This window comes from Hemitrygon akajei, chromosome 1, assembly GCF_048418815.1.
Source record: "Hemitrygon akajei chromosome 1, sHemAka1.3, whole genome shotgun sequence".
Taxonomy (NCBI): Eukaryota; Metazoa; Chordata; class Chondrichthyes; order Myliobatiformes; family Dasyatidae; genus Hemitrygon; species Hemitrygon akajei.
Window position 1 is genome coordinate 178,665,176 of NC_133124.1, and position 71,837 is coordinate 178,737,012.

General features: G+C 55.1%; 2 protein-coding genes across 6 annotated transcripts; both read left to right on the forward strand.

Annotated features, from left to right (window-relative positions):
• Positions 1-946: 946 nt before the first annotated feature.
• On the forward strand, positions 947-23,074 carry hpn (hepsin). The gene is made up of 8 exons (XM_073055425.1): positions 947-1,090; positions 1,677-1,717; positions 5,144-5,309; positions 5,777-5,964; positions 9,551-9,646; positions 12,907-13,049; positions 13,383-13,547; positions 22,848-23,074. The coding sequence occupies exons 1-8, from the start codon at positions 969-971 to the stop codon at positions 22,884-22,886; spliced, it is 960 nt and encodes a 319-aa protein (XP_072911526.1). The 5' UTR covers positions 947-968; the 3' UTR covers positions 22,887-23,074.
• Positions 23,075-37,068: 13,994 nt separating this feature from the next.
• fxyd3 (FXYD domain containing ion transport regulator 3) lies at positions 37,069-57,997 on the forward strand. Of its 5 annotated transcripts, none has more exons than XM_073055433.1 (10): positions 37,069-37,225; positions 37,821-37,866; positions 47,629-47,658; positions 48,866-48,898; positions 49,368-49,442; positions 50,112-50,148; positions 54,993-55,042; positions 55,908-56,665; positions 56,735-56,755; positions 56,792-57,997. In XM_073055433.1, exons 2-8 carry the CDS (start codon positions 37,827-37,829, stop codon positions 55,925-55,927), a joined length of 285 nt encoding a protein of 94 aa, XP_072911534.1. In that variant the 5' UTR covers positions 37,069-37,225; positions 37,821-37,826; the 3' UTR covers positions 55,928-56,665; positions 56,735-56,755; positions 56,792-57,997. The 5 variants fall into 5 exon arrangements, with proteins under 5 accessions (XP_072911534.1, XP_072911542.1, XP_072911531.1 ...); XM_073055441.1 differs by having other exon boundaries at positions 55,908-56,587; positions 56,647-56,691; positions 56,735-57,997; XM_073055430.1 differs by having other exon boundaries at positions 55,908-56,689; positions 56,735-57,997.
• Positions 57,998-71,837: the final 13,840 nt, after the last annotated feature.

The window sequence follows — 71,837 nt, forward strand, 5'->3', positions numbered from 1 at the left end:
GACCCCACTCTCAGACCCCACTCTCAGACCCCTCTCTCAGACCCCTCTCTCAGACCCCTCTCTCAGACCCCTCTCTCAGACCCCTCTCTCAGACCCCTCTCTCAGACCCCTCGCTCAGACCCCTCGCTCAGACCCCTCGCTCAGACCCCTCGCTCAGACCCCTCGCTCAGACCCCTCGCTCAGACCCCTCGCTCAGCCCCCTCGCTCAGCCCCCTCGCTCAGCCCCCTCGCTCAGCCCCCTCGCTCAGCCCCCTCTCTCAGCCCCCTCTCTCAGCCCCCTCTCTCAGCCCCCTCTCTCAGCCCCCTCTCTCAGCCCCCTCTCAGCCCCCTCTCAGCCCCCTCTCTCAGCCCCCTCTCTCAGACCCCTCTCTCAGCCCCCTCTCTCAGACCCCTCTCTCAGACCCCTCTCTCAGACCCCTCTCTCAGACCCCTCTCTCAGACCCCTCTCTCAGACCCCTCTCTCAGACCCCTCTCTCAGACCCCTCTCAGACCCCTCTCTCAGACCCCTCTCTCAGACCCCTCTCTCAGACCCCCCTCTCAGACCCCTCTCTCAGACCCCACTCTCAGCCCCCTCTCTCAGACCCCTAGGGTGAAGCCCTTCTGGTCCAGGTGACTTGTCTATCTTCAGACCTTCCTGTTTCCCAAGCACCACCTCCCTAATAATGAAAACTGTTCACTCCCGCCCCCTGATACTCTTGAATTTCTGCCATTCTGTTCATAGTGAAGACTGAATCAAAAAATCTTACTGAATTCGTCCTCCACTTCCTTGTCCCCCTCTAACTCTTCAGCTGACAGCCCATCCCGTCTGTAACAACCAATCACTGGACAGTGATGGTGAACGGGGACCCTGGCTAATTGCCCTCCCCTCTTCCCCACTACTCTCTCTCTCTAACCCAGGGGGTCAGTTCTGATTACAGTAACTGACCCAGTGTGTGGAGCTGAGTTTGAAGCTCAATTCTATCTGCAGGATGTTATCAGTTTCTGAGAGTCGTATTGAAGAGCCCGGATTGAATCAGACAGCCCAGTTCTACTGTGTGAACATGCCTCAGCACTCGGTGTCTGGCAAACTGCAGGGTGTCCTGTTCCCATGGTAACTAAATTAAGCTGCATTTCTTAAAATACTTAATTCTGGGTTAAGTGTATGAATGGTAATGTTGGGGACGGGTCTGTCACTGTAACACCGGGGTACGGTACGGGTGGGGACGGGTCTGTCGCTGTATAACACTGGGGTACGGTACCGGTGGGGACGGGTCAGTCACTGTATAACACCGGGGTACGGTACGGGTGGGGACGGGTCTGTCGCTGTATAACACCGGGGTACGGTACCGGTGGGGACGGGTCCGTCACTGTGTAACACTGGGGTACGGTACCGGTGGGGACGGGTCCGTCACTGTATAACACTGGGGTACGGTACCGGTGGGGACGGGTCAGTCACTGTGTAACACCGGGGTACGGTACGGGTGGGGACGGGTCTGTCGCTGTATAACACCGGGGTACGGTACCGGTGGGGATGGGTCCGTTGCTGTGTAACACCGGGGTACGGTACCGGTGGGGACGGGTCTGCCACTGCAATGCGGTGCTGGTGGGGAGGGGTGTGTCAGTATGTAACCCAGGTTTAGACCGGTGGGGACGGGTGAGTGTTTCCTGGTCAGTAACCTCTCTGCTCTCATTGACAGTTCCTGTCCATCCGGGATCGCTCTGTCCGTGCAGTGTCAAGGTGAGCCCTCGTTATCCAGTCATTCCATCTGATCAATCACGGATCCGGTCGTCAGTGTCTGCCCAACCTGCACCACACTGTCCCTCACCATGGCATGGCGCAAACACATATCACCGCTTACTCCCGTACACAGACACGTGTACACCGCTCACTCCCGTGCACAGGCACACGTACACCGCTCACTCCCGTGCACAGGCACGTGTACACCGCTCTCTCCCGTACACAGACACGTGTACACCGCTCTCTCCCGTGCACAGACACGTGTACACCGCTCTCTCCCGTGCACAGGCACACGTACACCGCTCACTCCCGTGCACAGGCACACGTACACCGCTCACTCCCGTGCACAGGCACACGTACACCGCTCACTCCCGTGCACAGGCACACGTGTACACCGCTCACTCCCGTGCACAGGCACACGTACACCGCTCACTCCCGTGCACAGCCGCACACGTACACCGCTCACTCCCGTACACAGGCACACGTACACCGCTCACTCCCGTGCACAGCCGCACGTGTACACCGCTCACTCCCGTACACAGACACGTGTACACCGCTCACTCCCGTACACAGACACGTGTACACCGCTCACTCCCGTGCACAGGCACGTGTACACCGCTCACTCCCGTGCACAGACACGCGTACACCGCTCACTCCCGTACACATACACGCGTACACCGCTCAGTCCCGTGCACAGGCACACGTACACCGCCCACTCCCGTGCACAGACACGCGTACACCGCTCACTCCCGTACACAGACACGTGTACACCGCTCACTCCCGTACACAGACACGCGTACATCGCTCACTCCCGTGCACAGCCGCACGTGTACACCGCCCACCTCCCGTGCACAGACACGCGTACACCGCTCACTCCCGTACACAGACACGTGTACATCGCTCACTCCCGTGCACAGCCGCACGTGTACACCGCTCACTCCCGTGCACAGGCACGTGTACACCGCTCACTCCCGTGCACAGCCGCACGTGTACACCGCTCACTCCCGTGCACAGACACGTGTACACCGCTCACTCCCGTACACAGGCACGTGTACACCGCTCACTCCCGTGCACAGCCGCACGTGTACACCGCTCACTCCCGTGCACAGACACGTGTACACCGCTCACTCCCGTACACAGACACGTGTACACCGCTCACTCCCGTGCACAGCCGCACGTGTACACCGCTCACTCCCGTGCACAGGCACACGTGTGCACCGCTCACTCCCGTACACAGGCGGCGTGCACCGCTCACTCCCGTGCACAGGCACACGCGTACACCGCTCACTCCCGTGCACAGGCACACGCGTGCACCGCTCTCTCCCGTGCACAGGCACACGTGTGCACCGCTCACTCCCGTGCACAGGCACACGTGTGCACCGCTCTCTCCCGTGCACAGGCACACGTGTGCACCGCTCTCTCCCGTGCACAGGCACACGCGTGCACCGCTCACTCCCGTGCACAGGCACACGCGTGCACCGCTCTCTCCCGTGCACAGGCACGTGTACACCGCTCACTCCCGTACACAGACACGTGTACACCGCTCACTCCCGTGCACAGACACGTGTACACCGCTCACTCCCGTGCACAGGCACACGCGTGCACCGCTCACTCCCGTGCACAGGCACACGCGTGCACCGCTCACTCCCGTGCACAGGCACACGCGTGCACCGCTCACTCCCGTGCACAGGCACACGCGTGCACCGCTCACTCCTGTGCACAGGCACACGTACACCGCTCACTCCCGTGCACAGGCACGTGTACACCACTCACTCCTGTGCACAGGCACACGTACACCGCTCACTCCCGTGCACAGGCACGTGTACACCGCTCACTCCCGTACACAGGCACACGTACACCGCTCACTCCTGTGCACAGGCACACGTACACCGCTCACTCCCGTGCACAGGCACGTGTACACCGCTCACTCCCGTACACAGGCGGCGTGCACCGCTCACTCCTGTGCACAGGCACACGTGCACCGCTCACTCCTGTGCACAGGCACGTGTGCACCGCTCACTCCCGTACACAGCCACGTGTACACCGCTCACTCCCGTGCACAGACACGTGTACACCGCTCTCTCCCGTACACAGACACGTGTACACCGCTCACTCCCGTGCACAGACACGTGTACACCGCTCTCTCCCGTACACAGACACGTGTACACCGCTCACTCCCGTGCACAGGCACACGCGTGCACCGCTCTCTCCCGTGCACAGCCGCACGTGTACACCGCTCACTCCCGTGCACAGGCACACGCGTGCACCGCTCTCTCCCGTGCACAGGCACACGCGTGCACCGCTCTCTCCCGTGCACAGGCACACGCGTGCACCGCTCTCTCCCGTGCACAGGCACACGCGTGCACCGCTCTCTCCCGTGCACAGCCGCACGTGTACACCGCTCACTCCCGTGCACAGGCACACGCGTGCACCGCTCTCTCCCGTGCACAGGCACACGCGTGCACCGCTCTCTCCCGTGCACAGGCGCGCGTGCACCGCTCTCTCCCGTGCACAGGCGCGCGTGCACCGCTCTCTCCCGTGCACAGGCGCGCGTGCACCGCTCTCTCCCGTGCACAGGCGCGCGTGCACCGCTCACTCCCGTGCACAGCCGCACATGTACACCGCTCACTCCCGTGCACAGCCGCACACGTACACCGCTCACTCCCGTGCACAGGCACGTGTACACCGCTCACTCCCGTGCACAGCCGCACATGTACACCGCTCACTCCCGTGCACAGGCGCGCGTGCACCGCTCTCTCCCGTGCACAGGCGCGCGTGCACCGCTCTCTCCCGTGCACAGGCGCGCGTGCACCGCTCTCTCCCGTGCACAGGCGCGCGTGCACCGCTCACTCCTGTGCACAGGCACACGTACACCGCTCACTCCCGTGCACAGGCACACGTGTACACTGCTCACTCCCGTGCACAGCCGCACGTGTACACCGCTCACTCCCGTGCACAGCCGCACGTGTACACCGCTCACTCCCGTGCACAGGCACACGCGTGCACCGCTCTCTCCCGTGCACAGCCGCACGTGTACACCGCTCACTCCCGTGCACAGGCACACGCGTGCACCGCTCTCTCCCGTGCACAGGCACACGCGTGCACCGCTCTCTCCCGTGCACAGGCGCGCGTGCACCGCTCTCTCCCGTGCACAGGCGCGCGTGCACCGCTCTCTCCCGTGCACAGGCGTGCGTGCACCGCTCTGTCCCGTACACAGACACGCGTACACCGCTCACTCCCGTGCACAGGCACACGTACACCGCTCACTCCCGTGCACAGGCACACGCGTACACCGCTCTCTCCCGTACACAGATACACATACACACAGCCCACTGCTGCATGCTGCTCACTGCCAGACACAGACACTGTGTGAGGGATTTCGTGCACATGCACACTCTGATCATTGTCTGTCTCTGTCTCCTACAGACTGTGGCCGTCAGAAGCTGCAGGCGGACCGGATTGTGGGTGGTCGCATGGCCGAGCTCGGCCGCTGGCCGTGGCAGGTTGCCCTCTTGTTTGACGGCACCCCCCTGTGCGGGGGTTCGTTGATTGCCAGTGATTGGGTAGTTACCGCCGCCCACTGTTTCCCCCAGTGAGTCGACTGCTTCTTCTCCCTCCGTTTCCCTTCGCCGCCTCTCCTCCCTGTGGTGGGGGGGTGGGGTACAGCTGCCATTCAGCTTTTCCACATGCTCCTATCCCATCCTCCCTGGTTACCCCACCCACCACCCTGAAATAAATCCCAATTCCTGGGGCAATCTGCACAAACCTCCCATTGCTCCTCCCAGATCACTCTCCCTCCACCCCCCAGCCTACCCTGGATCCTGCCCTTCAACACTTCCCTCATTCTCTCACGCCTCTCCTCCCCTCATCTTGCCTCCTGCTCCTGTCCAACCACTGGTTGGTGGAGTTGCCAATCTCAGACCTTCCAGCACCTCCCACGTGGGTGCTGGCCGTCTTGCTCGGGGCTGCGGACTTGGGATGGTGGGGGTGTGAGGTGATAACGTGGGATGGGACTGATAGCTGATGTTTACCCCCCCTCCCCAATCCACACTCCGTCAGGAAGTACCGTTTTGCTGACCGCTGGGTTGTGCTGAGTGGGTCGGTCAGACGGCTGTCACCAGACATCCAGACACCAGTGCAGACAGTCGTCTACCACGCAGGCTACCAGCCTTTTATTAACTACAACGCGGAGGACAACAGCAACGATATCGCCGTCTTGCGTCTGAGAAGATCTCTCAACTTCTCAGGTATGGAGCATGAACTACAGAGGGTCTTCCTCTGCTGTTAACCCCTCCCTGTCTCTGTGACCTGTACACCCTTCGCCATCTCTGTGATCCCTTCCGGTCCCAAAACCTTCCCCGTCTCTGTGACCCTTCTGGTCCCTACACCCTTCACCATCTCTGTGATCCCGTCTCTGTGACCCCTTCCAGTCCCAAAATCTTACCCGTCCCTGCCTCCCGCTCCAGTCGCTACACCCTTCACCATCTCTGTGACCCCTTCCGGTCCCAAAATCTTCCCTGTCTCTGTGACCCCTTCCGGTCCCAAAATCTTACCCGTCCCTTGTCTCCTGCTCCGGTCCCTACACGCCTCCCCGTCCCCCGTCTCCCGTTCCGGTCCCTACACGCCTCCCCGTCCCCCGTCTCCCGTTCCGGTCCCTACATGCCTCCCCGTCCCCCGTCTCCCGTTCCGGTCCCTACACGCCTCCCCGTCCCCCGTCTCCTGCTCCGGTCCCTACACGCCCCCCATCCCCCGTCTCCCGCTCCGGTCCCTACACGCCCCCCATCCCCCGTCTCCCGCTCCGGTCCCTACACGCCTCCCGGTCCCTGCGACCCCCTGGGTCCATACACTGCTCCTCGTCTCCGTGAACTCCTCCGGTCCCTACACGCCTCCCCGTCCCCTGTCTCCCGCTTTGGTCCATACATGCCTCCCCGTCCCTGCGACCCCCCCGGGTCCATACACTGCTCCTCGTCTCCGTGAACCCCTCCGGTCCATGCACACCTCCCTGCCTCTGTGAACCCCTTCAATTCCTGTTTGGAAAGATTCCTAGATTAGCTTTAACACACAATGGCTACTTTGTACCTAGTAAAGTGGCCAGTGTGTGTAGGTCCATTGTCTTCTGCTGCTGTAGCCCAAAGTGTTATGAATTCAGAGATGCTCCGCTGTTGTAACGCGTGATTCTTTGAGTTCCTGTCAGCGTGAACCGGCCTCCTCCGACTCTCGCACGAACAGGGTGTTTTCTATTTCTCACACCACTCTCTCTAAACTCTGGTGACTGTAGTGCAGGAAAATCCTGGGAGGGCGGCAGCTTCTGAGTTACTCAAACCACCCTGTCTGGCACCAGCAGTCATTCCACGGTCAAAGTCACTCGAGTCACATTTCTCCCCCCATTCCGACGTTTGGTCTGAACAATCTTTTGCTGCCACATGATTGGCTAATCAAATATTTGCGTTAACGAGCTGGTGTACAGGTTTAGCTGATAAACTGAATGTATTTGTCAGACACGGTGATAGCATCGGGGACCGAGGGTGCTCACCTTCCACCCCGCCACACCCACAACTGGCCACCCTAACCCGTACGTCTTTAGAAAACGAGGACCAGGAGGAAACCCTCGTGGGTCACGGGGAGTGCGTACTCTGATTGCTGCTGATACTGTGACCCCTGACTCTGAACCCTTTCTGGGAGGGCGTCGGGCCAGAGGCAGCAATTCCTTCCCTCGGACGTCACCTTCACCCATCCAATCCCTGCTGGCCTTTCTGCCATCTCTCCTAATCAGTCCCCACGTCATCTCCCCGGTACTTTTCCCTGCTCTCCCTGCACAGTAAGATCCTATGGAATGCTCCTTTGTGGAAGGTTTCTGCCCCCACCCCCTCTCCTCCCTGGAGGGGGGGGGGGTGGTGGAAATGTTCTCTTCCTCCTCTTCCCCTCACCCATCACCGAGTCACTCGCATCACCCTCCTGCCCCCACTCCTCTTCCCGGTTCCCAATGTCTTGGTTCAATCTCTGCTCATCCGTTGCATTCCAAGGAGAACAGGCCGAGTTCCTCCGGGACCAGACCTTTCTCTCAGCCAGCTTCATCCCGGGCATCAGGAAGCAGATCCCAAGAAGATGGCATCCTTCACTAAACCATAAAGCGCAGGAGGGGGATTCGGCCCATCTTGTATCACGGCTGATCCATTTTCCCTCTCAACCCCATTCTCCCTATAACCTCAATGGCCTTACTAATCAAGCACCAGTTAACCTTTGCTTTAAATATATCCAGTTACTGACCTCCACAGCTCTGTGGAAAAGAGTAATCAGCTGACGTTTCGGGTGGAGACCCTTCATCTTGGTCTGAAATGTCGACCCTATTCTTTTCCATAGATGCTGAGTTCCTCCGACATTTTGTCTGTGTGCCATCCAAACAGATAATTCCATACAGCAGCACTTCGAGGTAGGGCCGAGGCAAGCAGAATGCAGTCTACGGTGTTGCAGGATTTTTAAAATGTATTCACTTACAGGATGTGGGCATTGTCAGCTCAGCCAGCGTTTACTGCCCATCCCTAGTTGCCCTTGAGAAGGTGGCGGTGAGCTGCCTTCCTGAACCGCTGCAGTGCCCGAGGTGTAGGCCCGCCCACCCACCCACATGCTGATAGGGAGGGAACTCCATGATTTTGACCCAGCGACAATGGAGGAACGGCGATCTGTTTCCAAGTCAGGATGGCGAGTGGCTCGGAGGGGGATGTCCGAGTGCCGGTGTTCCCAGGTACAGGAAAAGCGTAGAGCGGGCAGGCAGTAAGGTGGAAGGGCCACAGCGAGCTAGATTGTGAGGTCGCAGGTCCACCTTGCCGTTCGAGATCAGTGGGATAGAAGCTGTAACTGCGCCCGTTGGAGTAGTCTTGGGCTAATGTCTGTGGCTCGGGTCCCCATGACTTCTGTATAGTGCTGTGTTTGAAAGTGTGGAGCGGAGGGTGAGTTTGTAAATCGGGCAGGAGCAAAGGGATGTGGGACAGTTGGCAGAGGAGTGCCAGGCTGGGAGCTGGTGCGGGTACAGAGACACCAGGCAAGGTGGCCTATGTCCAAACAATCGGTTTATTGATCATTTCAGAACGTCTCTCTGGTGCTTCCCGCTCCCTTTTCCCAGCCACAATCCCCCTCTCCCTGTCCCCGTCCCACTCTCAGCCCATATCAGAATCTGCTTTATCATCACCCACGTCGTGAAATGTGTTTTACATTTTTGTTAGGGTGCAATACATAAAATCTCCACAGTACCCTACAGACGTCTAAGGCACACTATCACACAGTGCTGGGCACGTGAAACACCCTGCCAGGGTGCTGGGAGAGGCAGGTACATTTGGGGCATTTAGGAAGAATGGATGGGTACACTGAAAGGAAAATGGAGAACTGTGTAGGAGGAAAGGGTTGGGTTGATTCCCGAGTAGGTTAACAGGTTGGCACAATATTGTGGACTGAAGGGTCTGTACTGCGCTCTACTGGTGTACGTTCTGCCTGTTGGGGGGGGGGAAGAGCGAATATCTGGGGTGGGTGGGGTCTTTGAGACAGTGAGAGGTGCAGACAGTGTATGTATGGAGGGGAGGCTGGTTTCTCACGGCCGCGCCTCTCCGTGTTTACGGGCGGAGCCGTTGCCATACCAACCGTGATGCATCCGGATCGGATGCTCTCCCTGGTGCATTGGGGAGGGTCAGGTCTGACGTGCCCCCCGCTGAACTTGGCGCGTGTAATGCCCCATGCTCTGTTAACGGTGGGGTCTTTCTTGTAGAGCCTTCCGTGTTGGCTCATCGACCTGCTCCAGCAACCTCACCTTGCTGACGGCGGGCTGCTTGTACCTTTCTCTAGATCACATCCAGCCAGTCTGCCTTCCAGCTCTTGGGCAAGATCTCGTTGAAGGCACTCTGTGTACTGTCACTGGATGGGGCAACACCGAACATTACGGTGAGTGGGTGAATGTGGTTGGCGCGGTGGAGGGAGGCGGGTTAACTGGCCGCTGCCTCTGTCCCTCGGGGTGGAACCTGATGGGAGTCTGGAGTCTAAACCAGGATCGGTGTGAGTGTGGGGTTGAGGGCCAGCACAGCTCGGTGGGCCGAAGGTTCAGCCTATGTCCTGTGGGACTGAAGAGGAGATTTGGCAACGTAACCAAGCACCCTCAGGGCAGATTACCTGGAGGAAAACATGCGTAGGTGGGTTAGGGACGCACAGGCTGGTGATGTTGTGGATGTTGACGCTCGCGGGATGCGGTAGAATATGAGGTAGTTTAGATTTGGGCAGAGGGATGGCGGGTGGAGTTTGATCCAGGTAAGTGTGAGGTGTTGCAATTTCCTAGGTCAAACGCAGAGAGAGAGTACACGGTTAACAGATGATGTGTAGAGGGATCTTGGGGTTCACGTCCACAGCTCCCTGAACAACACCACGTAAGGTAATGGCATTGTAAAGAAGGCATACGGCATGCTTGCCTTTATTAGTCCATAAGATATAGGAACAGAAGTAGGCCATTCGGCCCATCGAGTCTGCTCCGCCATTCAATCATGGGCTGATCCAATTCTTCCAGTCATCCCCACTCCCCTGCTTTCACCCCATACCCTTTGATGCCCTGGCTAATCAAGAACCTATCTATCCCTGCCTTAAATACACAGCCAACTCGTGGCAACAAATTCCACAGATTTACCACCCTCTGACTAAAGTAATTTCTCCACGCCTCTGTTTCTAAAAGGATTTCCTTTCTATCCTGAAGTCATGGCCTCTTGTCCCACAGTCCCCTACCGTGGGAAATAGCCAGGAGGCAGGAAGTTTCGTTGCGGCTTTATCAAACTCTGGCTGGGCCGCATCGGGAGTAATGCTTTCGGTTCCGGTCGGCCCGTTACAGGAGAACGTGGAGGCTCGCCAGGGTGCTTCCCGGATCAGAGGGCATGGAGGTTGTCTTCTCTGGAGCGGCAGAGGCTGAGGGGGGCCCGACGGACATGGATGAGATTGTGAGGGACATGGAGTAGGCAGATGGTATCTTTTTGCCAAGTCAGGAATGTTTAATACTGAGGGGCAGAACCACAATCAGTTTTATTACCTCTGACCTGTGAAATTTGTTGTACAGTGAAAAACACAAAATCCCTACAAGTTACGAAAATAAATACATAGATGAATACCTTTTGCGCTCGGTAGAGTTCATGTGCCATTCTAAAACCTGATGGCCGAGGGGAAGAAGCTGTTATTGATAGGCTGAGTGGGTTTTCAGGCATTTAAGGTGGGGGGGAGTTCAGAGGAGATCTGTGGGGGTTTTTTTTCACAGGAATGTGTTGCTGGGGTGTTGGTAAAGGCAGGTATGAAAGAGGTGTTTGAGGCTTTTAGAGACAAGAATGTGCAGGGAGTGGAGGGATATGGAGCACATGGAGGTAGAGGGATTTGGAGTCAGCAGCTTCGTTGGTTTGACATGACGCTGTGCGCAGAAGAGCGAATCCCTGTGCTGAATGCCCTATGTCCCTCAATCTAACCTGTCCACACCTCAAATGAGATCTTACTGAATTGTAAGATTCTGCAAACAGTCAGCAGGTCAGGCAGCACCCGGGGAGGTGGGAGCAGTCCGGGACCGGGAAGGAACAGGGAAAAGCGAGGAAGTGCGGAATGGTGGAGAAGGGGGAGGGAGAGAGAGGAGGAAAATCTGTGGCGGGGTGACACCATGTCACTGCTTTGCCTGAGAGAGTGTTTGGGACGTCCCAGCAAGCTGGTGTGGATGGAGAAATTCACAGCGTGTCTTTTGGAAAAAAGCTCCATTTATTATCAGCCCAGGATGGGGGTGGGGTATTCATCCTTGAACAAATACGCTCCGATCCAAGGTTGAGTGGTTTTATATCATCTTCTGCCCTACTGTTCCCCAACCTCCCTATCACACCTCACATGTCCAGTGAGTCATCTGATGTTTGACATTTCTGCCCGGGGGGGGGTAGATAACGGATCCTAACTATGCCTCATAATCTTATAAACTTTTGTCAGGTTCTCCCCCCACCCCACCCCAGCCGCCTCTGCTCCAGAGAAGACAACCCAAGTTTGTCCACCCTATCCTTACAGCTCACACCCTCTAATCCAGGCAGCATCAGGTGACCCTCTCCTGTTCTGGGCGACCAGTGCGGCCCCACCAGAGTTCTGTCGAGCTCCAACGTGACCGCCTGACTCTCGAAGGCCGGCGTGCCGACGCACCTTCTTTACCAAAATTCCAAGCTAACGCCGCCTTCAGGGCCCACGCGTGTCAGCAGACTGTCCGTGGTCTCACCCTCTTGGGAGTGCGAGCGAAGGTCAGAGTCGAGGCTCTCCTCGCACGCGAGCACGGGTGCAAAAGGAAACCCTGAGCTGCAGCAGGGTCCCAGGCACAGAGCGTCGCAGGCGCAACATTCAAATCCGAATCAGGTTTATTATCACCGGCCTATCTGATGAAACGTGGGGTTTTTATGGCTGCAGTGCATCAAGAGTTCCTGCACGTTGCAAAACAAAATAGTGCAAATAGTGTTCATGGACTCGCACACCACTGAGAGACCTGACGGCAGAGGGGAGGAATCTGTCCCTTAAACGTTGAGTGTGGGTCTTCAGGCCCCTGTACCACCTCCCTGATGGTAGCCACGAGAAGAGGGCAGGTCCCCAGGGGTGAGGCTCCCTAATGATGGATGCCCCTCGCCTTAAGGCACCACCGCCTGGGGGAGTTCTGGTTGCTGGGGAGAGTTGTTCTCTGTGTCGGCCGGCTGAGTTCACAATCCTCTGAGATCCCGTGCACTGGAGCCCCCAGACCGGGCATCCCGACATCGAGAACATTCACAATAAAAATGTAAATTATACGCTCCTTTTACAAGAAGGGACACAATGACTGGAAAAGCTAGAAGGTCTATTGTAGGACAAATTGGCCCTAGTGTTGCTGTAGTGAGGGAGTGATTAGGGTTGTACCGGGTGGTTCTGGGACCGAATGGTTGAAGGGAACCTGGTGGGGTGGGGTGGGACTTCATGCTTCTGTACCTCCTCCCCGACGGGATCTGAGGGAAGATGGTGGGATCTTTGATGATGGACGTTGCTTTCTTGAGCGTCACCTGTAGATACTACCGATGGTGGGGAGGGATTTGCCCGTGGTGTAGAGGGCACAGCCAGAGATGTGTGGGCCGGATTCTGTGCGGTGTGTTCCCGTGACGGATGGGACCCAGTGACAGTCTGATGTTTGGGAACAGGCCGTCAGTCGGACGTGCTCCGGGAAGCGGAGGTCCCCATCATCAGCAACGCCCAGTGTAACAGTCCGGAGTTCTACAACAGGCAGATCACTCCCAAGATGTTCTGCGCTGGCTACAGTGAGGGTGGTGTCGATGCTTGTCAGGTGAGTGGGGTCTCTGCCTCTCTGGGGATGCGTGTACGCAGACAAATAAACACGGGCACGCAGATGCTCACGGAGTGGCACGTTCCACCCCTTCACCCCCCCCACACGCGTGCACTCACACAAACGCACACAGGCTTACACACACACGCACACGCACTCACACTCACACACACACACACTCACACACACACTCACACACACACACACACTCACTCACACTCACGCACACGCTCACACTCACACTCACACTCGCACACTCACACACTCACACTCTCACACTCTCACACACTCACACACTCACACACACCCTGACCCTGTGGTCTATCTCACCAGGGTGACAGCGGAGGACCCCTGGTGTGCGAGGATATCCTCTCAAACAGATCCCGATGGCGCCTAAGTGGCATTGTCAGCTGGGGAACGGGCTGTGCGATGGCAACTAAACCTGGTGTCTACTGCAGGGTGACGGATTACCTGCCGTGGGTGTATCGGGCAATGAAGGTATGAGCAGCGGGGCAGCGGATACTCCCAGACAGAGTGAATCTCCCTCCACTCCGTCCCCTCACACACTCCCGGGGTCAGACACAGAGTGAATCTCCCTCCCCTCCGTCCCCTCACACACTCCCGGGGTCAGACACAGAGTGAATCTCCCTCCCCTCCGTCCCCTCACACACTCCCGGGGTCAGACACAGACTGAATCTCCCTCCCCTCCGTCCCCTCACACACTCCCGGGGTCAGACACAGAGTGAAGCTCCCTCCCCTCCGTCCCCTCACACACTCCCGGGGTCAGACACAGAGTGAATCTCCCTCCACACCGTCCCATCACACACTCCCGGGGTCAGACACAGAGTGAAACTCCCTCCACACCGTCCCCTCACACACTCCCGGGGTCAGACACAGAGTGAATCTCCCTCCCCACCGTCCCATCACACACTCCCGGGGTCAGACACAGAGTGAAGCTCCCTCCACACCGTCCCATCACACACTCCCGGGGTCAGACACAGAGTGAATCTCCCTCCACACCGTCCCATCACACACTCCCGGGGTCAGACACAGAGTGAAGCTCCCTCCCCTCCGTCCCCTCACACACTCCCGGGGTCAGACACAGAGTGAATCTCCCTCCCCTCCGTCCCCTCACACACTCCCGGGGTCAGACACAGAGTGAATCACCCTCCCCTCCGTCCCCTCACACACTCCCGGGGTCAGACACAGAGTGAATCTCCCTCCCCTCCGTCCCCTCACACACTCCCGGGGTCAGACACAGAGTGAATCTCCCTCCCCTCCGTCCCCTCACACACTCCCGGGGTCAGACACAGAGTGAAGCTCCCTCCCCTCCGTCCCCTCACACACTCCCGGGGTCAGACACAGAGTGAAGCTCCCTCCCCTCCGTCCCCTCACACACTCCCGGGGTCAGACACAGAGTGAATCTCCCTCCCCTCCGTCCCCTCACACACTCCCGGGGTCAGACACAGAGTGAATCACCCTCCCCTCCGTCCCCTCACACACTCCCGGGGTCAGACACAGAGTGAATCTCCCTCCCCTCCGTCCCCTCACACACTCCCGGGGTCAGACACAGAGTGAATCTCCCTCCCCTCCGTCCCCTCACACACTCCCGGGGTCAGACACAGAGTGAAGCTCCCTCCCCTCCGTCCCCTCACACACTCCCGGGGTCAGACACAGAGTGAATCTCCCACCACACCGTCCCATCACACACTCCCGGGGTCAGACACAGAGTGAAACTCCCTCCACACCGTCCCCTCACACACTCCCGGGGTCAGACACAGAGTGAATCTCCCTCCCCACCGTCCCATCACACACTCCCGGGGTCAGACACAGAGTGAAGCTCCCTCCCCTCCGTCCCCTCACACACTCCCGGGGTCAGACACAGAGTGAATCTCCCTCCCCTCCGTCCCCTCACACACTCCCGGGGTCAGACACAGAGTGAATCTCCCTCCCCTCCGTCCCCTCACACACTCCCGGGGTCAGACACAGAGTGAATCTCCCTCCACACCGTCCCAACACACACTCCCGGGGTCAGACACAGAGTGAAACTCCCTCCACACCGTCCCCTCACACACTTCCGGGGTCAGACACAGAGTGAATCTCCCTCCCCACCGTCCCATCACACACTCCCGGGGTCAGACACAGAGTGAAGCTCCCTCCCCTCCGTCCCCTCACACACTCCCGGAGTCAGACACAGAGTGAATCTCCCTCCCCTCCGTCCCCTCACACACTCCCGGGGTCAGACACAGAGTGAAGCTCCCTCCCACTGTCCCATCACACACTCCCGGGGTCAGACACAGAGTGAAACTCCCTCCACACCGTCCCATCACACACTCCCGGGGTCAGACACAGAGTGAATCTCCCTCCCCACCGTCCCATCACACATTCCCGGGGTCAGACACAGAGTGAAGCTCCCTCCCCTCCGTCCCCTCACACACTCCCGGGGTCAGACACAGAGTGAATCTCCCTCCACACCGTCCCATCACACACTCCCGGGGTCAGACACAGAGTGAATCTCCCTCCCCTCCGTCCCCTCACACAATCCCGGGGTCAGACACAGAGTGAATCTCCCTCCCCTCCGTCCCCTCACACACTCCCGGGGTCAGACACAGAGTGAATCACCCTCCCCTCCGTCCCCTCACACACTCCCGGGGTCAGACACAGAGTGAATCTCCCTCCCCTCCGTCCCCTCACACACTCCCGGGGTCAGACACAGAGTGAATCTCCCTCCCCTCCGTCCCCTCACACACTCCCGGGGTCAGACACAGAGTGAAGCTCCCTCCCCTCCGTCCCCTCACACACTCCCGGGGTCAGACACAGAGTGAATCTCCCTCCCCTCCGTCCCATCACACACTCCCGGGGTCAGACACAGAGTGAAACTCCCTCCACACCGTCCGCTCACACACTCCCGGGGTCAGACACAGAGTGAATCTCCCTCCCCACCGTCTCATCACACACTCCCGGGGTCAGACACAGAGTGAAGCTCCCTCCCCTCCGTCCCCTCACACACTCCCGGGGTCAGACACAGAGTGAATCTCCCTCCCCTCCGTCCCCTCACACACTCCCGGGGTCAGACACAGAGTGAATCTCCCTCCCCTCCGTCCCCTCACACACTCCCGGGGTCAGACACAGAGTGAATCTCCCTCCACACCGTCCCTTCACACACTCCCGGGGTCAGACACAGAGTGAATCTCCCTCCCCACCGTCCCATCACACACTCCCGGGGTCAGACACAGAGTGAAGCTCCCTCCCCTCCGTCCCCTCACACACTCCCGGAGTCAGACACAGAGTGAATCTCCCTCCCCTCCGTCCCCTCACACAATCCCGGGGTCAGACACAGAGTGAATCTCCCTCCCCTCCGTCCCCTCACACACTCCCGGGGTCAGACACAGAGTGAAGCTCCCTCCACACCGTCCCCTCACACACTCCCGGGGTCAGACACAGAGTGAAACTCCCTCCACACCGTCCCATCACACACTCCCGGGGTCAGGCACAGAGTGAAGCTCCTCCACACACTCCCGGGGTCAGACACAGAGTGAATCTCCCACCACACCGTCCCATCACACACTCCCGGGGTCAGACACAGAGTGAAACTCCCTCCACACTGTCCCATCACACACTCCCGGGGTCAGGCACAGAGTGAAGCTCCCTCCACACCGTCCCATCACACATTCCCGGGGTCAGACACAGAGTGAAACTCCCTCCACACCGTCCCATCACACACTCCCGGGGTCAGACACAGAGTGAAACTCCCTCCACTCCGTCCCGTCACACACTCCCGGGGTCAGACACAGAGTGAAACTCTCTCCACACCGTCCCATCACACACTCCCAAGGTCAGACACAGAGTGAAGCTCCTTCCCCTCCGTCCCCTCACACACTCCCGGGGTCAGACACAGAGTGAAGCTCCCTCCCACTGTCCCATCACATACTCCCGGGGTCAGACACAGAGTGAATCTCCCTCCACACCGTCCCATCACACACTCCCGGGGGTCAGACACAGAGTGAATCTCCCTCCACACCGTCCCATCACACACTCCCGGGGTCAGACACAGAGTGAAACTCCCTCCACACCGTCCCATCACACACTCCCGGGGTCAGACACAGAGTGAAACTCTCTCCACACCGTCCCATCACACACTCCCGGGGTCAGACACCGAGTGAAGCTGCCTCCACACCGTCCCATCACACACTCCCGGTGTCAGACACAGAGTGAAACTCTCTCCACACCGTCCCATCACACACTCCCGGGGTCAGACACAGAGTGAAACTCCCTCCGCATTGTCCCATCACACACTCCCGGGGTCAGACACAGAGTGAAACTCCCTCCACACCGTCCCATCACACACTCCCGGGGTCAGACACAGAGTGAAGCTCCTTCCCCTCCGTCCCCTCACACACTCCCGGGGTCAGACACAGAGTGAAACTCCCTCCAAACTGTCCCATCACACACTCCCGGGGGTCAGACACAGAGTGAAACTCTCTCCACACCGTCCCATCACACACTCCCGGGGTCAGACACAGAGTGAAGCTCCTTCCCCTCCGTCCCCTCACACACTCCCGGGGTCAGACACAGAGTGAAGCTCCTTCCCCTCCATCCCATCACACACTCCCGGGGTCAGACACAGAGTGAAACTCCCTCCACACCGTCCCATCACACACTCCCGGGGTCAGACACAGAGTGAAGCTCCTTCCCCTCCGTCCCCTCACACTCTCCCGGGGTCAGACACAGAGTGAAACTCCCTCCACACTGTCCCATCACACACTCCCGGGGGTCAGACACAGAGTGAATCTCCCTCCACACCGTCCCATCACACACTCCCGGGGTCAGACACAGAGTGAAACTCTCTCCTCACCGTCCCATCACACACTCCCGGGGTCAGACACAGAGTGAAACTCCCTCCACACTGTCCCATCACACACTCCCGGGGTCAGACACAGAGTGAAGCTCCTTCCCCTCCGTCCCATCACACACTCCCGGGGTCAGACACTGAGTGAAGCTCCTTCCCCTCCGTCCCCTCACACACTCCCGGGGTCAGACACAGAGTGAAACTCCCTCCACACCGTCCCATCACACACTCCCGGGGTCAGACACAGAGTGAAGCTCCTTCCCCTCCGTCCCCTCACACACTCCCGGGGTCAGACACAGAGTGAAACTCCCTCCACACCGTCCCATCACACACTCCCGGGGTCAGACACAGAGTGAATCTCCCTCCACACCGTCCCATCACACACTCCCGGGGTCAGACACAGAGTGAAGCTCCCTCCACACTGTCCCATCACACACTCCCGGGGTCAGACACAGCATGAAGCTCCCTCCACACCATCCCATCACACACTCCCGGGGTCAGACACAGAGTGAGGCTCCCTCCACACCGTCCAATCACACACTCCCGGGGTCAGACACAGAGTGAAACTCCCTCCACACTGTCCCGTCACACACTCCTGGGCACAGACACAGAGTGAAGCTCCCTCCACACCGTCCCATCACACACTCCCGGGGTCAGACACAGAGTGAATCTCCCTCCAAACCAACCCATCACACACTTCTGGGGTCAGACACAGAGTGAAACTCCATCTAAACCGACCCATCACACACTTCCGGGGTCAGACACAGAGTGAATCTCCCTCCACACTGTCCCATCACACACTCCCGGGGTCAGACACAGAGTGAAGCTCCCTCCCCTCCGTCCCCTCACACACTCCCGGAGTCAGACACAGAGTGAATCTCCCTCCCCTCCGTCCCCTCACACACTCCCGGGGTCAGACACAGAGTGAAGCTCCCTCCCACTGTCCCATCACACACTCCCGGGGTCAGACACAGAGTGAAACTCCCTCCACACCGTCCCATCACACACTCCCGGGGTCAGACACAGAGTGAATCTCCCTCCCCACCGTCCCATCACACACTCCCGGGGTCAGACACAGAGTGAAGCTCCCTCCCCTCCGTCCCCTCACACACTCCCGGGGTCAGACACAGAGTGAATCTCCCTCCACACCGTCCCATCACACACTCCCGGGGTCAGACACAGAGTGAATCTCCCTCCCCTCCGTCCCCTCACACAATCCCGGGGTCAGACACAGAGTGAATCTCCCTCCCCTCCGTCCCCTCACACACTCCCGGGGTCAGACACAGAGTGAATCACCCTCCCCTCCGTCCCCTCACACACTCCCGGGGTCAGACACAGAGTGAATCTCCCTCCCCTCCGTCCCCTCACACACTCCCGGGGTCAGACACAGAGTGAATCTCTCTCCCCTCCGTCCCCTCACACACTCCCGGGGTCAGACACAGAGTGAAGCTCCCTCCCCTCCGTCCCCTCACACACTCCCGGGGTCAGACACAGAGTGAATCTCCCTCCCCTCCGTCCCATCACACACTCCCGGGGTCAGACACAGAGTGAAACTCCCTCCACACCGTCCGCTCACACACTCCCGGGGTAGGACACAGAGTGAATCTCCCTCCCCACCGTCCCATCACACACTCCCGGGGTCAGACACAGAGTGAAGCTCCCTCCCCTCCGTCCCCTCACACACTCCCGGGGTCAGACACAGAGTGAATCTCCCTCCCCTCCGTCCCCTCACACACTCCCGGGGTCAGACACAGAGTGAATCTCCCTCCCCTCCGTCCCCTCACACACTCCCGGGGTCAGACACAGAGTGAATCTCCCTCCACACCGTCCCCTCACACACTCCCGGGGTCAGACACAGAGTGAATCTCCCTCCCCACCGTCCCATCACACACTCCCGGGGTCAGACACAGAGTGAAGCTCCCTCCCCTCCGTCCCCTCACACACTCCCGGAGTCAGACACAGAGTGAATCTTCCTCCCCTCCGTCCCCTCACACAATCCCGGGGTCAGACACAGAGTGAATCTCCCTCCCCTCCGTCCCCTCACACACTCCCGGGGTCAGACACAGAGTGAAGCTCCCTCCACACCGTCCCCTCACACACTCCCGGGGTCAGACACAGAGTGAAACTCCCTCCACACCGTCCCATCACACACTCCCGGGGTCAGGCACAGAGTGAATCTCCCTCCCCTCCGTCCCCTCACACACTCCCGGGGTCAGACACAGAGTGAATCTCCCACCACACCGTCCCATCACACACTCCCGGGGTCAGACACAGAGTGAAACTCCCTCCACACTGTCCCATCACACACTCCCGGGGTCAGGCACAGAGTGAAGCTCCCTCCACACCGTCCCATCACACATTCCCGGGGTCAGACACAGAGTGAAACTCCCTCCACACCGTCCCATCACACACTCCCGGGGTCAGACACAGAGTGAAACTCCCTCCACTCCGTCCCGTCACACACTCCCGGGGTCAGACACAGAGTGAAACTCTCTCCACACCGTCCCATCACACACTCCCAAGGTCAGACACAGAGTGAAGCTCCTTCCCCTCCGTCCCCTCACACACTCCCGGGGTCAGACACAGAGTGAAGCTCCCTCCCACTGTCCCATCACATACTCCCGGGGTCAGACACAGAGTGAATCTCCCTCCACAGCGTCCCATCACACACTCCCGGGGTCAGACACAGAGTGAAACTCCCTCCACACCGTCCCATCACACACTCCCGGGGTCAGACACAGAGTGAAACTCTCTCCACACCGTCCCATCACACACTCCCGGGGTCAGACACCGAGTGAAGCTCCCTCCACACCGTCCCATCACACACTCCCGGTGTCAGACACAGAGTGAAACTCTCTCCATACCGTCCCATCACACACTCCCGGGGTCAGACACAGAGTGAAACTCCCTCCGCATTGTCCCATCACACACTCCCGGGGTCAGACACAGAGTGAAACTCCCTCCACACCGTCCCATCACACACTCCCGGGGTCAGACACAGAGTGAAGCTCCTTCCCCTCCGTCCCCTCACACACTCCCGGGGTCAGACACAGAGTGAAACTCCCTCCAAACTGTCCCATCACACACTCCCGGGGGTCAGACACAGAGTGAAACTCTCTCCACACCGTCCCATCACACACTCCCGGGGTCAGACACAGAGTGAAGCTCCTTCCCCTCCGTCCCCTCACACACTCCCGGGGTCAGACACAGAGTGAAGCTCCTTCCCCTCCATCCCATCACACACTCCCGGGGTCAGACACAGAGTGAAACTCCCTCCACACCGTCCCATCACACACTCCCGGGGTCAGACACAGAGTGAAGCTCCTTCCCCTCCGTCCCCTCACACTCTCCCGGGGTCAGACACAGAGTGAAACTCCCTCCACACTGTCCCATCACACACTCCCGGGGGTCAGACACAGAGTGAATCTCCCTCCACAGCGTCCCATCACACACTCCCGGGGTCAGACACAGAGTGAAACTCCCTCCACACCGTCCCATCACACACTCCCGGGGTCAGACACAGAGTGAAACTCTCTCCACACCGTCCCATCACACACTCCCGGGGTCAGACACCGAGTGAAGCTCCCTCCACACCGTCCCATCACACACTCCCGGTGTCAGACACAGAGTGAAACTCTCTCCATACCGTCCCATCACACACTCCCGGGGTCAGACACAGAGTGAAACTCCCTCCGCATTGTCCCATCACACACTCCCGGGGTCAGACACAGAGTGAAACTCCCTCCACACCGTCCCATCACACACTCCCGGGGTCAGACACAGAGTGAAGCTCCTTCCCCTCCGTCCCCTCACACACTCCCGGGGTCAGACACAGAGTGAAACTCCCTCCAAACTGTCCCATCACACACTCCCGGGGGTCAGACACAGAGTGAAACTCTCTCCACACCGTCCCATCACACACTCCCGGGGTCAGACACAGAGTGAAGCTCCTTCCCCTCCGTCCCCTCACACACTCCCGGGGTCAGACACAGAGTGAAGCTCCTTCCCCTCCGTCCCCTCACACACTCCCGGGGTCAGACACAGAGTGAAACTCCCTCCACACCGTCCCATCACACACTCCCGGGGTCAGACACAGAGTGAAGCTCCTTCCCCTCCGTCCCCTCACACACTCCCGGGGTCAGACACAGAGTGAAACTCCCTCCACACCGTCCCATCACACACTCCCGGGGTCAGACACAGAGTGAATCTCCCTCCACACCGTCCCATCACACACTCCCGGGGTCAGACACAGAGTGAAGCTCCCTCCACACTGTCCCATCACACACTCCCGGGGTCAGACACAGCATGAAGCTCCCTCCACACCATCCCATCACACACTCCCGGGGTCAGACACAGAGTGAGGCTCCCTCCACACCGTCCAATCACACACTCCCGGGGTCAGACACAGAGTGAAACTCCCTCCACACTGTTCCGTCACACACTCCTGGGCACAGACACAGAGTGAAGCTCCCTCCACACCGTCCCATCACACACTCCCGGGGTCAGACACAGAGTGAATCTCCCTCCAAACCAACCCATCACACACTTCTGGGGTCAGACACAGAGTGAAACTCCATCTAAACCGACCCATCACACACTTCCGGGGTCAGACACAGAGTGAAACTCCATCTAAACCGACCCATCACACACTCCCTGGGTCAGACACAGAGTGAATCTCCCTCCACACTGTCCCATCACACACTCCCGGGGTCAGACACAGAGTGAATCTCGCTCCACACCGTCCCATCTCACACTGCCAAGGCAGGGAACAAAGGTTAGTTCAAAGTTTGAGCATTAGGAAAATGTTTCTGGGGACTGAACCCCTGTAGTGGAATACTTGAATAATCTATTACGAATGCGAGGAGGCTGATTTTGGTTGATGGTTCTGTGCGGTGACGGTCTGTACAGTGTTTATTGGAGTATTGACTTTTATTACCCTATGCTTACAGATGTATGGTGAACTGAGTGGGGTATACCTGATGGATTAAAGACTGTATCGTGAATTATTGATCTTCCACTATGAATATCGTCTCCTGAATATATATTGATATGTTTTGTATATTGTATCAAACAATTCTAAATCATCCCTTGTGTTCAGCGTTACTTGGAATCTGGTCTTAAATTTACAAAAATGTCCTCCTCTGCCAATCCCTCTGAAGGTCACGACTTTCCTAAATATTTTAGGGTGGTGTTGTGTGTTTTATGTTGGTAATGGGGCTCCAATTTTTGAATATTTCCTGACACCGGTGTGCCCTTCATGGCAGGGTGGGGGTATTGTGCTTTCTAAAAGGAGAGAGAATGGTCTTTCGGATTTTAATGAATGACGAGGTGAGCTGTTCCCCGATGGTTGCTCTTGGGATTTGGGATGAGGCTGGGTGGTGTTCTACAAATTCTTCCAACCATGCAGCAGAGGGATTTGGGAAATTCACGAATGGGAGCGTTCCTTCGCCTTGTTGGCCATGGGATAGTCTGGAGTAGAGGCTTCCGGTGTTGACCCATTTGATCCCAGAATAGCTTTCCTTGCCGTTTCTCGCTCCTGCACCCGTGTTTTACTTTGGCCCTGGGATAATTCAAACCGTGTGTCAAATCCCGGCCCGTTCGGGTTGCAGGAGGAAGCCACAGCTTTTCCCCTTTCCTTGGGGGCAGTGATTTGCGGTGGTGATGTGGCTCACTAAATCGGAAATTCACGTCTCTAACTTCTTATACAAAACATAATTTCGTACTCACAAACTTGCACAATTAACTAGTTAACAAATTTGCTGTTTTATCCACTGACCTCCTGCCCAGTTCAACATAATAGGAAGCAGTCCCCTTCCCACATTACTGGAGTTGGGACAGATGATGGATTTAGTATGTTTAACTGGAACCTCGATTCTGGTTGTTGCTGGGAACACAGTCACCCTCATAAACTGCAGCTCATATCCAAACTACTGACAAAGGAAATCTCTCGTGAAGCAAAAAATGTGAAACACTTCTGCACAGGAACAAGAACAGGCCCTTCAGCCCACAGTTATCCCGTACTATTTAAACTGGTTATTAACTGCCTAACTGAACTAATCCCTTCTGCCTACACGATGTCCATATCCCTCCATTCCCTGTGCATTCTCAATCACCTCTGTCGTATCTGCCTCCACCTACACATTCCAGGTAGCCGTCACTACGTAAATCCTGTCCCTCACCTCTCCTTCGAGCATTCCCCCTCCCCCGAGATCAGCCCCAAGGTAAAGGTACTGGCTTTCCTATAATGTTCAAAACCTGCAGCAGGACTCCTCAGAGTCTCTGCTGCTCCGGAGTCGATCCAAGATCATCCAACCCTTCCTGATGGATCGTCCAGGCAGGATCCTGGTCACCGTTTCTGCATCCGCTCCACACACCTCCTGTAACAGAGACCAGAGGCCTGGCCGCAGTCTGCGTTTGCCTTCTGGACCTGGAACCGATGTTCCAGCAGGTCAGGGAATCCCCGGGTACCCTGATGCTGACGGTAAGCTGGATGTGATGTCCCCTTGCCTTTCTCCTCGATCCATCCACTCCCCTTCTGATTCATACTTGGAACACATACCTTCAGCCTCAGGCAACCGACATGAGATGATGAACCCATCGGATTGATTCGAGCTGCTCTCACTCTGGTTCAGTAACCTTGGCATCCGTGTGAGAGACTGAACGGCTCGACCCCAGTGATGGAGAGTGTGTGTGTGTGAGTGAGAGACTGTGATCGGCTCGACCCCAGTGATGGAGTGTGTGTGTGTGAGTGAGAGAGACTGTGAACGGCTCGACCCCAGTGATGGAGAATGTGTGTGTGAGAGAGAGACTGTGAACGGCTCGACCCCAGTGATGGAGTGTGTGTGAGTGAGAGAGACTGTGATCGGCTCGACCCCAGTGATGGAGTGTGTGTGAGAGAAAGACTGTGATCGGCTCGACCCCAGTGATGGAGTGTGTGTGAGTGAGAGAGACTGTGATCGGCTCGACCCCAGTGATGGAGTGTGTGTGAGAGAGAGACTGTGATCGGCTCGACCCCAGTGATGGAGTGTGTGTGAGTGAGAGAGACTGTGATCGGCTCGACCCCAGTGATGGAGTGTGTGTGAGAGAAAGACTGTGATCGGCTCGACCCCAGTGATGGAGTGTGTGTGTGTGTGAGAGAGAGACTGTGATCGGCTCGACCCCAGTGATGGAGTGTGTGTGTGTGAGTGAGAGAGACTGTGAACGGCTCGACCCCAGTGATGGAGAATGTGTGTGTGAGAGAGAGACTGTGAACGGCTCGACCCCAGTGATGGAATGTGTGTGTGAGAGAGAGACTGTGAACGGCTCGACCCCAGTGATGGAGTGTGTGTGAGAGAGATTGTGAATGACTTGACCCCAGTGATGGAGAATGTGTGTGTGAGTGAGAGAGACTGTGATCGGCTCGACCCCAGTGATGGAGTGTGTGTGAGAGAGATTGTGAATGACTTGACCCCAGTGATGGAGTGTGTGTGTGAGAGAGAGACTGTGAACGGCTCGACCCCAGTGATGGAGTGTGTGTGTGAGAGAGAGACTGTGATCGGCTCGACCCCAGTGATGGAGTGTGTGTGAGTGAGAGAGACTGTGATCGGCTCGACCCCAGTGATGGAGTGTGTGTGAGAGAAAGACTGTGATCGGCTCGACCCCAGTGATGGAGTGTGTGTGTGTGAGAGAGACTGTGAACGGCTCGACCCCAGTGATGGAGTGTGTGTGTGTGAGTGAGAGAGACTGTGAACGGCTCGACCCCAGTGATGGAGTGTGTGTGAGAGAGACTGTGATCGGATCGACCCCAGTGATGGAGTGTGTGTGTGTGAGAGAGACTGTGAACGGCTCGACCCCAGTGATGGAGTGTGTGTGAGAGAGACTGTGATCGGCTCGACCCCAGTGATGGAGTGTGTGTGTGTGAGAGAGACTGTGAACGGCTCGACCCCAGTGATGGAGTGTGTGTGAGAGAGACTGTGATCGGCTCGACCCCAGTGATGGAGTGTGTGTGTGAGAGAGAGACTGTGAACGGCTCGACCCCAGTGATGGAGTGTGTGTGAGAGAGATTGTGAATGACTTGACCCCAGTGATGGAGTGTGAGTGTGTGTGAGAGAGAGAGACTGAACGGCTTGACCCCAGTGATGGAGTGTGTGTGTGTGAGAGAGAGAGAGACTGTGAACGGCTCGACCCCAGTGATGGAGTGTGTGTGAGAGAGACTGTGAATGACTCGACCCCAGTGATGGAGAATATGTGTGTGTGTGAGAGAGAGACTGTGATCGGCTCGACCCCAGTGATGGAGTGTGTGTGTGTGAGAGAGACTGTGATCGGCTCGACCCCAGTGATGGAGTGTGTGTGAGAGAGAGAGACTGTGAACGGCTTGACCCCAGTGATGGAGTGTGTGTGTGTGAGAGAGAGAGAGACTGTGAACGGCTCGACCCCAGTGATGGAGTGTGTGTGAGAGAGACTGTGAACGGCTCGACCCCAGTGATGGAGTGTGTGTGTGAGAGAGAGACTGTGAACGGCTCGACCCCAGTGATGGAGTGTGTGTGAGAGAGACTGTGATCGGCTCGACCCCAGTGATGGAGTGTGTGTGAGAGAGAGAGACTGTGAACGGCTTGACCCCAGTGATGGAGTGTGTGTGTGTGAGAGAGACTGTGAACGGCTCGACCCCAGTGATGGAGTGTGTGTGAGAGAGACTGTGATCGGCTCGACCCCAGTGATGGAGTGTGTGTGAGAGAGACTGTGAACGGCTCGACCCCAGTGATGGAGTGTGTGTGAGAGAGACTGTGATCGGCTCGACCCCAGTGATGGAGTGTGTGTGTGTGAGAGAGACTGTGAACGGCTCGACCCCAGTGATGGAGTGTGTGTGAGAGAGACTGTGATCGGCTCGACCCCAGTGATGGAGTGTGTGTGAGAGAGACTGTGAACGGCTCGACCCCAGTGATGGAGTGTGTGTGAGAGAGACTGTGATCGGCTCGACCCCAGTGATGGAGTGTGTGTGTGTGAGAGAGACTGTGAACGGCTCGACCCCAGTGATGGAGTGTGTGTGAGAGAGACTGTGATCGGCTCGACCCCAGTGATGGAGTGTGTGTGTGTGAGAGAGACTGTGATCGGCTCGACCCCCAGTGATGGAGTGTGTGTGAGAGAGACTGTGATCGGCTCGACCCCAGTGATGGAGTGTGTGTGTGTGAGTGAGAGAGACTGTGAACGGCTCGACCCCAGTGATGGAGAATGTGTGTGTGAGAGAGAGACTGTGATCGGCTCGACCCCAGTGATGGAGTGTGTGTGAGAGAAAGACTGTGATCGGCTCGACCCCAGTGATGGAGTGTGTGTGAGAGAGAGACTGTGATCGGATCGACCCCAGTGATGGAGTGTGTGTGAGTGAGAGAGACTGTGATCGGATCGACCCCAGTGATGGAGTGTGTGTGAGAGAGAGAGACTGTGATCGGCTCGACCCCAGTGATGGAGTGTGTGTGTGTGAGTGAGAGAGACTGTGAACGGCTCGACCCCAGTGATGGAGAATGTGTGTGTGAGAGAGAGACTGTGAACGGCTCGACCCCAGTGATGGAGTGTGTGTGTGAGAGAGAGACTGTGATCGGCTCGACCCCAGTGATGGAGTGTGTGTGAGTGAGAGAGACTGTGATCGGCTCGACCCCAGTGATGGAGTGTGTGTGAGAGAAAGACTGTGATCGGCTCGACCCCAGTGATGGAGTGTGTGTGAGAGAGAGAGACTGTGATCGGATCGACCCCAGTGATGGAGTGTGTGTGAGTGAGAGAGACTGTGATCGGATCGACCCCAGTGATGGAGTGTGTGTGAGAGAGAGAGACTGTGATCGGCTCGACCCCAGTGATGGAGTGTGTGTGAGTGAGAGAGACTGTGAACGGCTCGACCCCAGTGATGGAGAATGTGTGTGTGTGAGAGAGAGAGAGACTGTGAACGGCTCGACCCCAGTGATGGAGTGTGTGTGTGTGAGAGAGAGAGAGACTGTGAACGGCTCGACCCCAGTGATGGAGTGTGTGTGAGAGAGACTGTGAATGACTCGACCCCAGTGATGGAGAATATGTGTGTGTGTGAGAGAGAGACTGTGATCGGCTCGACCCCAGTGATGGAGTGTGTGTGAGTGAGAGAGACTGTGATCGGATCGACCCCAGTGATGGAGTGTGTGTGTGTGAGTGAGAGAGACTGTGAACGGCTCGACCCCAGTGATGGAGAGTGTGTGTGTGTGTGAGTGAGAGAGACTGTGATCAGCTCGACCCCAGTGATGGAGTGTGTGTGTGAGAGAGAGACTGTGATCGGCTCGACCCCAGTGATGGAGTGTGTGTGTGTGTGTGAGTGAGAGAGACTGTGATCGGCTCGACCCCAGTGATGGAGTGTGTGTTTGAGAGAGAGACTGTGAATGACTCGACCCCAGTGATGGAGTGTGTGTGTGAGAGAGAGACTGTGAACGGCTCGACCCCAGTGATGGAGTGTGTGTGTGAGAGAGAGACTGTGAACGTCTCGACCCCAGTGATGGAGTGTGTGTGAGAGAGATTGTGAATGACTTGACCCCAGTGATGGAGTGTGTGTGTGTGTGAGAGAGAGAGACTGAACGGCTTGACCCCAGTGATGGAGTGTGTGTGTGTGAGAGAGAGAGAGACTGTGAACGGCTCGACCCCAGTGATGGAGTGTGTGTGAGAGAGACTGTGAATGACTCGACCCCAGTGATGGAGAATATGTGTGTGTGTGAGAGAGAGACTGTGAACGGCTCGACCCCAGTGATGGAGTGTGTGTGTGAGAGAGAGACTGTGAACGGCTCGACCCCCAGTGATGGAGTGTGTGTGTGTGTGTGAGAGAGACTGTGAACGGCTCGACCCCAGTGATGGAATGTGTGTGTGAGAGAGAGACTGTGAACGGCTCGACCCCAGTGATGGAGTGTGTGTGAGAGAGATTGTGAATGACTTGACCCCAGTGATGGAGAATGTGTGTGTGAGTGAGAGAGACTGTGATCGGCTCGACCCCAGTGATGGAGTGTGTGTGTGAGAGAGAGACTGTGAATGACTCGACCCCAGTGATGGAGTGTGTGTGTGAGAGAGAGACTGTGAACGGCTCGACCCCAGTGATGGAGTGTGTGTGTGAGAGAGAGACTGTGAACGGCTCGACCCCAGTGATGGAGTGTGTGTGAGAGAGATTGTGAATGACTTGACCCCAGTGATGGAGTGTGAGTGTGTGTGAGAGAGAGAGACTGAACGGCTTGACCCCAGTGATGGAGTGTGTGTGTGTGAGAGAGAGAGAGACTGTGAACGGCTCGACCCCAGTGATGGAGTGTGTGTGAGAGAGACTGTGAATGACTCGACCCCAGTGATGGAGAATATGTGTGTGTGTGAGAGAGAGACTGTGATCGGCTCGACCCCAGTGATGGAGTGTGTGTGTGTGAGAGAGACTGTGATCGGCTCGACCCCAGTGATGGAGTGTGTGTGAGAGAGAGAGACTGTGAACGGCTTGACCCCAGTGATGGAGTGTGTGTGTGTGAGAGAGAGAGAGACTGTGAACGGCTCGACCCCAGTGATGGAGTGTGTGTGAGAGAGACTGTGAATGACTCGACCCCAGTGATGGAGAATATGTGTGTGTGTGAGAGAGAGACTGTGATCGGCTCGACCCCAGTGATGGAGTGTGTGTGTGTGAGAGAGACTGTGAACGGCTCGACCCCCAGTGATGGAGAATGTGTGTGTGAGTGAGAGAGACTGTGATCGGCTCGACCCCAGTGATGGAGTGTGTGTGTGAGAGAGAGACTGTGAACGGCTCGACCCCAGTGATGGAGTGTGTGTGAGAGAGACTGTGATCGGCTCGACCCCAGTGATGGAGTGTGTGTGTGTGTGTGAGAGAGACTGTGATCGGCTCGACCCCAGTGATGGAATGTGTGTGTGAGAGAGAGAGAGACTGTGATCGGCTCGACCCCAGTGATGGAGTGTGTGTGTGAGAGAGAGACTGTGAATGACTCGACCCCAGTGATGGAGTGTGTGTGTGAGAGAGAGACTGTGAACGGCTCGACCCCAGTGATGGAGTGTGTGTGTGAGAGAGAGACTGTGAACGGCTCGACCCCAGTGATGGAGTGTGTGTGAGAGAGACTGTGAATGACTTGACCCCAGTGATGGAGAATGTGTGTGTGAGTGAGAGAGAGACTGTGATCGGCTCGACCCCAGTGATGGAGTGTGTGTTTGAGAGAGATACTGTGAATGACTCGACCCCAGTGATGGAGTGTGTGTGTGAGAGAGAGACTGTGAACGGCTCGACCCCAGTGATGGAGTGTGTGTGTGAGAGAGAGACTGTGAACGGCTCGACCCCAGTGATGGAGTGTGTGTGAGAGAGACTGTGATCGGCTCGACCCCAGTGATGGAGTGTGTGTGAGAGAGACTGTGATCGGCTCGACCCCAGTGATGGTGTGTATATGTGATCCGTCCCCTAGTGAGGGGTTGTGTGTGTGTGTGGGGGGTGGAGGAACCAATTCTTCCTGTAATGGGTACAATTTAAATGTCAAGTATTACACTAATCTGAAGTATGAACACAGTACAATGCTGGAAATGCTCAGCAGGCGAGGTGGCAGCCTGAGGCAGAGGGACAGTCGGTGTTTTGGGCTGGTGAACAAGCTCCCGTGCGTACAGGTGCAGAGGCTGTCCGAGACCCAACAGCCACGAGGAAATGATAAACATACGTTAGTCACAGTTTTTGCAAGGACACAATTAGAACAAAAATCAATAGACAATAGGTGCAGAAGTAGACCATTCGGCCCTTCGAGCCTGCACCGCCATTTTGAGATCATGGCTGATCAACTACTATCAATACCCGGTTCCTGCCTTGTCCCCATATCCCTTGATTCCCCTATCCATAAGATACCTATCTAGCTCCTTCTTGAAAGCATCCAGAGAATTGGCCTCCACTACCTTCTGAGGCAGCGCATTCCAGACCCCCACAACTCTCTGGGAGAAGAAGTTTTTCCTTAACTCTGTCCTAAATGACCTACCCCTTATTCTCAAACCATGCCCTCTGGTACTGGACTCTCCCAGCATCTGGAACATATTTCCTGCCTCTATCTTGTTCAATCCCTTAATAATCTTATATGTTTCAATCAGATCCCCTCTCAATCTCCTTAATTCCAGTGTGTACAAGCCCAGTTTCTCTAACCTCTTTGCGTAAGACAGTCCTGACATCCCAGGAATTAACCTTGTGAATCTATGCTGCACTTCCTCTACAGCCAGGATGTCCTTCCTTAACCCTGGAGACCAAAACTGTACACAATACTCCAGGTGTGGTCTCACCAGGGCTCTGTACAAATGCAAGAGGATTTCCTTGCTCTTGTACTCAATTCCCTTTGTAATAAAGGCCAACATTCCATTAGCCTTCTTCACTGCCTGCTGCACTTGCTCATTCACCTTCAGTGACTGATGAACAAGGACTCCGAGATCTCTTTGTATTTCTCCTTACCCAACTCTACACCGTTCAGATAACAATCTGCCTTCCTGTTCTTACTCCCAAAGTGGATAACCTCACACTTATTCACATTAAACGCCATCTGCCAAGTATCTGCCCACTCACCCAGCCTATCCAAGTCACCCTGAATTCTCCTAACATCCTCATCACATGTCACACTGCCACCCAGCTTAGTATCATCAGCAAATTTGCTGATGTTATTCTCTATGCCTTCATCCAAATCGTTAACGTAAATGGTAAACAGCTGTGGTCCCAATACCGAGCCCTGCGGCACCCCACTAGTCACCACCTGCCATTCCGAGAAACACCCATTCACCGCTACCCTTTGCTTTCTATCTGCCAACCAGTTTTCTATCCATGTCAATGCCTTCCCCCCGATGCCCTGAGCTTTGATTTTACCCACCAATCTCCTATGTGGGTCCTTATTCAATGCCTTCTGAAAATGGAGGTACACTATATCCACTGGATCTCCCTTGTCTAACTTCCTGGTTACATCCTCGAAAAACTCCCAACAGATTAGTCAAGCATGTTTTACCCTTGGTAAATCCATGCTGGCTCGGCCCAATCCTATCACTGCTATCTAGATATGCCACTATTTCATCCTTAATAATGGACTCTAGCATCTTTCCCACCACCAATGTCAGGCTGACAGATCGATAGTTCTCTGTTTTCTCCCTCCCTCCTTTCTTAAAAAGTGGGATAACATTAGCCATTCTCCAATCCTCAAGAACTGATCCTGAATCTAAGGAACATTGGAAAATGATTACCAATGCATCCGCAATTTCCAGGGCTACCTCCTTTAGTACCCTAGGGTGCAGACCATCTGGACCTGGGGATTTGTCAGCCTTCAGTCCCATCAGTCTACTCATCACCATTTCCTTCCGAATGTCAATCTGTTTCATTTCCTCTGTTACCCTATGTCCTTGGTCCATCCATACATCTGGGAGATTGCTTGTGTCTTCCTTAGTGAAAACAGATCTAAAGTACTCATTAAATTCTTCTGCCATTTCTCTGTTTCCCATAACAATTTCACCCAATTCATTCTTCAAGGGCCCAACATTGTTCTTAACTATCTTCTTTCTCTTCACATACCTAAAAAAGCTTTTGCTATCTTCCTTTATATTCCTGGCTAGCTTGCGTTTGTACCTCATTTTTTCTCCCCGCATTTTCTTTTTAGTTAAGTTCTGTTGTTCCTTAAAAACTTCCCAATCATCTGTCCTCCCACTCACCTTATCTCTGTCATACTTCCTTTTTTTTAATGCTATGCAATCTCTGACTTCCTTTGTCAACCACTGTGGCCCCTTTCCCCCCCCTTTGAATCCTTCCTTCTCTGGGGGATGAACTGATTTTGCACCTTGTGCATTATTCCCAAGAATACCTGCCATTGCTGTTCCACTGTCTTTTCTGCTAGGATATCCGTCCAGTCAACTTTGGCCAGCTCCTCCCTCGTGGCTCCATAGTTTCCCCTGTTCATCTGCAACACTACAAAATCCTTTGTAAAAGTGACTTGTATTTTACAAAGGACTTGTAAAATCCTTTGTAGTCACTACACCGAGGGAGTGTTGAGGGTTCAGGAACTGAATGGTTGAAAGGGAAGTAGCTGTTCTTGAACCTGGTTCTCTACCTGGGGGCTGTGAGACGATGGGGATTTTTGATGATGGATGTGAGGGTGATGGAGGCAGACTCGTCTGTACACACGGTCACACGCCATTGTTTGCAGTCACACACAGGCTAGTTTTTTATCCAGCACCCAAAAACCACAGGTTTGTAACTAATTACGGCGATTTGTTTGCACAACTTCCTCAATAACTATCGCAGCACATTTATTCATTAATATTTCTCATGCACAAGTGTGTGGTATGAACTGGGTGATGATTGTATTTGCACAAATTACTTCCCTGTCTCTGAACGAGACCACAGTAATTCACCGGGAATTGCACTGTGCGTGAACTATATATTTTTCAATCTGATTTTTTAAAAAATGTTATTGTTTTAAAAAGAAAAGAAATTTTAGTATTAAACTGTTTGCCTGTGTGTGGTGTTGTTTGGAAGGAACATCTTGATTAGTTCCTGCCAGGGTGTTTTCCCAGAATGGGAACTTTTACTGGGAAACTCTCTGATCATTGGGGGTCACTCAGTGGGGTGGGGGGTGAATCTTCCCACCTCTATAATTACCCCCACCTCTAAACCCCTCCCCATCTCTGTGACTACTATGCCCCCTACACCCCTCCCAATCAGTGATTCCTCTCCTTTGTCGTACACCCCTTGTGATTCTTTTCCCTTCCCTATGTTCCTCCCTCTGTGATCTCCTCACCCCCTACATTCCCCCTCTGTGATCCCCTCACCCCTATGTTCCCCCTCTGTGATCCCCTCAGCCCCCTACGTTCCCCCTCTGTGATCCCCTCACCCCCTGTTCCCCCCTCTGTGATCCCCTCACCCCCTGTTCCCCCTCTGTGATCCCCTCACCCCTATGTTCCCTCCTCTGTGATCCCCTCACCCCCTGTTCCCCCTCTGTGATCCCCTCACCCCTATGTTCCCTCCTCTGTGATCCCCTCACCTCCTGTTCCCCCTCTGTGATCCCCTCACCCCTATGTTCCCCCTCTGTGATCCCCTCAGCCCCCTATGTTCCCCCTCTGTGATCCCCTCACCCCTATGTTCCCCCTCTGTGATCCCCTCACCCCTATGTTCCCCCTCTGTGATCCCCTCACCCCTATGTTCCCCCCTCTCTGATCCCCTCACCCCTATGTTCCCCCTCTGTGATCCCCTCACCCCCTGTTCCCCCTCTGTGATCCCCTCACCCCTATGTTCCCCCCTCTCTGATCCCCTCACCCCTATGTTCCCCCTCTGTGATCCCCTCAGCCCCCTACGTTCCCCCTCTGTGATCCCCTCACCCCTATGTTCCCCCCCCTCTCTGATCCCCTCACCCCCTACCTTCCCCCCGTGATCCCCTCACCCCCTGTTCCCCCCTCTGTGATCCCCTCACCCCTACCTTCCCCCCATGATCCCCTCACCCCACTGTTCCCCCCTCTCTGATCCCCTCACCCCATCACGGACCTGGGCGGACCGGGGAGTTTCGGTGCTTGTCCTGACGCCACGGAGTCTCCCGCTTAATGGTGGTGGGGGAGGGGGCGTCAAAGAGATGTTGAAGGGTCTGGGGTGGGATCTTTGACAATGCTAAAGGTCCTGTGTGCGCAGCGTTCCTGGTGGGTGGAAGAGAGACCCCGAGGGTCTCGGAGTTTAGTGCCACAGGCGGCTGTGGAGGCCAAGTCGGTGGGTACATTTTAAACGGAGGTTAAGCTTTTGCTTAGTAAGGGCGCCAAATGTTACAGAGGGAAGACAGCCGAAAGGTGTTGAGAGGGATCATGATGGAATAGCGGAGCTGATCGAGGGGTCAAACAGCCCCATTTCGGCTCCTCGAGTTCAATCTTTCCGATCCCTGCTTCTGCTCTCGTTCTTCCCCGAGTCTGTCTGTCTGTCGAACGATGAAGGTGAAGGTGATGTGTTCACCAGACTGTGTTGCAACCCCCCACCCCCCCAGCATATCCTGGGCTGAGCTGGTTGTAAACGCAGTGACGTATTTCACTGTATCTTTCCATGTACGCGTTAAATAAACCTGACTCGATCAATCTAACATTACAAAGTACGGTTATTTTATGTTTTGCGCTGTGCTGCTGCACATTTCACGACATGCCCGCGATTCTGAAGGTTACACCGCTCGGGGACCACTGCTGTTTTCCGTATTATCACAATACTATGTTGTAATGTTTTCCGGGTTCCCCGCTGTCGGATACAAGGGGCAGATGGGGGACACGCGCTCCTTGAGGGGTCCGTCTCCCCCCGTACAGCTGGCCTGGGAACTCGGCGATGGAAGGCGGCCCAGTACTAACAGCTCACCCGGACTGTTGTTTGGGGCGCCACTGTAACGTGGCGCTATGGCGCCGGAGCTCGGGGTTCAATTCCTCCCCCCCAGAATGTGCAGGTTCCCTGCGGGTGTTAGTAGGTCATGCCCCGTGATTGGGGGGTAGCTTGGCGGCGCGCCGTATCTCAATAAATTAACGAGTGATTTCACAATCTCTCTTCCTCACCGGATCATCAGTGATTCGTCTAGCGCTCCAGGATCAGGAGAGGACACGGCCAGGTGATTTCGCAGAGAGTCCATGGGTATATTTAAAACGGAGGTTAAGCAAGGGCGTCAAATGGTAAAGGTACCGCGTACCTGACAAGTCTAACCTGACGGACTGGTAGCTACACCATCTTCAATTACAGTGACACAGATTTAGACAACATTAGATATTGAAAGCAAACCGGACCCTGTAACTCTCCCTGGTTATTCAATATATACCCCCCCCCCCCCCACACACACACACACACACACCCAACACCTGGATCTCAGTCCGCAAACCAGCTCAGGGATCTGTTATTCTACATATAAACCCTAAACCCCTGCATGAGATCCCAGTCTGTAACCCATTCCTAGGCTCCTATATATAACCCCACTGAATCACCGGATTAGATCCCAGCCTATAACCCACTCCCGGGGATCTGTTATTCTATATGTACAATGTACTGTGTATGGGTGAGTGTTAAACTCCCTGAACCCCTGGATTCGATCCCAGCCTATAACCCACTCCCGGGGATCTGATATTCTATATGTACAATGTACTGTGTATGGGTGAGTGTTAAACTCCCTGAACCCCTGGATTCGATCCCAGCCTATAACCCACTCCCGGGGATCTGTTATTCTATATGTACAATGTACTGTGTATGGGTGAGTGTTAAACTCCCTGAACCCCTGGATTCGATCCCAGCCTATAACCCACTCCCGGGGATCTGTTATTCTATATGTACAATGTACTGTGTATGGGTGAGTGTTAAACTCCCTGAACCCCTGGATTCGATCCCAGCCTATAACCCACTCCCGGGGATCTGTTATTCTATATGTACAATGTACTGTGTATGGGTGAGTGTTAAACTCCCTGAACCCCTGGATTCGATCCCAGCCTATAACCCACTCCCGGGGATCTGATATTCTATATGTACAATGTACTGTGTATGGGTGAGTGTTAAACTCCCTGAACCCCTGGATTCGATCCCAGCCTATAACCCACTCTCGGGGATCTGATATTCAATATTTAACTCTGACCCACTGAATTAAATCGGGGATCTGTTACTCTATACCCGTATATGAACCCCCCGAACCGCTGGATGAGATCCCAGCCTGTGACCCTCTCCCAGGGAGATTTTATGGGTTGTCTAATCCCGGAGAATGGAGTCGGATTTGCGACGAAAAGGGGGCGGCGAGGACGCAGAGAGCGTAACCATTGTAAGTATTCTTTTCAACAGGTTTCGGAACTCAGGGAAGGGGGTGAGAACTGTACATCCGCGGTCCCTGGAAACATATGCTTTTGAATCCTGTGGGAGGGGCGGTGAAGAGGGAGCCCCGCGCTGTAGGAGGGGCGGAGGAGTGCGCTCTTCTCAGGGGGAGGGAGCACCGCGCTGCGGGTCAGAGACCGGCGCTGGGTTCCCTCTCCCCTCGCACAGCAGGACAAATTTAATGGGCCAAGTGGCCTTCCCCACTGCCAATGTTATAATTTATCCAAAACTACACGCAGCGCGGTGAAAAGCGAGCGGAACCGCAGAAATCGACAGGATGGCTGCATAGCCGGAATGAACCGCGTTGTAAACGTTGTACACACAAAGGGTTAATCTCCCTCCCTCCCTCCCTCCCTCCCTCCCTCGTCCCCGCCTCTCCGCTTTGGGTGTGGGTGAGAGCGTTTGTCGAGCAGAACTGTTGATCGCACTACCGTCTCCCTCTCTTCGCTGCGAGTTTAAAATCTTGCTTCTCTCCCCCCCCCCTCCCGTGTTGGCCGGAGCAAACATATTTTCGTAAGTTTTAAACCCTGTTGCGCCTACATCTGGAATCGAGCCTGATTTTTGCGTCTTGTTTTTTTTTCCCCGTCTGGGGCCTATATTTTATAAGGGAACCATTTTCTTCACGTCCTGTTTATTTTTGGGATCCGTGGGCTGTTTTGAATATTTTTCGGGTGTGTAGAACAGTGAAATACAAAAATCAGTTCGTAATCGCATTTCCGAGGGATTTCGGAGTACCCGGATCGGTGCTACAACGAGTGTTTGTGTGTGAACGAGAGAGAGAGAGAGAGAGTGCGTGTCTGTGTGTTTTCCCAATGGAAAATGCCTGGAATATTTTAAGCTTACAAGCCATTACAGTACGCGCCCGATCACTGCCTCTTGGGAGTAGGATTAGGCGCTTCTTACAATTCAATTCACTCCTTGGTGGTGGGGTGGTGGGGGGTCGATGTGGAGGGAGTTTTGGAGGGTGGGAGGGCGCGGGGAAAGTTGTGAAACTTTGCTCTATCTGGGGGCGCTGGGCGGGCGAGGGCGGTGAGTGTGTGACCTTGGCCGGGTCACGGTCGGAGGGGAAAACTTCCGTCTCGGTGATACCTCTCCTTGTTGGACCCAGGACACCATGTTGGGAGCGCCGGCTGGCATCGTGGTTCTCGTGGCTGGTGAGATACCGACTTTATTCCTCTTGTTTTGGGCTGTTTGTCTGTTGATGTGAGCGACTCTTTCCCCCTCGGTCCCTCCACAAACGTCCCGTTTCCCCGTCTCTCCCCTCCTGTGTTCCTGTCTCTCACTCCCCCGCCTGTCTCTCACTCCCCCCCATCCTCATCTCTGTGAGCCCCACCCCTCTCTGCCTCTGTGACACCCTCCGGTCCCTGCACCCTCTGTGACCTCCTTAAACCTCTCTTCGGCCACTTGGGCCCTAAATTGCTCCAACCCTAGAACCCCACCCTCTGACAACAGTCCTGGGACACCTCTTGAGGCGGGTTGTCGGGCTGGGCTGTGAGGGACTTGGGAGGGAGGGTTTCGATGGACCTTGATGCTCTGAGGAACGTTAACCTTGGGACTTGTGGAAAAACACTTGGCTCTGGGCCCTGGTTTTATGGTCAGGAGAAACAATCGGTGCACCTGATGCCTTTTACGACTTAATGAGGACTTGAAGGAAGTCAGCAGATCCCTTCCTTGCCCAGGATAGACATGCATCCCGCCATAGGCTGTTCACCTTGTACAGGAGGAAAGGTCAAAGGCAAAATCTGCATTGCTGTGGGGCTGGTCCGAGGTCTAGTATGCACCCTGTGGGTAGAATGGCCTGTGGCGATAAGGCCTCTCGGGGATTCGGAGATTTGATTCGCTCAGAGAGGCTGTTGGGTGAATCTGTGGAATTTGTCGCTGAAGGCCGAGTCATTGGGTGCATTTGAGGCAGGGGTTTGCTAGGTTCTTGATCTGCCGGGGCTTCAAAAGTTACAAGCGGTCAGGAGAGTGGGGGTGAGATGGATGATGTATCGGATGGAATGGTGGAGCAGGCTAGATGGGCTGAATGGCCTCGTTCTGTTCCTATGTCGTGGTTTGTTCTGTGCGGGAAGAGCGGGTGGAGGTTGTAACGGGCACTGTGAAGTCCGCAGATTTCAGAGCTCGGGATCATAGCCTCCAGAGGTGTTGTACGGACAGAGAGGCGGCAGGCAGGCAGGCAGGGAATGCCCTCAGAGGGAGGTGACAAAGGCAGGGGGAAGGGTGGGGAACTTCACCCTACCCCTTCCCCACCTGCCGTCACTCACACTGACGTGGATCTGGTGGGACCTTGCTGTGCACTCCTGCCCCATCACGATCATCTGTTTTCAAACCGGAACCTGTGCCCATTCACCGCGAGAGAGCTGAGGGGTGGGTGGGGTCCGGGGAATGGGAAATACTGGGGGTGGGGTTGGAGCTATGTCTGTTCCCCGCAAAGGTTTGAGCTGGACTGCATGTTAACAGGCTCTTTGGCCCAATTCGTACGTCCCTACCTGAGCTGGACACATCTGCCGATATTTGACCTAAATCCCGCTAAGCCTTTCTTATCCATGCACCTGTCCCAAGTGTCTGTTAAACATTGTGATTCTACCCCCACTTCAGTGTCCGGGGTAGGATCGGTCGATGGGAGAGGGGACGTCTGGGGTAGAGTAGGGTTTTGTTTATGTTGGCTGGGGCAGTGGGAAGATCAGGCAGAGTCCAGAGACTGCAGAATGAAGTGTCACAGTTACAGAGAAAGTGCAATGCAGGAAAATGATAAGGTGCAAGATCATAACGAGGCAGATTGTGAGGTCAGGAGTCCGGCTTCTCCTGTTTGGGAACCGTTTAATAGTCTCAGTCTCAAGCTGTCCTTGAGCCTGGTGGGACGTGCTTTCAGGCTTTTGTATTTTCTGTCTGACGGGAGAGGGGAGAGGGGAGAATGTCCGGGGTGTGTGGGGTCTTTGGTTGTGCTGGCTGCTTTACTGAGGGAGTGAGAGTGAGGACAGAGGCCATGGAGGGGCGGCCATTTTCTGTGAGGTGCTGAGCCGTACCTCCATCACACCAGCAGAACGGTCGCCATACCAAGCTACTCCCGGGTAAACGCTGCATCCTTCTACCCTTCTTTATGCCCCTAATGGTTTTGTCCACCTCTATCAGGCCCCCCCACCCCCCCTTAGCCCTCTTTACACCACCGAGAGCAAACCCAGCCTCTCCCGTCTCCTTGTCCTGGGGAATCTCCTCTGCGTCCTCTCCAGTGCAGTCATCTCCTCCCCGTGCTGAGTTCGACATCCACAGAGAGTAAACAAACATCCTTTAAAGTGTCACCCAGATATCCTTGTCTTTCCTCCCCCCACCACCAATCCATCCACAGCCACGAGGTAGGAAGGTTACCTCAGGGTGGAGAAATCAGGAAGTGATCCAGAAATCTGGGAGGGTCCCGCCCTTGGAGAGTAGGGATTGGGAAGGAGGCGATGGATGGGCGGAATTTCGTTGATTGTGGGTCTGTGGGACTCTTGTCCAGTGGAAGGTACAAGATAGGGGATCTAACAGAGATGAAGTGTTCAGCAGAACTCAGGAAAACAAAGCATGACAAACAAGAACCTTCCCCACCCACCCCACCAATGTGGATGGTCACCCAGGCTTCAGGCTTCAGGCATCTGCTTCTAACTGGCCGTCACAGTTCGATGTTCAGTAGAGACTCTGAACCGGAGATTGATCGGGACCAGACAAAACTGTTTGTTCATTGGGAAAGAATTTGCCTTCAGTTCAGTTTGAACCACTGAGTAATTTTGGGTTGTAATTGAGAAAGAGCAGACAGTTAATTGTAGCCTGTGAATAACAGAGAGGGTGTGGATTTGGTTTTCTCTGCAAAAGGTTTCAAGGTCAGGAGCACAGATGTCTTCGATAGTTGAACCAGGAGTTGATGAGAGAGCAAGTGAAGTGCAGTATGTGGACACTTAGATCTGCGTCTGACCCCGGGAGTGTGTGATGGGACGGTGTGGAGGGAGCTTCACTCTGTGTCTGATCCCGGGAGTGTGTGATGGGACGGTGTGGAGGGAGCTTCACTCTGTGTCTGACCCCGGGAGTGTGTGATGGGACAGTGTGGAGGGAGCTTCACTCTGTGTCTGACCCCGGGAGTGTGTGATGGGACGGTGTGGAGGGGGATTCACTCTGTGTCTGACCCCGGGAGTGTGTGATGGGACGGTGTGGAGGGAGATTCACTCTGCGTCTGACCCCGGGAGTGTGTGATGGGACGGTGTGGAGGGAGCTTCACTCTGCGTCTGACCCCGGGAGTGTGTGATGGGACGGTGTGGAGGGAGCTTCACTCTGCGTCTGACCCCGGGAGTGTGTGATGGGACGGTGTGGAGGGAGCTTCACTCTGCGTCTGACCCCGGGAGTGTGTGATGGGACGGTGTGGAGGGAGATTCACTCTGTGTCTGACCCCGGGAGTGTGTGATGGGACGGTGTGGAGGGAGATTCACTCTGTGTCTGACCCCGGGAGTGTGTGATGGGACAGTGTGGAGGGAGCTTCACTCTGTCTGACCCCGGGAGTGTGTGATGGGACGGTGTGGAGGGAGCTTCACTCTGTGTCTGACCCCGGGAGTTTGTGATGGGAAGGTGTGGAGGGAGTTTCACTCTGTGTCTGACCCCGGGAGTGTGTGATGGGACGGTGTGGAGGGAGTTTCACTCCGTGTCTGACCCTGGGAGTGAGTGATGGGACAGTGTGGAGGGAGCTTCACTCTGTGTCTGACCCCGGGAGTGTGTGATGGGACGGTGTAGAGGGAGATTCACTCTGTGTCTGACCCCGGGAGTGTGTGATGGGACGGTGTGGAGGGAGTTTCACTCTGTGTCTGACCCCGGGAGTGTGTGATGGGACAGTGTGGAGGGAGTTTCACTCTGTGTCTGACCCCGGGAGTGTGTGATGGGACGGTGTGGAGGGAGTTTCACTCTGTGTCTGACCCCGGGAGTGTGTGATGGGACAGTGGGAGGGAGCTTCACTCTGTGTCTGACCCCGGGAGTGTGTGATGGGACAGTGGGAGGGAGCTTCACTCTGTGTCTGACCCCGGGAGTGTGTGATGGGATGGTGTGGAGGGAGCTTCACTCTGTGTCTGACCCCGGGAGTGTGTGATGGGACGGTGTGGGGCGAGCTTCACTCTGTGTCTGACCCCGGGAGTGTGTGATGGGACAGTGGGAGGGAGCTTCACTCTGTGTCTGACGCCGGGAGTGTGTGATGGGACGGTGTGGAGGGAGTTTCATTCTGTGTCTGACCCCGGGAGTGTGTGATGGGACGGTGTGGAGGGAGTTTCACTCCGTGTCTGACCCCGGGAGTGAGTGATGGGACAGTGGGAGGGAGCTTCACTCTGTGTCTGACCCCGGGAGTGAGTGATGGGACGGTGTGGAGGGAGCTTCACTCTGTGTCTGACCCCGGGAGTGTGTGATGGGACGGTGTGGAGGGAGATTCACTCTGTGTCTGACCCCGGGAGTGTGTGATGGGACAGTGGGAGGGAGCTTCACTCTGTGTCTGACCCCGGGAGTGTGTGATGGGACAGTGGGAGGGAGCTTCACTCTGTGTCTGACCCCGGGAGTGTGTGATGGGACAGTGGGAGGGAGCTTCACTCTATGTCTAACCCCGGGAGTGTGTGATGGGACGGTGTGGAGGGAGATTCACTCTGTGTCTGACCCCGGGAGTGTGTGATGGGACGGTGTGGAGGGAGCTTCACTCTGTGTCTGACCCCGGGAGTGTGTGATGGGACGGTGTGGAGGGAGATTCACTCTGTGTCTGACCCCGGGAGTGTGTGATGGGACGGTGTGGAGGGAGTTTCACTCTGTGTCTGACCCCGGGAGTGTGTGATGGGACGTTGTGGAGGGAGATTCACTCTGTGTCTGACCCCGGGAGTGAGTGATGGGACAGTGTGGAGGGGGGACAGTGTGGTGGGAGTTTCACTCTGTGTCTGACCCCGGGAGTGTGTGATGGGACGGTGTGGAGGGAGCTTCACTCTGTGTCTGACCCCGGGACTGTGTGATGGGACGGTGTGGAGGGGGATTCACTCTGTGTCTGACCCCGGGAGTGTGTGATGGGACGGTGTGGAGGGAGATTCACTCTGCGTCTGACCCCGGGAGTGTGTGATGGGACGGTGTGGAGGGAGCTTCACTCTGCGTCTGACCCCGGGAGTGTGTGATGGGACGGTGTGGAGGGAGCTTCACTCTGCGTCTGACCCCGGGAGTGTGTGATGGGACGGTGTGGAGGGAGCTTCACTCTGCGTCTGACCCCGGGAGTGTGTGATGGGACGGTGTGGAGGGAGATTCACTCTGTGTCTGACCCCGGGAGTGTGTGATGGGACGGTGTGGAGGGAGATTCACTCTGTGTCTGACCCCGGGAGTGTGTGATGGGACAGTGTGGAGGGAGCTTCACTCTGTCTGACCCCGGGAGTGTGTGATGGGACGGTGTGGAGGGAGCTTCACTCTGTGTCTGACCCCGGGAGTTTGTGATGGGAAGGTGTGGAGGGAGTTTCACTCTGTGTCTGACCCCGGGAGTGTGTGATGGGACGGTGTGGAGGGAGTTTCACTCCGTGTCTGACCCTGGGAGTGAGTGATGGGACAGTGTGGAGGGAGCTTCACTCTGTGTCTGACCCCGGGAGTGTGTGATGGGACGGTGTAGAGGGAGATTCACTCTGTGTCTGACCCCGGGAGTGTGTGATGGGATGGTGTGGAGGGAGCTTCACTCTGTGTCTGACCCCGGGAGTGTGTGATGGGACGGTGTGGGGCGAGCTTCACTCTGTGTCTGACCCCGGGAGTGTGTGATGGGACAGTGGGAGGGAGCTTCACTCTGTGTCTGACGCCGGGAGTGTGTGATGGGACGGTGTGGAGGGAGTTTCATTCTGTGTCTGACCCCGGGAGTGTGTGATGGGACGGTGTGGAGGGAGTTTCACTCCGTGTCTGACCCCGGGAGTGAGTGATGGGACAGTGGGAGGGAGCTTCACTCTGTGTCTGACCCCGGGAGTGAGTGATGGGACGGTGTGGAGGGAGCTTCACTCTGTGTCTGACCCCGGGAGTGTGTGATGGGACGGTGTGGAGGGAGATTCACTCTGTGTCTGACCCCGGGAGTGTGTGATGGGACAGTGGGAGGGAGCTTCACTCTGTGTCTGACCCCGGGAGTGTGTGATGGGACAGTGGGAGGGAGCTTCACTCTGTGTCTGACCCCGGGAGTGTGTGATGGGACAGTGGGAGGGAGCTTCACTCTATGTCTAACCCCGGGAGTGTGTGATGGGACGGTGTGGAGGGAGATTCACTCTGTGTCTGACCCCGGGAGTGTGTGATGGGACGGTGTGGAGGGAGCTTCACTCTGTGTCTGACCCCGGGAGTGTGTGATGGGACGGTGTGGAGGGAGATTCACTCTGTGTCTGACCCCGGGAGTGTGTGATGGGACGGTGTGGAGGGAGTTTCACTCTGTGTCTGACCCCGGGAGTGTGTGATGGGACGTTGTGGAGGGAGATTCACTCTGTGTCTGACCCCGGGAGTGAGTGATGGGACAGTGTGGAGGGGGGACAGTGTGGTGGGAGTTTCACTCTGTGTCTGACCCCGGGAGTGTGTGATGGGACGGTGTGGAGGGAGCTTCACTCTGTGTCTGACCCCGGGACTGTGTGATGGGACGGTGTGGAGGGAGATTCACTCTGTGTCTGACCCCGGGGAGTGTGTGATGGGACGGTGTGGAGGGAGTTTCACTCTGTGTCTGACCCCGGGAGTGTGTGATGGGATCGTGTGGAGGGAGCTTCACTCTGTGTCTGACCCTGGGAGTGTGTGATGGGACGGTGTGGAGGGAGCTTCACTCTGTGTCTGACCCCGGGAGTTTGTGATGGGACGGTGTGGAGGGAGTTTCACTCTGTGTCTGACCCCGGGAGTGTGTGATGGGACGGTGTGGAGGGAGTTTCACTCTGTGTCTGACCCCGGGAGTGTGTGATGGGACGGTGTGGAGGGAGCTTCACTCTGTGTCTGACCCCAGGAGTTTGTGATGGGACGGTGTGGAGGGAGTTTCACTCTGTGTCTGACCCCGGGAGTGTGTGATGGGACGGTGTGGAGGGAGTTTCACTCTGTGTCTGACCCCGGGAGTGAGTGATGGGACGGTGTGGAGGGAGCTTCACTCTGTGTCTGACCCCGGGAGTGTGTGATGGGACGGTGTGGAGGGAGCTTCACTCTGTGTCAGACCCCGGGAGTGTGTGATGGGACGGTGTGGAGGGAGCTTCATTCAGTGTCTGACCCCGGGAGTGTGTGATGGGACGGTGTGGAGGGGGAGTGAGGAAGTGGGTCGGAGTGAAGAGTGATACAACAAGGAATCGGGTCCTTGGACCACCTCGTCCATGGCAATACCCGTTGAATCTCATCCCAGTTGCCTTGTTTGACCCTGATCTCTATAAACTTCTCCTATCCAAGTCTTTTCGATATTATTAACATAACTGCTTCAACTAATTCCTCTGCCAACTCATTCCACATACAGGCAGTCCTCTGGGTGAAAAAGTTGCCCCATCAGATTCCTAGGAAACGGCTCCCTTCCCACCTTAAAGCTGTGCCCCCTGGGTGTTAATGGGCTCTGAGACTTGGCACTCAGCCCGTCCCTGCCCCTTGTGACCCCTCAGGTCACACTTCAGGGAATAAAGTCCCAAACTCTCTCCATAAATCAGTTCCTGTCAATGACGTTGGAAAACTCTTCAGCGCTCTTTCCTGCTTAATGAAGGGGAGGGGTTGCAGCCAAACCTGAATCACAATGAGATTCATTACACACTACACACTGCTTTACAAAGATTGCACCATCTATCCATGTCCACTTAGAATACAGAACAGTGCGGTCCCTTAGCTCTCTGTATCAGACCAACCTGTTAACCTTCTCTAAGATCTATGTAGCACTTCTCTCCCGCATAGACTTCCCGTTTTCTTTCATCCGTGTGCTTATCCGAGAGTCTCCGGGATATCCCTAATGTGCCAGCCTCTGCCACCTCCCCGGTAGTGAGTGCCACACACGCACTGCTCTCTGTGTAGAATAAAAAAACTTACTTCTGACATCTCCACTTGTCTTCCCTCCAAACACCTTAAAATTATGTCCCTCTGTCTTAACCATTTCCGTCTTGGGGAAAACAAATTCTCTGGCTGTTCACTCAATTGATTCCTCTTCATCATCATGTACACCTCTTATCAAGTCACCTCTCATCACCCAGTCAGAAAAGGCCTTGCTCCCTCAGCCTATCCTCATACGACATGCTCTCTAATCTCCTCCGCACCCTCCCTAAAGTTCCCAAACCCTTCCTGTAATGAGGTGACCAGAACTGAACACAATACTCCGGGTGGGTCGATCCACAGTTTTGTGAAGCTGCAACATCACCTGGCAGTAGATGTTGTCAATGTTACAACACAAACAACCATTTTCATGCCAAGAATGCGATCGCAATGCAGGGAGTGAGAGCAAACTCCCACCGGACACTGCCCGGACTGGAGGACTCTAGTTATGGGGAGAGATCGGGTATGATTCCCCTGGAGTGAAGGAGGCTGAGAGGCTTACGGAGAAGAGGAATAGATCCATCCCTCCATCCCTTCCTCCCTCCCCTCCCTCCGTGAGGATAGAGAGACAGTCTTCTCCCCTCAGGTAGGGAATCAAAGATCAAGGTAGATCTATTCTCAGAATAAGCAGGAATTAATGCAGTAAAATCTTACAAAGACCTCTCCAAAAACAAAGACTGGCAGCAACCAAGGTGCAAAAGCCAAACTGGAATCGGACAATGATACTGAGTTGTAAAGAGTCCATCGAAGTGTGTGGGGGTTGTAGAGCCTTCAGAGTAGCACTGATTGAAGTTAACCAGCCGGTTTAGGAGCCCGGTGGTAATAACTTGACGATCTGGTGGTGTGGGTCCTGCCTGATGAGAGCATGGCCTGGATGGTGGGGGCGGGGGGGTCTTTCATACATCAGTGCCTTTTGTAAATGAGCTTGGTGGTGGGAAGGGTTTTGCCTGTGAAGGACTGGCCTTAGGTGTGGGCTCGATGATTTAAAGGGGATCCGGGGAGGAAGTTCCTCACACCGAAAGCAGATGCAAGAAGGATCACGTAACGGACTGACAAAGATTTATGTGCGGGGGGCAGGGGGGGGGGGTTGTTCTGGAGAAGGGAGGTAAACACTTGAGAGTCAGAGCTCTGCTTGGGTTTTGACCTTGATTGTGGGCCAAGGACGAGCATGAGAAACAGCGACTAGATGTCAGATAGCATCAGCAGTCAGCCGGGGGAGGAATCCAGCCTGCAGGCAGGTTGGTAAATCCAGTTTGTCGACAGACTGAGGCTCGGACACCCGCCTGCCGGATCCGGGATGAACCTGCCATGATTCAGTGCTCCGAAGCGCAGACTGGTAGAGATATCAAATCTTCCCGAGGAAATAGGGGCGAACAGGGAACACAATGAGCTCCAGTGTATTCAGACAGGTTTTAGACAGTGTCACAGTGTTACGCTCCATCTCCACCGGTACCGAACCCCGGTGTTTTACAGCGACGGACCCGTCCCCATCGGTACCGTACCCCGGTGTTATACAGTGACAGACCCATCCCCACCAGTACCGAACCCCGGTGTTATACAGCGACGGACCCATCCCCACCGGTACCGTACCCTGGTGTCACACAGTGACAGACCCATCCCCATCGGTACCGTACCCCGGTGTTATACAGTGACAGACCCGTCCCCACCAGTACCGTACCCCGGTGTTGTACAGTGACGGACCTGTCCCCACCGGTACCGTACCCCAGTGTCACACAGTGACAGACCCGTCCCCACCGGTACCGTACCCCGGTGTTACAGTGAACGATTTGGGGATGTTGATCCTGTGTGGAGTTGTGTTCTGGAGTCCGAGGGTGTTGGTAGGAGTAGGAGCCGAGGTTCCGTGTCTGTTTAATGCTCTTCGTTTCCTTCCTCAGCCGCCCTCGGAGTGCACGCCACAGAGCTGGGTGAGTGACTCCCGTGATCCCGGCCGGAATACTCTCCTGCCGGGAACACACCCCGAGCCCACGGACGACCTGTGTCTGCGTCGACTTTGGAGTGTGGGAAGCGGGTGTGACCCCTGCCCATCGCATGCAGTCTGGCCCCCAGGGATGTGGGCTCCCCTCCCCATGGTGTGGGGGGGAGGCAAAGGAAGAAGGGAGGGGAGGACTGAGCATGGGGGTTGAGGGAGGGGTGGACTGAGAATGGGGGTTGAGAGAGGGGTGGACTGAGAATGGGGGGATAAGGGCAGAGGGGAGGGGTGGGCTGAGCATGGGGGGTAAGGGCAGAGGGGAGAGGTGGACTGAGAATGGGGGGATAAGGGCAGAGGGGAGGGGTGGACTGAGAATGGGGGGATAAGGGCTGAGGGGAGGGGTGGACAGAATGGGGGATAAGGGCTGAGGGGAGGGGTGGGCTGAGAATGGGGGGATAAGGGCTGAGGGGAGGGGTGGACTGAGAATGGGGGGATAAGGGCTGAGGGGAGGGGTGGACAGAATGGGGGATAAGGGCTGAGGGGAGGGGTGGACAGAATGGGGGATAAGGGCTGAGGGGAGGGGTGGACTGAGAATGGGGGGATAAGGGCTGAGGGGAGGGGTGGGCTGAGCATGGGGGGTAAGGGCAGAGGGGAGAGGTGGACTGAGAATGGGGGATAAGGGCAGAGGGGAGGGGTGGACTGAGAATGGGGGGATAAGGGCTGAGGGGAGGGGTGGACTGAGAATGGGGGGGATAAGGGCTGAGGGGAGGGGTGGACAGAATGGGGGGATAAGGGCTGAGGGGAGGGGTGGACAGAATGGGGGGATAAGGGCTGAGGGGAGGGGTGGACAGAATGGGGGGATAAGGGCTGAGGGGAGGGGTGGACTGAATGGGGGATAAGGGCTGAGGGGAGGGGTGGACTGAGAATGGGGGGATAAGGGCTGAGGGGAGGGGTGGACTGAGAATGGGGGATAAGGGCTGAGGGGAGGGGTGGACAGAATGGGGGGATAAGGGCTGAGGGGAGGGGTGGACTGAGAATGGGGGGGATAAGGGCTGAGGGGAGGGGTGGACTGAGAATGGGGGGATAAAGGCAGAGGGGAGGGGTGGACTGAGCGTGGGGGGGGGGGGTACAGGCGGACAGCCTGGTGTCAGAGGGGAGGTGTCAGATTGCACGTGTACTGACCTCTTCCATTGCCTCTGCAGGCGAATGGCAAGATGGGAGCCGCTTCACTTACGGTGAGTCTCTGTCTCATGGGAACGGGCTGTGGCTGGGTCGGATCAGACTCGTAGCGAGCGTGGGGCCACACACCGTGGGAGGGGGCGGTGACAATGCAGCAGAGAATCAGTCACGGATATAGGGGTGATGGGGGGGGGCGGGGGGCGGTTTCTCATCTCACAACTTCCGCTCCCCCATCTCCCCTTTCTCTGCATACCCTCCACTCCTCTCCCCTCCCTCCTCCTGCCTCCCCCTCTCCTCCCCTTCCCCGTCACCCCTCTTCCCCATCCCTCTGCCCCTTCATCCCCTCTCAACCTCCCTCATCCCCATATCTCTCCTCACCCCCCTCATCCCCTCTCCAACTCCCCTCCTCCTTCACCAACGCTCTCTTTCCCCTCCCCCTCCCCGTGGGGCACTTTCCTGCCACCCCAGTACAGGAAGGAGGGGTGAATGTGGTTCTACACCTGACTGTGCCGTCTGCACCCACAGATTACTACAAACTGCGCGTGATCGGGCTGGTGGCAGCCGCCGTGCTCTGCGCCATCGGCATCGTCATTCTGCTGGGTAAGGGCGCTAACGCGGTTAAACCGTGGTCGGAGCGGCCATGCTGGTGCGGGGCATGTGCACGCCGACCTGCTTGGCCAGAGCAGGCCCTGGCAGGGTTTGCTGCGGGCCGGGGGGAGCACGTTGATGGGTTGGAAGGAAACAGACTTTCACTCGACCCTCTAACCTACCTGGCCTCTCTTCACCTCATCCGCAATCTTCCTGCCCACTCGACTCCCCCCAGTACACCCTTTGTCGCTGTCACACGGAAGTGGGCGCGGGTGAAACACAATCGATTGCAGATTCCGGAGCGGCTGTTTTCTCTGAGTCAGACCTCCTCAACAAAGAGTCCCTGTTCACACACCCTGGGTCTGATGTCAAACAATGGTGAAGGCCTCTCGGACAGCTGAGGGCCTGCCTGGGCATAGGGGATACAGAGATGCTGAAGGGTTTAGGGGATGGAAGGAGTCACAGAGGGGGAGAGAGGTGAACGGATCGCAGCGGGTCACAGATGAAAAGGGGTGTAGGGGCAGGAGGGGTTCATGGGGTTGGGGTGGGGTGTAGGGGCAGGAGGGGCTCACAGAGACAAGGAGGGGTGCACTGATTTAGACTGAGTTGAGGTAGCTCAGTTGTTAACTTTGCCCCTGACGTGTTATCTGATCTGATAACAGTTTTATCTTTGTTCTGTAGCTGGCAAGTGCAGATGCAAGTTCAACCAGAAGAAAAGGTAAGTGTGTGTGTGTCTGGGTGAGTGTGTGTGTGTGTCTCTGGGTGTGTGTGTGTGTGTGTCGTGTGTGTCTGGATGTGTGTGTGTGTGTGTGTCTCTGGGTGTGTGTGTGGTGTGTGTGTGTCTGGATGTGTGTATGTGTGTGTGTCTCTGGGTGTGTGTGTGTGTCTCTGGGTGTGTGTGTGTCGTGTGTGTGTCTGGATGTGTGTGAGTGTGTCTGGATGTGTGTGTGTGTGTGTGTGTGTGTCTGGGTGAGTGTGTGTGTGTGTCTCTGGGGGTGTGTGTGTGTGTCTGGATGTGTGTGTGTGTGTGTGTGTCTCTGGGTGAGTGTGTGTGTGTGTCTCTGGGTGTGTGTGTCTGGATGTGTGTATGTGTGTGTGTCTGGGTGAGTGTGTGTGTGTGTGTGTCTGGGTGTGTGTGTGTGTGTCTGGATGTGTGTGTGTGTCTCTGGGTGAGTGTGTGTGTGTGTCTCTGGGTGTGTGTGTGTGGTGTGTGTGTCTGGATGTGTGTATGTGTGTGTGTCTGGGTGAGTGTGTGTGTGTGTGTCTGGGTGAGTGTGTGTGTGTGTCTGGGTGAGTGTGTGTGTGTGTCTCTGGGGGTGTGTGTGTGTGTCTGGATGTGTGTGTGTGTGTGTCTCTGGGTGAGTGTGTGTGTGTGTGTCTCTGGGTGTGTGTGTGGTGTGTGTGTCTGGATGTGTGTATGTGTGTGTGTCTGGGTGAGTGTGTGTGTGTGTGTCTGGGTGTGTGTGTGTGTCTCTGGGTGTGTGTGTGTCGTGTGTATGTCTGGGTGTCTCTCTCTGGGGGTGTGTGTGTCTGTGTCTGGATGTGTGTGTGTGTCTGGGTGTGTGGTTGTGTGTGTGTGTGTGTCTCTGGGTGTGTGTGTGTCTGTGTCTGGATGTGTGTGTGTGTCTGGGTGTGTGGTTGTGTGTGTGTGTGTGTCTCTGGGTGTGTGTGTGTATCTGGATCTATGTGTGTTTGCGTTTCTGTGTGTGTCTTGGAGTGTGGATGTGTGTGTGTGTCTGTGTCTGGGTGTGTGGTTGTGCGTGTGTGTGTCTCTGGGTCTGTGTATGTGTGTGTCTCTGGGGGTGTGTGTGTGTGTGTAGGTCTGGATGTGTGTGGGTGTGTGTCTGGGTGTCTCTCTGGGTGTGTCTGTGTCTGGATGGGTGTGTGTGTGTGTGTCTCTGGGTGTGTGTGTGTGTCTGGATGTGTGTGTGTGTGTGTCTCTGGGTGAGTGTGTGTGTGTGTCTCTGGGTGTGTGTGTGGTGTGTGTGTCTGGATGTGTGTATGTGTGTGTGTCTGGGTGAGTGTGTGTGTGTGTGTGTCTGGGTGAGTGTGTGTGTGTGTCTGGGTGAGTGTGTGTGTGTGTCTCTGGGGGTGTGTGTGTGTGTCTGGATGTGTGTGTGTGTGTCTCTGGGTGTGTGTGTGTGTGTGTCTCTGGGTGTGTGTGTGGTGTGTGTGTCTGGATGTGTGTATGTGTGTGTGTCTGGGTGAGTGTGTCTGGGTGTGTGTGTGTGTGTCTCTGGGTGTGTGTGTGTCGTGTGTATGTCTGGGTGTCTCTCTGGGGGTGTGTGTGTCTGTGTCTGGATGTGTGTGTGTGTCTGGGTGTGTGGTTGTGTGTGTGTGTGTCTCTGGGGGTGTGTGTGTCTGTGTCTGGATGTGTGTGTGTGTCTGGGTGTGTGGTTGTGTGTGTGTGTGTCTCTGGGTGTGTGTGTGTATCTGGATCTATGTGTGTTTGCGTTTCTGTGTGTGTCTTGGAGTGTGGATGTGTGTGTGTGTCTGTGTCTGGGTGTGTGGTTGTGCGTGTGTGTGTCTCTGGGTCTGTGTATGTGTGTGTCTCTGGGGGTGTGTGTGTGTGTGTAGGTCTGGATGTGTGTGGGTGTGTGTCTGGGTGTCTCTCTGGGTGTGTGTGTGTCTCTGGGTGTGTGTGTGTGTGTGTGTGTCTGGGTGTGTGGATGTGTGTCTGGGTGTGTGTGTGTGTGTGTGTCTGGATGTGTGTGTGTTTGCGTTTGTGTGTGTGTGTGTGTGTCTGGGTGTGTGGTTGTGCGTGTGTGTGTCTGTGTCTGGGTGTGTGGTTGTGCGTGTGTGTGTCTGTGTCTGGATGTGTGTGTGTGTGTCTGTGTCTGGATGTGTGTGTGTGTGTCTGTGTCTGGATGTGTGTGTGTGTCTGTCTCTGGGTGTGTGTGTGTGTCTCTGGGGGTGTGTGTGTCTGTGGATGTGTGTGTGTCTGTGTCTGGGTGTGTGTGGATGTGTCTGTGTGTGTCTCTGGGGGTCTGTGTGTGGGTGTGTGTGTGTGTCTCTGGGTGTGTGTGTCTCTGTCTGGATGTGTGTGTGTGTCTCTCTCTGGGGGTGTGGATGTGTGTGTGTGTCTCTGGGGGTGTGTGTGGATGTGTGTGTGTCTCTCTCTCTGGGTGTGTGTGTATCTGGATCTATGTGTGTTTGCGTTTCTGTGTGTGTCTTGGTGTGTGGATGTGTGTGTGTGTCTGTGTCTGGGTGTGTGGTTGTGCGTGTGTGTGTCTCTGGGTCTGTGTATGTGTGTGTCTCTGGGGGTGTGTGTGTGTAGGTCTGGATGTGTGTGGGTGTGTGTCTGGGTGTCTCTCTGGGTGTGTCTGTGTCTGGATGGGTGTGTGTGTCTCTGGGTGTGTGTGTGTCTGGATGTGTGTGTGTGTGTGTCTGGGTGTGTGTGTGTCTGGATGTGTGTGTGTGTGTCTCTGGGTGTGTGTGTGTGTGTGTCTGGGTGTGTGGATGTGTGTCTGGGTGTGTGTGTGTGTCTGGGTGTGTGTGTGTGTGTCTGGGTGTGTGTGTGTTTGTGTGTGTGTGTGTGTCTGGGTGTGTGGTTGTGCGTGTGTGTGTCTGTGTCTGGGTGTGTGGTTGTGCGTGTGTGTTTCTCTGGGTGTGTGTGTGTCTGTGTCTGTATGTGTGTGTGTGTGTCTGTGTCTGGATGTGTGTGTGTGTCGGTGTGTGGATGTGTGTGTGTGTCTGTCTCTGGGTGTGTGTGTGTGTCTCTGGGGGTGTGTGTGTCTGTGGATGTGTGTGTGTCTGTGTCTGGGTGTGTGTGGATGTGTCTGTGTGTGTCTCTGGGGGTGTGTGTGTGTGTGTGTGTGTCTCTGGATGTGTGTGTGTCTCTGGGTGTGTGTGTGTCTCTGTCTGGATGTGTGTGTGTGTGTCTCTCTGGGGGTGTGGATGTGTGAGTGTGTTTGCGTTTCTGTGTGTGGATGTGTGTGTGTGTCTCTGGGGGTGTGTGTGGATGTGTGTGTGTCTCTCTCTGGGTGTGTGTGTGTGTGTCTGTCTGGATGTGTGTGTGTGTGTATCTGGATGTGTGTGTGTTTGCGTTTCTGTGTGTGTCTCTGGGTGTGTGTGTTTTGGTGTGTGTGTGGGTGTCTGGGTGTGTGGTTGTGCGTGTGTGTGTCTCTGGGTCTGTGTGTGTCTGTGTTTGGATGTGTGTGTGTGGATGTGTATGTGTGTGTCTCTGGGGGTGTGTGTGTGTGTAGGTCTGGATGTGTGTGGGTGTGTGTCTGGGTGTCTCTCTCTGGGTGTGTCTGTGTGGATGTGTGTGTGTGTGTCTGGATGGGTGTGTGTGTCTGGATGTGTGTGTGTGTGTCTGGGTGTGTGTGTATCTGGATGTGTGTGTGTTTGCGTTTCTGTGTGTGTCTCTGGGTGTGTGTGTTTTGGTGTGTGTGTGGGTGTCTGGGTGTGTGGTTGTGTGTGTGTGTGTGTCTCTGTTTCTGGATGTGTGTGGGGGTGTGTCTGGATGTGTGTGTGTGTATCTGGATGTGTGTGTGTTTGCGTTTCTGTGTGTGTCTCTGGGTGTGTGTGTTTTGGTGTGTGTGTGGGTGTCTGGGTGTGTGGTTGTGCGTGTGTGTGTCTCTGGGTCTGTGTGTGTCTGTGTTTGGATGTGTGTGTGTGTATGTGTGTGTCTCTGGGTGTGTGTGTGTGTGTGTGTAGGTCTGGATGTGTGTGGGTGTGTGTCTGGGTGTCTCTCTCTGGGTGTGTCTGTGTCTGGATGTGTGTGTGTGTCTGTGTCTGGATGGGTGTGTGTGTCTGGGTGTGTGTGTGTCTGGATGTGTGTGTGTGTGTGTGTCTGGGTGTGTGTGTGTCTGGATGTGTGTGTGTTTGCGTTTCTGTGTGTGTGTGTGTGTTTCTCTGGGTGTGTGTGTCTGGATGTGTGTGGGTGTGTGTCTGGGTGTCTCTGGGTGTGTGGTTGTGTGTGTGTCTGTGTCTGGATGTGTGTGTCTGTGTGTGTCACTGGGGGTCTGTGTGTGTGTGTGTCTCTGGGTGTGTGTGTGTCTGTGTCTGGGTGTGTGTGTGTGTGTCTGGATGTGAGTGTGTTTTTGTGTTTCTGTGTGTGTGTTTGCGTTTCTGTGTGTGTGTGTCTCTGGGTGTGTGTGTGTGTGTGTCTGGGTGTGTGGATGTGTGTGTGTTTGCGTTTCTGTGTGTGTGTGTGTCTGGGTGTGAGTGTGTGTTTGTTTCTGTGTGTGTGGGTGTGTGTGTGTTTGCGTTTCTGTGGATGTGTGTTGTGTGTGTGTCTGGATGTGTGGGTGTGTGTGTGTTTGCTTTTCTGTGTGTGTGTGGATGTGTGTTGTGTGTGTGTGTGTGTCTCTGGGTGTGGATGTGTGTGTGTTTGTGTTTCTGTGTGTGTGTGTGTTTGCGTTTCTGTGTGTACGTGTAGGGTCTGTTCCTGTGATGTCCTGTACTGTCTGTACTGTGTTCCTAGTATTATAGTGCCTGGGATAGTAACTCACATTGTCTCCCCCTACTCTCCTCCCCTGCCCTCCCTCTTTGATCCCCCTCCTCCCGACCCCCTGTCCCCCCCTCCCCTGCCAACCCCCCCCCCCCGCCTCTCTGCAGGAGTCGCTCAAACAGTGGAGTTCCAACAGCGCAGCATCTCCTTCAGTCAGGTAGGGGGCTGCGCTGGGCGAGGGGGCGGGGGTGTCCAGTGGACTGCAGATCGGGGAGAGGGTGTGCCGTGCTTAGCTGGGTACGGCTGGGTCCTTGCCAACCCGGGGCGCTGGCACACGGGGGGGTGGGGGGGGCTTGTCTGTCATGAAGAGTCTCGGCTACCCAGTGATCTGGTTATTGTGGGCACGTGGGCCGAGACACAGTGATCTGTGTGCCACCCAGACAGATTATTCAGTACATCGAGGTAGTACAGAGGAAAGCTGAATGCAGTGTCACAGTTACAGAGAAAGTGCAGACAGACAATAAGGTGCAAGATAGATTGTGAGGTCAGGACTGCCTGTAACAGCCGGGTAGAAACTGTCCCGGTGGTACATGCTATCAGGCATTAGTATCTTCTGCCCGATGGGAGTGGGGAGGAGAGGAGACGTCCGGGTCTTTGGTTGTTGCCTTTCCGAGAAGCGTAGACGGAGCCCGTGGAGGGGAGGCTGGTTTCCGTGATGTCCACAGCTCTCTGCAGTTCCTTGCGGTGTCGGGCAGAGCAGTTGCCCTATCGAGCGGCGATGCCCCCAGACCGGATGGGAAGATTGATGGGGGTCAGTAGGGAATTGCCTATTTTCTTCATCTAGTGAGGAAAGTTCATTGGTGAGTGTTGGGCTATTGGCGATACTTACACCTGGGGACTCGAAACCCTCGTCCCGCTTGATCCCCGGCACCGTTGTCACAGACGGGAACGTGCACACTGTCCCCATTCCTGAAGTCAGTGGCCAGCAATCTCGTACTGCTGATGTTGAGGGAGAGGTTATCTTGACACTGTGTCACTGGACTCTAAGCCAGACATCTAATTCTGAACTTCTGTCCTCACAGGAGAAGCAACTGAGTGTTAAAGCCAACCTGTATCTCCCACAGAGAGGAACAGAAGCACTTTCCCAGTGTGTACATGTTCTGTGTGTGTGTTACCCGTTTAAAATCAGTTCAGCTCCCAAGTGCCGTGTCCGTCAAAGTATCTAATCAGTCTTCCTCGGGGTGGGCAGAAATGTGTGACCCTTGTGTTGTACAGGACTGCCCTGGTGTGCTGTGTCCGTGCGCGCGTGTTGAAATCACTGTTTAGAAATTCCTATTTGCACATATTCTTATTTTAATACTCATGATTAAAGACTGTAAATCTGTTTCAGCTTGTGTCTCCTGATGTTGTTATGGTCGGTGGCATTCCTCTCCGTACAGCACTGTGAAATAGTGGTTAGCTGGTTGGGGGCACAGGCCACCAACGGCAGCTCACCAGAGTCCTCAGTCCTGGGTCGGTCTTTCGAGTTGTCCCCATGTGTAACCCAGCTTCTGGGGGTTAGCTTCAAAGCTGCATCCCCAGAGAGAGAGAGAGAGAGAGAGGTGTGAGTGAGAGAGGGTGTGTGTGTGTGTGTGAGTGAGAGTGTGTGTGTGTGTGTGAGTGAGAGTGTGTGTGTGTGTGAGTGAGAGTGTGTGTGTGTGTGAGTGAGTGTGTGTGTGTGTGTGAGAGGTGTGTGAGTGAGTGTGTGAGTGTGAGTGAGAGTGTGTGTGTGTGTGTGAGAGAGGTGTGTGTGTGTGAGAGAGGTGTGTGTGTGTGAGAGAGGTGTGTGTGTGTGAGAGAGGTGTGTGTGTGTGTGAGTGAGAGTGTGTGTGTGTGTGTGAGTGAGAGTGTGTGTGTGTGTGTGAGAGAGGTGTGTGTGTGTGAGAGAGGTGTGTGTGTGTGAGAGAGGTGTGTGTGTGTGAGAGAGGTGTGTGTGTGAGAGAGTGTGTGAGTAAGGGAGAATTAGTGTGTGTGTGAGTGAGAGAGAGAGTGTGTGTGAGTGAGAGAGAGTGTGTGTGTGTGTGAGTGAGAGAGAGAGAGAGTGTGTGTGTGTGAGTGAGAGAGAGAGTGTGTGAGTGAGAGAGAGAGTGTGTGTGAGTGAGAGAGAGAGAGTGTGTGTGTGTGTGAGTGAGAGAGAGAGTGTGTGAGTGAGAGAGAGAGAGAGTGTGTGTGTGTGAGTGAGAGAGAGAGTGTGTGAGTGAGAGAGAGAGTGTGTGAGTGAGAGAGAGAGTGTGTGTGTGTGAGTGAGTGTGTGTGTGTGTGAGAGGGTGTGAGTGAGAGAGAATTAGTGTGTGTGTGAGTGAGAGAGAGAGAGTGTGTGTGTGAGTGAGAGAGAGAGAGAGAGTGTGTGTGAGTGAGAGAGAGAGAGTGTGTGTGTGTGAGTGAGAGAGAGAGTGTGTGTGTGTGAGTGAGAGAGAGAGAGAGTGTGTGTGTGTGAGTGTGTATTAGAGAAAGCAGGCTACAGTATCTGTTTTATGTTAGAACAGTCCAGATCCCACTCCAGTCTTTGGTACAGTACCATGGAGATGGTCAATTTTGCTATAATCTACTGCATACAATGTGATGTATATCTACAGAATCTACTAGATGTACCAGCCTTCTGTGTACAGAGTCCACTTCAACAGTTTGTGACCTCTAGCAAGTAGTCTTGCACCAATTGAAACAGACTGGGGCAGCAAAAGGAGCTGCCGCGAATTCTGCTGCTAACAGCTGGCTTTGCCCACCAATAACAGCAAGCATAGTCGCCCAGTAAAAATGGTGATGGCGTAAACGTGAAAGTTTGTGTGCCTTGTCTATGTACTGCTACTCAACTCCTGTTATCACCTGTCTTATCCACTCTGCCTTCCAAAATACCCCCAGCTGGTGGCAGAATGTAAATGCAGTGTGCCCTCTGTAACAGCGCTGACGGATTGACATGGCTGGGATGGAATATGGGACGACAGGTTATATATGGTGATGAGGAGAGACTGATATTTGCAGAAATTATGTACTGATCTCTATCACATTTTAAATTGCTGTACCCAATGTTTAATTCCTGTGATATTTGTGAATTAACAAAATAATCTTAAATGTTTTATGATTTATAATAAGTGACGCACTTGTATTTAACCAAATAAATGGGGATTGGCTAATAGTTTCCAAGTTTTTCATTAATTACAAATAACATTCTACAAAAATGCTTTCATGTGAGATGGGAACTGTGCACGGTGCTCCCGGTGTGGGTCTGACCCAGGGACACGGACACTGGAACTGTGCACGGTGCTCCCGGTGTGGGTCTGACCCAGGGACACGGAGACAGGCACTGTGCACGGTGCTCCCGGTGTGGGTCTGACCCAGGGACACGGAGACTGGGACCGTGCACGGTGCTCCCGGTGTGGGTCTGACCCAGGGACACGGAGACCGGGACCGTGCACGGTGCTCCCGGTGTGGGTCTGACCCAGGGACACGGAGACCGGGACCGTGCACGGTGCTCCCGGTGTGGGTCTGACCCAGGGACACGGAGACCGGGACCGTGCACGGTGCTCCCGGTGTGGGTCTGACCCAGGGACACGGAGACCGGGACCGTGCACGGTGCTCCCGGTGTGGGTCTGACCCAGGGACACGGAGACCGGGACCGTGCACGGTGCTCCCGGTGTGGGTCTGACCCAGGGACACGGAGACCGGGACCGTGCACGGTGCTCCCGGTGTGGGTCTGACCCAGGGACACGGAGACCGGGACCGTGCACGGTGCTCCCGGTGTGGGTCTGACCCAGGGACACGGAGACCGGGACCGTGCACGGTGCTCCCGGTGTGGGTCTGACCCAGGGACACGGAGACCGGGACCGTGCACGGTGCTCCCGGTGTGGGTCTGACCCAGGGACACGGAGACAGGCACCGTGCACGGTGCTCCCGGTGTGGGTCTGACCCAGGGACACGGAGACAGGCACTGTGCACGGTGCTCCCGGTGTGGGTCTGACCCAGGGACACGGAGACCGGGACCGTGCACGGTGCTCCCGGTGTGGGTCTGACCCAGGGACACGGAGACCGGGACCGTGCACGGTGCTCCCGGTGTGGGTCTGACCCAGGGACACGGAGACCGGGACCGTGCACGGTGCTCCCGGTGTGGGTCTGACCCAGGGACACGGAGACCGGGACCGTGCACGGTGCTCCCGGTGTGGGTCTGATTGAAGTTTTGCTCTGGGTTGACAGAACGTTACAGATCTGCACTCTCATTCAAGTTATCTAATAGAAATAGCAGAGGTCCCAGTACAGAACCCTGTGGGACGCCCCTGATGTCAGACCTTTGGGAGGAATCAGTTCCGTTGATCACAACCCTCTGTCCTCTGTGGACAATTGTGAACTCCTACGGCCAAGTCACCAGCGATCCCTTGCTTCCCCTGTAAGCGTTTGCCAGTGCTGGAATCTGCCGATAGCACCAACAAGCCAGACAGTCTCGGGCTAAGGCAAACAGACTTTTAACAAATTGGTGATTGCAATTTTTGGAAGATTATGCAGACAAGGTTATAATTACTGAGACACAAAACAGGAAAGTACATGTCACCTCTTGTGGTCCAGTTCTGAGGAGCAATTCGCGTTCTCCCTCCGCCCCCTCCCTCCCCCTTTCCCCCTCCATAGAACATTACAGCACAGAAACAGGCCTTTTGGCCCTTCTTGGCTGTGCCGAACCATTTTTCTGCCTAGTTCCACTCACCTGCACCTGGGCCATATCCCTCCATACCCCTCTCATCCATATACCTGTCCAAGTTTTTCTTAAATGTCAAAAGTGAGCCCACATTCACCACATCATCTGGCAGCTCATTCCACACTCCCACCACTCTCTGTGTGAAGAAGCCCCCCCAATGTTCCCTTTAAATGTTTCCCCCTTAACCTATGACCTCTGGTTTTTTTTCCTCCCCTAAACTCACTGGAAAAAGCCTCCTTGCATTCACTCTATCTATACCCATGATAATTTTATATACCTCTATCAAATCTCCCCTCATTCTCCTACGCTCCAGGGAATAAAGTCCTAACCTATTCAACCTTTCTCTGTAACTCAGTTTCTCAAGTCCTGGCAACATCCTTGTAGACCTTCTTTCAACCTTGTTAATATCCTTCCTGTAATTCGGTGACCAAAACTGCACACAATACTCCAAATTCGGCCTCACCAATGTCTTCTACAACCTCACCATTACGTTCCAACTCTTATACTCAATACTTTGATTTATAAAGGCCAATGTACCAAAAGCTCTCTTTACAACCCTATCCACCTGTGACGCCACTGTTAGGGAATTTTGTATCTGTATTCCCAGATCCCTCTGTTCTACTGCACTCTTCAGTGCCCTACCATTTACCTTGTATGTTCTACCTTGGTTTGACCTTCCGAAGTGCAATACCTCACACTTGTCTGTACTAAACACCATCTGCCATTTTTCAGCTCATTCCTCCAACTGGTCCAGATCCCTCTGCAAGCTTTGAAAACCTTCCTCACTGTTCACTACACCTCTGATCTTTGTATCATCAGCAAATTTGCTGATCCAATTTGCCACATTATCATCCAGATCATTGATATAGATGACAAATAACAATGGACCCAGCACTGGTCCCTGTGGCACAGCACTAGTCACAGGCCTCCACTCAGAGTAGCAATCCTCCACTACCACTCTCTGGCCTCTTCCATTGAGCCAATGTCTAATCCAATTTACTACATCACCATGTATACCTAGCGACTGAATCTTCCTAACTAACCTCCCATTTGGGACCTTGTCAAAGGCCTTACTGAAGTCCATGTATACAACATCTACTGCCTTCCCTTCATCCACTTTCCTGGTAACTTCCTTGAAAAACTCTAATAGATTGGTTAAACATGACCTACCATGCACAAAGCCATGCTGACTTCTTCTAATAAGTCCCTGTCTATCCAAATACTTGTAGATCCTATCTCTTAGTACTCCTTCCAATAATTTACCTACTAAGGATGTCAACCTTACCAGCCTATAATTTCCCGGCTTACTTTTTGAGCCTTTTTTAAACAACGGAACTACATGAGCTATCCTCCAATCCTCCGGCACCTGACCCGTGGATATCGACATTTTAAATATTTCTGCCAGGGCCCCTGCAATTTCAACACTGGTCTCCTTCAAGGTCCGAGGGAATGCCCTGTCAGGTCCCGGGGATTTATCTACTCTGATTTGCCTCAAGACAGCAAGCACCTCCTCCTCTTTAATCTGTATAAGTTCCATGACCTCCCTACTTGTTCGCCTTGTTTCCATAGACTCCATTCCAGTTTCCTTAGTAAATATAGATGCAAAAAACCATTTAATATCTCTCCCATTTCTTTTGGTTCCATACATAGCCGACCACTCTGATCTTCAAGAGGACCAATTTTATCCCTTACTATCCGTTTGCTCTTAACATACCTGTAGAAGCTCTTAGGATTATCCTTCACCTTGACTGCCAAAGCAACCTCATGTCTTCTTTTAGCCCTCCTGATTTCTTTCTTAAGTATTTTCTTACTCTTTTTATACTCCTCAAGCATCTTATTTCCTCCCTGTTGCCTATACATGTTATACATCTCTCTCTTCTTCTTTATCAGAGTTCCAATATCCCTGAGAACCAAGGTTCCTTATTCTTATTCATTTTGCCTTTAACCCTGACAGGAACATACAAACTCTGCACTCTCAAAATTTCTCCTTTGAAGGCCTCCCACTTACCAATCACATCCTTGCCAGAGAACAACCTGTCCCAATCTACGCTTTTTAGATCCTTTCTCATTTCTTCAAATTTGGCCTTTTTCCAGTTTAGAACTTCAACCCGAGGCCATCCATGATGGCGTTATGATCACTGGAACCAAAGTGTTCCCCTACACACACTTCTGTCACTCATTTCCTAAAAGGAGATCTAATATTGCATCCTCCCTAGTTGGTACATCTATATATTGATTCAGAAAACTTTCCTTTCCTGAACACATTTTACAAACTCTAACCCTCCCCTTTCCCCCTCCCCTTCCCCTCTCCCCTTCCCCTCTCCTCTTTCCCACTCTCCCGCTCTCTCTCCCCTTTCCCCCTCTCCCTCTGTCCCCTTTCCCCTTCCCTCTTTCTCTCCTTCTCCTCCCTCCCCCCCCCCCCCAATAGATCTCTTTGGTTTTAGACAATTCAACCCTTGGTAAAACATACCGGCTGTCTGTCTGTGCCTCTCCTCTGTCAGGATCCTCCTCAGTCAGAGGAGGTGGGGGTATGGGGAATGAAATGCCAATGGTCAGCATGGAGTGAGTGGGCCAAAGGGCCTTTCCTGTGGTGGGTGACTCCAGTGGAGAGGAGAAAGGGGGAGAGACAGCTAATAGGGTAGATTGGGTAGGCAGTGAGAACCTTTATCCCAAGGTGGAAGTACCGATTAATAGAGGACAAGAATTTAAAGAGAGAGTGCGCGGGGTTCAAAGGAGATAAGTGGGGCATCTTGTTTTTTCACAGAGTGGTGGTGAGCAAAACTATCTGGCACAGTTTCAACGGGAGAGGGAGGAGATTTACGGAATCTGCGGCATCAAGAGTGTTCACGGGCTCTGGGATTTGGTGGAGGCAGGAACTCTCGCTGATGGAACTGGTGCAGGCAGGTGCATTGTGTACGTGAGCACTGCTCGCATTTCAGGAAGGCTGTGCAGGCTTAGGAGAGGGTGAAGCAGAGGCCCATCAGCATATGTGTGTATATATATTTCCCCATGTATAACCCTGGGATTTGTTTCTTTGTGGCCCGGGGAACGACCATCAGTGAAACACTGCACCCAAACGGACGGGCAGACAGCCAACGTGCGAAGGACAGCGAACAGCAAATGCAAAAAAACACACAACAATAATGAATAAATAATATCGAGAACCTGAGATGAAGAGTCCTTGAAAGTGACTCCATAGGTTGTGGGAACAGTTCAGTGATGGGGTGAGTGAAGTTATCCCCTCTGGTTCAACAGCCTGATGGTCGAGGGGCAGTAACTGTTCCTGAACCTGGTGGTTTTGGGTCCCGAGTCTCGTGTACCTGCTTCTAGAGTGTGTGGGTTTACACAGGGGGGAGCGGGTACCAGAGGTGGTGGAGGCAGAAACGATAGGGATGCTTAGAACATAGAACTGTAGAGACCCTTCGGCCCATGGTTTTGTGCTGTCTCCATGACCCTTCTAACACTTCCCCCTCGCACAACCCTCCATTTTCTTTCATCCATGCGCCTGTCTAAAAGTTCCTTCCGTGTTCCTAATGCCTTTGGAAGCACCGCATGACTCTCGGTGTGGGGGGGGGGAACCCCACGGAGCGCAGAGTTTCAGAGTGCCTCTGAGAAAGTTTTGGAGCCCGTTAGACAGGTTCATGAACAGACAGAGAGTGGACAGATAGGGACTCGGCACAGGCAGAGGTAGCACCATCACGATGGGTCGAATGGCCTGTCCCTGCGCTCGGCTCTTCTGTGTTCCAGGGGCAGCGTTTGGCGGGCAAGCTGGCCAGGAAAGGAGCCACCCCTGCACCATCCTAAAGCGTGGAAGGTGATTGAGCCCAATTGGGAAAAGCCAGCACAGGGCAGGCACAATTCCAACTCGCATGGGAAAGATTGTGGAAGGGCGTCTTGAAACTGGGGAGGGAGCAGGAAAGATTGACCGGGGCTGGGGGGCTTGAGTTACCAGGAGAGACTGGACAGGCTGGGACTGTTATCGCTGCAGTGAAGGAGGATGGGGGGGTGGGGGTGACCTCATGGAGGTTTATAAATCCTATGAAGGGTGTAGTAAAGGTGGATGGTCACAGTCTTTATCCCCAGGGCAAGGGAGTCTGAAGCTAGACGGCACAGGTAAAAGGAGAGAGGGTACATATTAAAAGGGGCATTACTCTTCACCCAGAAGGTGGTTCACAGAGGAAAGGGCAGAGGCAGGTGCTCTATGTGAACAGCATTTCAAAGACAGGTGCATGGGGAGGGGGGGGATATCGGCCCAATGCAGGCAAATGAGACCAGCTGGAATGGTCAGTATGGAGAAGAGGGGCTGAAGGGCGTGTTTCCTTGCAGTATAAGCTATATCAGGCAGACACACCCATTCGTCTGGACGTGAATCTCACAGCCACTTTGTCGCTTCAGTGGGCTGCAAGGGAGCATGTACCGTATGTACATGGAGTCTGAGTGTAACCGACACGCAGTGTATCGACACACAGAGTACCCACACACAGAGTACCCACACACAGAGTACCCACACACAGAGTACCCACACCCAGTGTACCCACACACTGAGTACCCACACACAGAGTACCCGACACACAGAGTACCCACACACAGTGTACCCACACACGGAGTACCCACACACAGAGTACCCACACAGAGTACCCACACACAGAGTACCCGACACACGGTGTACCCCACACACAGAGTACCCACACACAGTGTACCCACACACAGAGTACCCACACACTGAGTACCCGACACACTGAGTACCCACACACAGAGTACCCACACACAGAGTACCCACACACTGAGTACCCACACACTGAGTACCCACACACAGTGTACCCGACACACAGAGTACCCGACACACTGAGTACCCACACACTGAGTACCCACACACTGAGTACCCCACACACTGAGTACTCACACACTGAGTACCCACACACAGAGTACCCACACACTGAGTACCCACACACAGAGTACCCACACACAGAGTACCCGACACTGAGTACCCGACACAGAGTACCCACACACAGAGTACCCACACACAGAGTACCCACACCCAGTGTACCCACACACTGAGTACCCACACACTCAGTACCCACACACAGAGTACCCACACACTGAGTACCCGACACACAGAGTACCCACACACTGAGTACCCACACACAGAGTACCCACACACAGAGTACCCACACACTGAGTACCCGACACACAGAGTACCCGACACACAGTGTACCCGACACACAGTGTACCCACACACAGAGTACCCACACACAGTGTACCCACACACAGAGTACCCACACACTGAGTACCCACACACAGAGTACCCACACACAGTGTATCCACACACAGAGTACCCACACACTGAGTACCCACACACAGTGTACCCACACACTGAGTACCCACACACAGAGTACCCACACACAGAGTACCCACACACTGAGTATCCACACACTGAGTACCCACACACTGAGTACCCGACACACTGAGTACCCACACACAGAGTACCCACACACAGAGTACCCACACACTGAGTACCCGACACACTGAGTACCCACACACAGAGTACCCACACCCAGTGTACCCACACACTGAGTACCCACACACTGAGTACCCACACACAGAGTACCCACACACGGAGTACCCACACACTGAGTACCCGACACACAGAGTACCCACACACAGTGTACCCACACACTGAGTACCCACACACAGAGTACCCACACACAGAGTACCCACACACTGAGTACCCGACACACTGAGTACCCACACACAGAGTACCCACACCCAGTGTACCCACACACTGAGTACCCACACACAGAGTACCCACACACAGAGTACCCACACACAGTGTACCCACACACGGAGTACCCACACACTGAGTACCCACACACAGAGTACCCACACACGGAGTACCCACACACTGAGTACCCACACACTGAGTACCCACACACAGTGTACCCACACACTGAGTACCCACACACTGAGTACCCACACACAGAGTACCCACACACTGAGTACCCGACACACAGAGTACCCACACACTGAGTACCCACACACTGAGTACCCACACACAGAGTACCCACACACTGAGTACCCACACACAGTGTACCCACACACTGAGTACCCACACACAGAGTACCCACACACTGAGTACCCGACACACAGAGTACCCACACACTGAGTACCCACACACAGAGTACCCACACACTGAGTACCCGACACACTGAGTACCCACACACAGTGTACCCACACACAGTGTACCCACACACTGAGTACCCACACACTGAGTACCCACACACTGAGTACCCGACACACAGAGTACCCACACACAGTGTACCCACACACGGAGTACCCACACACTGAGTACCCACACACTGAGTACCCACACACTGAGTACCCGACACTGAGTACCCACACACAGAGTACCCACACACAGTGTACCCACACACTGAGTACCCGACACACGGTGTACCCACACACTGAGTACCCACACACTGAGTACCCACACACAGTGTACCCACACACTGAGTACCCACACACTGAGTACCCGACACACAGAGTACCCACACACAGAGTACCCACACACTGAGTACCCACACACTGAGTACCCGACACTGAGTACCCACACACAGAGTACCCACACACAGTGTACCCACACACAGAGTACCCACACACAGAGTACCCGACACACAGAGTACCCGACACTGAGTACCCACACACTGAGTACCCGACACACAGAGTACCCACACACAGAGTACCCGACACTGAGTACCCACACACAGAGTACCCACACACTGAGTACCCACACACTGAGTACCCACACACAGTGTACCCACACACAGAGTACCCACACACTGAGTACCCACACACAGAGTACCCACACACCGAGTACCCACACACTGAGTACCCACACACTGAGTACCCACACAGTGTACCCACACACAGAGTACCCACACACAGAGTACCCACACACTGAGTACCCGACACACTGAGTACCCACACACAGTGTACCCACACACAGTGTACCCACACACTGAGTACCCACACACTGAGTACCCACACACTGAGTACCCACACACTGAGTACCCGACACTGAGTACCCACACACAGAGTACCCACACACAGTGTACCCACACACTGAGTACCCGACACACGGTGTACCCACACACTGAGTACCCACACACTGAGTACCCACACACAGTGTACCCACACACTGAGTACCCACACACTGAGTACCCGACACACAGAGTACCCACACACAGAGTACCCACACACTGAGTACCCACACACTGAGTACCCGACACTGAGTACCCACACACAGAGTACCCACACACAGTGTACCCACACACAGAGTACCCACACACAGAGTACCCGACACACAGAGTACCCGACACTGAGTACCCACACACTGAGTACCCGACACACAGAGTACCCACACACAGAGTACCCGACACTGAGTACCCACACACAGAGTACCCACACACTGAGTACCCACACACTGAGTACCCACACACAGTGTACCCACACACAGAGTACCCACACACTGAGTACCCACACACCGAGTACCCACACACTGAGTACCCACACACTGAGTACCCACACAGTGTACCCACACACAGAGTACCCACACACTGAGTACCCACACACAGAGTACCCACACACTGAGTACCCACACACAGTGTACCCACACACTGAGTACCCACACACTGAGTACCCACACACAGAGTACCCACACACAGTGTACCCACACACAGAGTACCCACACACAGAGTACCCACACACTGAGTACCCACACACAGTGTACCCACACACAGAGTACCCACACACAGAGTACCCACACACTGAGTACCCACACACAGTGTACCCACACACTGAGTACCCACACACTGAGTACCCACACACAGTGTACCCACACACAGTGTACCCACACACTGAGTACCCACACACAGTGTACCCACACACTGAGTACCCACACACAGAGTACCCACACACTGAGTACCCACACACAGTGTACCCACACACTGAGTACCCACACACTGAGTACCCACACAGTGTACCCACACACAGAGTACCCACACACTGAGTACCCACACACAGTGTACCCACACACTGAGTACCCACACACTGAGTACCCACACACTGAGTACCCACACACGGAGTACCCACACACTGAGTACCCACACACTGAGTACCCACACAGTGTACCCACACACTGAGTACCCACACACTGAGTACCCACACACTGAGTACCCATACACAGTGTACCCACACACAGAGTACCCACACACAGAGTACCCACACACTGAGTACCCACACACTGAGTACCCACACAGTGTACCCACACACAGAGTACCCACACACTGAGTACCCACACACAGAGTACCCACACACTGAGTACCCACACAGTGTACCCACACACAGAGTACCCACACACAGAGTACCCACACACTGAGTACCCACACACAGTGTACCCACACACAGAGTACCCACACACAGAGTACCCACACACTGAGTACCCACACACTGAGTACCCACACACAGTGTACCCACACACTGAGTACCCACACACTGAGTACCCACACACAGTGTACCCACACACCGAGTACCCGACACACTGAGTACCCACACACCGAGTACCCACACACAGAGTACCCACACACTGAGTACCCACACACAGAGTACCCACACACTGAGTACCCACACACTGAGTACCCACACACAGAGTACCCGACACTGAGTACCCACACACAGAGTACCCGACACACGGAGTACCCACACACAGAGTACCCGACACACAGAGTACCCACACACTGAGTACCCACACACAGAGTACCCACACACTGAGTACCCACACACTGAGTACCCACACACAGAGTACCCACACACAGAGTACCCGACACACGGAGTACCCACACACAGAGTACCCGACACAGAGTACCCACACACTGAGTACCCACACACAGAGTACCCACACACAGAGTACCCGACACACTGAGTACCCACACACAGAGTACCCACACACAGAGTACCCACACACTGAGTACCCACACACAGTGTACCCACACACGGAGTACCCACACACTGAGTACCCGACACACTGAGTACCCACACACTGAGTACCCACACCCAGTGTACCCACACACTGAGTACCCACACACTGAGTACCCACACACTGAGTACCCGACACACAGAGTACCCACACACTGAGTACCCACACACAGAGTACCCACACACAGAGTACCCACACACAGAGTACCCGACACACTGAGTACCCACACACTGAGTACCCGACACACAGAGTACCCACACACAGAGTACCCACACACTGAGTACCCACACACAGAGTACCCACACACAGAGTACCCGACACACAGAGGACCCACACACTGAGTACCCGACACACAGAGTACCCGACACACAGAGTACCCACACACAGAGTACCCGACACACAGAGTACCCGACACTGAGTACCCACACACTGAGTACCCACACACTGAGTACCCACACACAGAGTACCCGACACACAGAGTACCCACACACTGAGTACCCACACACAGAGTACCCGACACACAGAGTACCCACACACTGAGTACCCGACACACAGAGTACCCGACACACAGAGTACCCACACACAGAGTACCCACACACTGAGTACCCACACACTGAGTACCCACACACAGAGTACCCACACAATGAGTACCCACACACTGAGTACCCACACACAGAGTACCCACACACTGAGTACCCGACACACAGAGTACCCGACACACTGAGTACCCACATACAGAGTACCCACACACTGAGCACCCACACACTGAGTACCCACACACAGAGTAACCGACACACAGAGTACCCACACACAGAGTACCCGACACACGGAGTACCCACACACAGAGTACCCACACACTGAGTACCCACACACAGAGTACCCGACACACGGAGTACCCACACACAGAGTACCCGACACAGAGTACCCACACACTGAGTACCCACACACTGAGTACCCACACACAGAGTACCCGACACACAGAGTACCCACACACAGAGTACCCGACACACGGAGTACCCACACACAGAGTACCCGACACAGAGTACCCACACACTGAGTACCCACACACTGAGTACCCACACACAGAGTACCCACACACAGAGTACCCGACACACAGAGTACCCGACACACTGAGTACCCACACACAGAGTACCCACACACTGAGTACGCACACACTGAGTACCCGACACAGAGTACCCACACACTGAGTACCCACACACAGAGTACCCGACACACAGAGTACCCGACACACTGAGTACCCACACACTGAGTACCCACACACAGAGTACCCACACACTGAGTACCCGACACAGAGTACCCACACACTGAGTACCCACACACAGAGTACCCACATACAGTGTACCCGACACACAGAGTACCCACACACTGAGTACCCACACACAGAGTACCCACATACAGTGTACCCGACACACAGAGTACCCACACACACAGTACCCACACACTGAGTACCCGACACAGTGTACCCGTCACACAGAGTACCCACACACACAGTACCCACACACTGAGTACCCACACACTGAGTACCCACACACAGAGTACCCACACACCGAGTACCCACACACAGAGTACACACACACAGAGTACCCACACACTGAGTACCCACACACTGAGAACCCACACAGTGTACCCACACACTGAGTACCCACACACAGAGTACCCACACACAGAGTACCCGACACACGGAGTACCCACACACAGAGTACCCACACACAGAGTACCCACACACTGAGTACCCGACACAGAGTACCCACACACTGAGTACCCACACACAGAGTACCCACACACAGAGTACCCGACACAGAGTACCCACACACTGAGTACCCACACACAGAGTACCCACACACTGAGTACCCGACACACAGAGTACCCACACACAGAGTACCCACACACAGTGTACCCACACACAGAGTACCCACACACAGAGTACCCACACACTGAGTACCCACACACAGAGTACCCGACACACTGAGTACCCACACACTGAGTACCCACACACAGAGTACCCACACACTGAGTACCCACACACTGAGTACCCACACACAGTGTACCCGACACTGAGTACCCACACACTGAGTATCCACACACTGAGTACCCGACACACTGAGTACCCACACACAGAGTACCCACACACAGAGTACCCACACCCAGTGTACCCACACACTGAGTTCCCACACACTGAGTACCCACACACAGAGTACCCACACACGGAGTACCCACACACTGAGTACCCACACACTGAGTACCCGACACTGAGTACCCACACACAGAGTACCCACACACTGAGTACCCACACACAGTGTACCCACACACTGAGTACCCGACACTGAGTACCCACACACTGAGTACCCGACACTGAGTACCCACACACAGAGTACCCACACACAGTGTACCCACACACAGAGTACCCACACACTGAGTACCCGACACAGAGTACCCACACACTGAGTACCCACACACTGAGTACCCACACACTGAGTACCCGACACTGAGTACCCACACACAGAGTACCCACACACAGAGTACCCACACACAGTGTACCCACACACTGAGTACCCGACACTGAGTACCCGACACACAGAGTACCCACACACTGAGTACCCACACACAGTGTACCCACACACTGAGTACCCGACACACAGAGTACCCACACACTGAGTACCCACACACTGAGTACCCGACACTGAGTACCCACACACAGAGTACCCACACACTGAGTACCCACACACTGAGTACCCGACACTGAGTACCCACACACAGTGTACCCACACACAGAGTACCCACACACAGAGTACCCACACACTGAGTACCCACACACAGAGTACCCGACACACAGAGTACCCACACACTGAGTACCCACACACAGAGTACCCACACACAGAGTACCCACACACTGAGTACCCACACACAGAGTACCCGACACACAGAGTACCCACACACTGAGTACCCACACACAGAGTACCCACACACAGAGTACCCACACACTGAGTACCCACACACAGAGTACCCACACACGGAGTACCCACACACTGAGTACCCACACACTGAGTACCCACACACAGTGTACCCGACACTGAGTACCCACACACAGAGTACCCACACACTGAGTACCCGACACACTGAGTACCCACACACAGAGTACCCACACACAGAGTACCCACACCCAGTGTACCCACACACTGAGTACCCACACACTGAGTACCCACACACAGAGTACCCACACACGGAGTACCCACACACTGA

Excerpts from the sequence above, each read along its gene's own strand:
- hpn (XM_073055425.1), top strand. The coding sequence starts at position 969 with ATGTTATCAGTTTCTGAGAGTCGTATTGAAGAGCCCGGATTGAATCAG. Across the intron at positions 5,310-5,776 it reads GCCGCCCACTGTTTCCCCCA|GAAGTACCGTTTTGCTGACC; the intron begins GTGAGTCGACTG and ends ACACTCCGTCAG. Across the intron at positions 13,050-13,382 it reads GTGGTGTCGATGCTTGTCAG|GGTGACAGCGGAGGACCCCT; the intron begins GTGAGTGGGGTC and ends CTATCTCACCAG.
- fxyd3 (XM_073055430.1), top strand. The coding sequence starts at position 37,827 with ATGTTGGGAGCGCCGGCTGGCATCGTGGTTCTCGTGGCTG. Across the intron at positions 47,659-48,865 it reads AGTGCACGCCACAGAGCTGG|GCGAATGGCAAGATGGGAGC; the intron begins GTGAGTGACTCC and ends TTGCCTCTGCAG. Across the intron at positions 49,443-50,111 it reads CGGCATCGTCATTCTGCTGG|CTGGCAAGTGCAGATGCAAG; the intron begins GTAAGGGCGCTA and ends TTTGTTCTGTAG.